This window comes from Monodelphis domestica, chromosome 5, assembly GCF_027887165.1.
Source record: "Monodelphis domestica isolate mMonDom1 chromosome 5, mMonDom1.pri, whole genome shotgun sequence".
NCBI lineage: Eukaryota > Metazoa > Chordata > Mammalia > Didelphimorphia > Didelphidae > Monodelphis > Monodelphis domestica.
The window spans coordinates 15,311,156-15,381,286 of NC_077231.1; the positions used below are offsets into that span (position 1 = coordinate 15,311,156).

General features: G+C 36.9%; 1 long non-coding RNA gene across 1 annotated transcript; it reads left to right on the forward strand.

Annotated features, from left to right (window-relative positions):
• Window positions 1–24,494: 24,494 nt before the first annotated feature.
• LOC103096770 (uncharacterized) lies at window positions 24,495–60,539 on the forward strand. Its single transcript, XR_472292.3, has 5 exons — window positions 24,495–26,467; window positions 28,072–28,263; window positions 43,925–44,051; window positions 52,287–52,382; window positions 59,616–60,539. It is a non-coding gene; the product is annotated as an uncharacterized LOC103096770 (long non-coding RNA).
• Window positions 60,540–70,131: the final 9,592 nt, after the last annotated feature.

The following is a 70,131-nucleotide window of genomic DNA, read 5'->3' on the forward strand; positions in this document are numbered from 1 at the left end:
CAAAACTATAAGAACTCTCACAGGCTAGTTGATGCTGTTGCAGAAGGAATAGGATAAGTAGTTACTCATTCAGTTACACTTATTTCCTATGAATAAATATGCTATTTGATATGTAACTTAAGTATTATAAATATTTCATTATTTTAGAAAACATTTTATTATTATTCCTGCTTTTATTGTGATTCTTATAATTAGTGGGTAGTCCAAGTCTCAAAACTCAAAACAACTCTCTAAGACTAAGATGCAAAGAAAATACTGATCTATATTGATGGAGAGGTTTTCCTTACTTGGGAGTTTCCTATAGCAAAGAAATCACAGATCCAGTTCTTGTCCCTATCCTTATTATCATTATTCTTTCTTTATTATTTTTTAACAAATTACATGTCAGAACAATTTTAAATATTTTTGACATTTTGCAATCCCTGTTCTCTTCCTCTCTCTCATTCCCTCCACCTCCCCAAGAAGGTAGGAAATATAAGTTGTACATATATTATTACAAAATACATATTTTTATTCTGTCACATTATAAATACAGACATTGCTTACACTAGGGAAAAATTCATAGAGGAAATAAAATGAGGAATGCTATGTTTCAATCTGCATTCAGACCCCATCTGTTTCATCTTTGGTGGTGAATACCCTTTTTTGTCATGGAATTAGAATTATCCTGGATCCTTGCTTTGTTGATTATAGTTAAGTTATTCACAGTTGATCATACATTATTGTTGTTACTGTGTACAATGGTTTCTTGGTTCTTCTTACTTCACTTTGCATCACTTCATATAAATCTTTTCAGGTTTGGTTTTTTGTGTGTGATCATCTTGTTTGTCATTTCTTATGGCTTAACAATATTCCATTACAAATATATATCACAGTTTGTTCAGCCATTCCCCAACTTGAGGATGGACATCCCACCACTTTCTAGTTCTTTGCCACCACAAAAAGAGCTGCTATAAATATTTTTTGAGTAAGTAGGTTCTTTTCCACTGCCTTTAATCTTTCAGGGATTCAGATCTCATAGAGGTATTGCTGGAAAAGGCTATGCACAATTTTATGGCCTATTGGGCATGGTTACAAATTGCTTTCCCCCCAGAATGGTCATTGTATCAGTTTACAGCTCCTCCCACAATGTGTTAGTATCCCAAAATTTCCATTTCCCCTCCAAAATTGATCATTTTCCTTTTTTTTTTGTCATGTTAGTCATTCTGGTGGATATAAGCTGGTACAAGACAATTATTTCAAACTGCATTAATTTCACCTTATGTGGCCATGCAAAAAAGTAAAATCATAGGAAATGCTTTACATATCTGAAGCCAATTACCATGATCCATTTAAGTCTTTCCTTTTGCAAGCTAACCTTTTCCAATTTTTCCAACTCATCCTTGAAATGGACTTCCAGATAAGATAGTGACATGATAGGTCATACTAGAGTCCAAGTCTTCTACATTTACTTCAGCAGTCGCCTAGGAAGAAATTGAACAATGACCAAGAAATCTAACCAGAAATATCAATAAACTTCTTCATCCAACCTAGGATTACACCAAAAAGACAGCCAGTAAATATGCTTAGTGGAAGAAGGACTCCTGCCAGAAAAGCTAGAATGAAACCAGAAACCCACAGTATTGCCCTTACTGTGGAATCCCCTGGTGGGACAGAAACTAACAAGCTCTTTAATTAAAAAAAAGTCTCATTGAGTACAAAATTACCACCAGGGCCCTCTTTGAGGAAACATTATAGAGGAAACAAAGATCACTCAAAGCTTTGATTGGGGTAATCCCAGAGGGGACAAATGAATAATCAGGACCAGAGAAGTCCTAGTGGAGATTTGAAAATTACTCAATACTCTGATCAGTGAAGTATCAGTGGGTTATAGATAGTAGAGGTCAGAGGAGAGAAGAAGACCACAAACCATATGCTGACAGTGGAAGTTCAGCCGGGTAAGGAACAGAAGAGTACACAACAAGAAAGCCTGTGGAGGAAGGCAAAAGATTAACCAGTACCTTAATCAATGAATACCCCAATGAGGCAAAAGTCCATTTGCCATCATGATCAAGGAAATTCTAAGAGGGTCAAAATATTATTCAATGCTGTGATTAGGGACAAAGAACTGTAGAACTCTGTCCAGAGATACTGATGCCTGCCAGTGCTCTCAGCAAGTGACCATGGATGTCAGGGGTAGGAACCCAGGAAAGTGATATTAGGACCAAATAAGGCTTGGCCACATCTTTTAATTGTTGGAAGACTAGAGTGTAGCCCTGATGCCAAGACTTAAATCAAGAACTAAGTCTAGAGATATGAGTAAGTAGAAGATATAAAACTCTATGCAAAAATATTACGTCAAGCATTGACAAGAAGAAAACCTTAGGGAAGGGAGGAAATCCACAACTACAAGCAGAATTTCAGAGGAAAAAAATGGCTTGGCCACAAGGACACAAGGGTTCTTGAAAGAAATGAAGTATTTTATAAAGATATAAATTAAAACAAAATCTAAAGAAAAAAGTCAAAAAGAAAATTATATTGTACATCTCCATTAAACAATGGGCCAGCCAAATATAGGCATAAGAAAAATATTTATCACTTAAAAGTGAAAGCTATTGTCTCCCAAGCCTGACCAGGATCCATACTTCAAGTGTATATATTTCTTTCTCCTGGCTAAAGCTTGGACAGATTCTAAAAAAAAACGATTCCCAGGATTAAAAAGGCCCACTTGGCAGTGGTACCTAACAAACCAATTCCCTGTAGCCATGAAAGTTCATCTCTAACTACTGGCTTCCCTGGCTTCCTTTAAGTTCCAACTAAAATCCCACCTTCCTAATCCCTCTTACTTCTTGTGGTTTCTCTCTCTTAATCATTTCCTACTTATCATATATCTATATCTATATCTATATCTATATCTATATCTATATCTATCTATCTATCTATCTATCTATCTATCTATCTATCTATCTATCTATCTATCTATCTCTTGTTTGTGCAAACAAAGATCTTTGCTTGTCTTTTCCATTATATGGTGAGCTCTCTGAGGACAGAGAAGATCTTTTTTGCCTTTCGTTCTATACCCAATATATAGCATAGTGCCTGGTACATGAAAGGCACTTAATAAATGCTTGTTGACTACCTAGTCAGACCTAATCTTAGGGAAAAGCACTTCAACAGCACAGTGGGGAATAGATTAGAGAAAATAAAGACTTAAGATAATTAAGTTCTGAATGAGAGTGGTCACTGCAAGAATTAAGATGGAGACATATGTAAAAGATATCATTACTACCACATTTGTCCTGCCTAATCTCCAGCTTCTGGGAGAAGAGAAGTGCCAACCCAATCTCCCACTGCCACGATTGGGGGGGAAGATGACATTCCATCCAGTTTTGTGCCTTGGCAAAAGGAGTCTATCACTATTCTTTCTGCTCCAAGTTCTCATTGTTTCACCTTAATTGCCCAAGATTTTTAAAGGAATTCCCCCAGAGACCATAATATTATTGAGTTTGAAAATCTCTCAAAGTTTTTTGCTTAATGATTCACAAATTCCCCTCTGTTCTTACTGTCTACATTTCAGTGATTCTGAAACACTAGAAGTCTTCATCTAAATTTCATTCCTATCCCAAATTAGGTTATTCTTTATTCCTATACCCTCTAATTCACTCACTCCTAAAGACCCAGCCAAATTTACCTAGCCCTTTCACTTTGTCTTCTGGAATGCCAGCTCCATAGTCAACAAACTTGCCTTCATCTTAAATCTTTTTCTCATCTACTCAATCCATCTTCTGTTTTTTACAGAGACCCTGATGATGAGTCTTTTCTAGCACTGACTACACTTTCACACATTTCCTCTTATTCAAAAATGGAGGTGGAATTGAAATAGTTTCCCATTATCACTTTAAGGTTCTCTCCCTATTACCATCATACAATAACTTCTATCCTTTGTGATTCATGCAAATCTACTTCCATTACTCATATAAATGCTCATAGCTGTCAACTACAGACTTCCAGAACACTGCCCTTCCTTCCTCAATAAATTTAGTAGCTGGTTCATAATCTTTCTCTCCTCTCTATTGCCCGCCCCCATCTTAGAGAGACATTTATCTTTAGGGGACTTCAATAAATACACAATATTTCACCAAACATCCCAACCTTCTAGTTAATTGATTTCCTCATTTCCCATGACTTATTCTCCCTTTCTATTATCACAATTTCCTGACAGGGCCCAATCTATACATAACCTCACCTGGGTCCTCACTGCTACTTCAACAATCATTCTATATCTCTGTAATTAACTCATTAGCTCATTAGTTAGGTTTTTATAGCTGATTGAATATGGATATTATTCCCAGTGTGAGCTAATTCTGATGAGAGTAAGGTTCAAGCATAGCCTGCTGTGTCCCCTATCTTCTCTTCCACTGTATTTGCCTCTTATGCACTTCTTACTGAAAGATAGTTTACCCCCTTCTAACTCCTTTTCTCTTCTCCCCATATGCTCCTCTTTCCCTTCTTTTTTTTTGGAGGGAGATGGTAGATATCAGCCTATCTTATTAAGCTTTCTTCTTTCTACATATACTCTTTTTCATTGTTCCAATAGTGCTAAAGTTCCTAAGCATCTTAAGTATTTAAGTATCTTTCATATTTTTAAGTACCTTCTGTATCTCAAGTATCATTGGTATTTTAATTATTTCAACTACCACCTTCTCAGGTATGAATGTACTTGGTTTAACCTTATCAAAACTCTTACATTTTCACTTTACTTTTTTATGCTTCTCTTGAGTGATAAATTTACTCATCAAATTTTCTTTTCATCTCTGTTTATTTTTGGTCAGGAAAGCCTGGAATGTCTCTATTTCATTAAACATCATGTTTTCCCCACTGGAGGATTATGCTTAGTTTTTCTGGGTATGTAATTTTTGGTTGTATTTCCAGATCCTTTGCTTTTTGGAATATCATATTCCATGCCTTCTAACCTTCTAATGTAGAAGGTGCTAGGTCCTGTGTAATCCTGACTGTGCCTCCATAATATTTGAATTGTTTCCTTTTGGATGCTTATAGAACTTTTTCCTTGACTTGGGAGTTCTGGAATTTGACTCCAATAGTCTTGAGTTATTTTATTTGGGAGTATCTTTCAGGAGGTGATTGATGGATTCACTCAATTTCCTCCCCCCCCTCTTGTTAAGGCCATAAAGGTAGTTTTCCTTTGATTAATTCTTGTTATATGGTGTCCAGACTCTCTTTTTAATCATGGCTTTTCAGGTATTCCAATGATTCTTAGATTATATTTACTGGATTAATTTTCCAGGTTGGTCATTTTTCCAGAAAAAATATTTTAGATTTTCTTCTATTTTTTTATTTTAAAAAATTATCTTATTTTTTCTAATATCTTATGGATTCATTAATTTCTATTTGTCTAATTCTCTTTTTTAAGTAGTTATAATTTTTTGAGCTTTTGTGATTCCTTTTCTATTTGATCAATACTATTCTCTAAAGAGTTGTTTACTTCAGTATTCCCCCACCCCCTTTCCATTTCAAATTTGTTGATTCTATTCTTTAGGGAGTTGTTTTCTTCAATGTACTTTTGTGTCACCACTTCTTTTGTTGTTTTCTAGTTTTTAGGGAGTTAATTTCTTTGGTGAATTCCCCTTCTTCCCCCAGATGTTGTTTTTTGTCAATTCTCCTCTTATTTGATTTTTTAAAATTCTTTCAAAGTTCTTCTGGGAGTTCTTTTGGGGCCTGATGCCTGACATCCTAACACACTTTCCTTTGAAGTATCACATATTTCCTTTTTTGCATTGTTGTCCTTTTCTGAGTTCATATTTTGGTCTTTCCTTTCACTAAAGTAACTTTATAAGAGCAAGATTTGTTTTTGTTTTTGTCTTTTGTTCATCTTCCTAGTTATTTTTCCCCATTACCTTATCAATCTGTTGAGGTTTTTCTTTGTTTCTGGGGTAGAGAGAGTACTGCTTCAAACTTGCAGGGTACTCGTCTCTGGTAATTGGAGCAGGCCTAGTTACCTTTGTTTCTTGTGGTATATTTGTCAAGAAGGTGGCCATGTTTGTGGTAAAGGGGTGGTTTGCTCTGGGGATGTTAGGAGCTGTTTTGACTAGCTATTTTTAGCACTTCATATTACCAATTCCCCTTGTTGTTTTGTGGCCTGGGATGGTCCTAAGGATAGCTTCTTTACCCCTGCCAAGTGGCTTGGGCTGGGCAAGTCCCTTGCTCTGTGCTTTGCTGTCTTAGATCTTCAGCTGCCATGAGGGAGGGAGTAGATTCCAACAGTTCATAGGTCCCCACTCTGTTCCCTTGCTGCCTCAGATGCTCAGCTGTCACTTGAGAGTTTGTAGGTTTCCTGTCCTCACTGCCTGTGTTGAGTGGCTTGGATTTGACTCATTCTTAATGTTGTTGCTCCTGGCAGAATTGCAATGTGTTGGGCTGGTCTGAGTTCTGTCAGTTCTCACAAATTCTGTACTGATTAGGTTTTCTCTTCTTATACCAGTGAGACATGCTCCTCTGTTTTCTTTTGTTTGGAGATGATTTCTTTTTTCTCTTTCTTTCTGTGTGTGTATGTGTGTGTGTGTGTGTGTGTGTGCATGTGTGTGTGAGAAAGCATTTTTTTACTCCCATGTTAATTCCCGCCATACAACACCCTATTACATTTTTCCTTCTATATTTTGTTTCTAAACTCCTTGAGAAGGTAATCTATAATGGCTGCCTCCACTTCCTCTTTTCTCTCTCTTTTTAACTCTATATAGTCTGGATTCCAACTTCATCATTCGACTGACATTGCTCTCTCTAATGCTAATGGTGATCTCCTTTTTTTCAATTCTCAACCCTCTTGACCTCTCTTTTGGCATATTTTTTGACACAATTGAGCACTCTCTCCTCTTTAGTACTCTCATCTCGGGTTTTGGGACACCACTCTCTCAGTGCTCCTCTGATCACACTTCAGTTTCCTTTGTTGGATATCTATCAAAGTTATGCACACTAACTATAGGTATCCCATAGGACTCTGTCATGGGCCTTCTCTTCTTTTTCTATACTATTTAACTTGCTAAACTAATCAGCTCCCATGGATTTATTAATGACCTCTATCCTGATGATTCTCAAATCTACTAAGCTAGTCCAATCTCTTTTGCTCACCTCTTGCATTTACAGCTGCATTTCAGACATCTCATAATATATAATCTTATATTGGATGTCCTTTAGACATCTTACATTCAGTGTTCCCAAAACTGAAGTATTTATCTTTCCCTTAAACTTCTCCCTTTTCAAATATTCCCTATTTTGGGGATACCATTCATATTATGGATACCATTATCCTTCCTAAGTGTTATTCTCTACCCTTCACTCTCTCTCATTCCCCCATATTTATTGCCAATGCCCATTGATTTTTACCTTTGCAACATCTCTTAAATATACTTCCTTCTCTCCTCTGATGATGAAATAGTCTGCTGATTGGTTAGTTTACCACAAGTCTCTCCCACTCCAGTCTTTCCTTTATTCATGCAGCAAAGTAATTTACCTAAGGCTGGGTCCAACCATGTCACATTTCTACTCAGTAAGCTGCAATGGCTCCCTATCACTTCTGGGGTCAAATTCTCCATTTGGTATAAAGAACTCTTTGTAATTAAATCCATTCCTCTTTGTAGTCTTGTTATACTTTATACCTCTCTGTGTCACATATTCTTTGATTCAGTGATAGTGGTTTCCTTTCTGTTCCTTGAGCAAGACATTCCTTCTCTGGACTCTGGACTTTTCTCTTGGCTGTTTCTCAAGCTTGGAATGCTCTCCTTTACTCTTATACATTACATATTCTTCCCTTTTTCACCTCCTCCTCCTGACTTTCCTGGCTCTCTTCAAGTCCCAGATTAATCCCTGTATTCTACAGGAAGTCTTTCCCTATCCCTAATAATTATATGGTCTTCACTCTGTTGATTATTTCCTATATATGCTGTATATACCCTCTTTGTGAAGAGTTGTTTGTATGTTGTCTCCTCACTAAACTGTGACTGTCTTTTACTTTCTTTGTATCCACAGCACTTAGCACACAATCTGGGCATATAGTAAGCCATTAATTCATATTTATTAACTGTCTGAATGTCAAAGGGAAAGAAATTACAAGACTATTTGCTATCCAGCAGTTGTAGAATAAAAAGAACATCGAATTTGTAGTAATAAAACCTTGGCTTTCAATCGCTTCACCACTTTAATAACTATATGAGTTGGACCAAGTTACTTAACATCTTCTGAAACTCATACCTTCATCTATGAAATTGAATTAATTATATTATACCCCTATTTGCCACACTGGGTTATTTTGAAGATGAACTGACAATATATATGAGACACTTTGTAAATCCTAAACATTATGCAAATGCAAACTATTGAAATGCACAGCCATTCAAGAAAAGGTGATTACTGAGATCTGATGAAAATGGTGTGGATCATAACTTGGGCCTATGTCTATTTAGAAAATGATTCTTCTAACCAGCTTCTCACACAGCTGACCATCAAGCAACAGAAGTGGAACAAGTAACCTGTTACTGACCTAGAATGAATTTGTGTTTAAAGGCTCTCTTAGACATAGGTTCTTAATTATTTTTGTATTATGGACCCCTTTGGGAATCTGATAATAATGTTTTTAAATACATCTTAAAAAATTACAAAGGAAATCAATAATACTGAAATATTGTCATTAAAGCATTCAAAACAAACAAAAACCCCCAGATAGTTCACTAATTCTAAAAGGATCCTCAACTTCTCTTTGCCCATCCCTGGTTTACTATGCCAGCCTTAATCATTCTCCTTTTCTTGAGGTTTTATCAAAATCGTAGGCTAGCTAATAATTTGAATCTATGGGAAGGAATTAAGTGATTTATGTAATACATTTGCAATAGTATATTTAAAAATGAAAGCTGACTGAAAATTTTTAGATTAATATAATGAAAACATCCTCCTTCATAAGTGAATATACTTTTCTCATTGGTAGATTCCTTCTTAAAGCTGAATAATGAGCCTGGGGATTTTTAATTTTAGGGTCTTCATTCATTAATTCACATATTTGTAAAAGAATGAACTGAACTATATTGTCCAGGCAACTTTCCTGCACTGAATTAGTCTCATTTCTTCTTTTGAACTCCCTTTGATCTAGGAATGTTAGGGCAGCCCTTGGGGTGTAAGCTGAGCAGCTGCATCTTATTAAATAACGCAAAATTTGATGATACCTGTTCCATGTGATTCTTGGTTCACTCCTGCAGAGTTGTCAGTATAGACTTGAGTTTAGGCCTCATACTATTCTGCACACTGTTAAAAAGAGACCCAGCCAAAACAGATCAGCACATTAGGTGGTTATGAGAAACATAGTAATTTGGCTTGTGTAGCTGCTGCATTTATGGCTAAATTTTCCCAGATGACATAAGAAAACTGAGTTATAATAAATAGCCTGGAGGCCAAGCATCCTCTCTGAGCATAATGGATTACATAAGTGGTAGAAGTTAAGGAATCTTGTGCTTTAATTTCAGTGGCCCTATTTTCCAAATGGTCTAATTCAAGATATGGTTCCCATTTGTTTTGTTACCAATTCATACTTCCTGAAATTCCTTGCAGAAAATATAGTAAGAGAAAAAAATCAGTTAGGAAGGATAATATTGCATTGTCATATCAGGAGTAGACAGAGGGATTAGCACATCTCTTTGGGGACTGAATGACTTGGTTGGAGAGAAAATAGACACCAAGTCTTTTATGAGTAAGTCATCAGTTTAAATTCAGCACAATCGGTGGTGGATAAATGTCACTGACCTACATGGATTTCTTTGGTGACCTTGTGAAATTATTGGATTATTTCTCAGCTCTAATCTCATAGGAGAAAACATTAACAATGCTATAACAATAATAATAGCTGGAATTTATATAGTGCTTTAAGATTTTCAGAGTGTTTACCTGATTTGAATTATACTAAGCTATCTCTGTTTTTTAAGGAGGAGTATTGAGGACTGGGAGTAGAAAGGAGAGAGAATTTGGCCCTGTTAGTTTTGCTTTTCTACTTTTATTTCTTTGATCTATTTTTTCTTTTTGTTTTCTTTGGTGTATTTTTTTAATGTTAGTTGATTCTTTCCCCATTTCTATTGTTATCCACTAACTTCATTTCCCTCCCACAGAACCTTGTAAGAAGTATAATAAATCAAGACAAATACATTGACCATATCTGAAAATATATCTGTCTTGCAGCTCCCATCCATTATATCTCTGCTGAGAGATGAGTGGCATGTTCCATCACTGATCTTCTGTAGAAATAATTGGGGACTGTACTGATTAGAATCTGAGAGTCATTCAAAATTATTTTCCCTTTTTTAAAACCACTACCTACTATCTTATAATCAATATTAAGTAGTAATTCCAAGCCATAAGAGTTGTAATTGGTATTAAGTGTGTAATTGGTATTAAGTGACTTACCCAGGGTTATATATAGCTAAGAAGTGTTTGAGGCCAAAATTGAATCCAAAATGTCCACTGATCCACCTAGCAGTCCCTCAAAATTATTTTCTTTTATGTTATGTGGTCTTCATTAACATTTATAAGGGTTAAAAATGGTTTGACTAAATTTATGAGTTAAAAAGAATTATTGTGGTTGCTATTGATAAAAATAAAAAATTAAACTATGGGTATGTTAGTAGCTTTAGTAGCTTTATTAGAGCAGGTTAGAGATAATAAAGAGAGAAATGTAGGAAGGAAATAGAAAATATTGCCTAGCTAAATACCTTATAATTGCCAAACCAAGAAATCTAGCTCAACTCTAACAAAGGCTCTCCCAGGTCCCAATCTCCAACTAGGAGTTACGGTAGTCTCTTCAGCAAGAGTCTTATCAGCACATAATTAATCTCCAACACAGAATTCCAACACAAAAGAATCCCTCCAATGCAGAAGACACCAGTGTAGAAGTTTTTCCTCAGCAAGAGCCACCAAGGCAGCAGAAGTGAATCAGATTGTCCTCAGATGACTGTTATAAGCAGTTTTCTCTGCATCCCTTCCTATCTCTCTGGTTTCTCCTTCCTTTCACTGTGGCTGATCTATCACATCTCAGGAACCAAACAAAGTTTCTCAATTTGCCTAGTACTTCTCAGGGGATGGGGCAGTACCTATGGTCTTTTAGGACCAACTAAGTGTTAAGGACTAAGTAAATATGAACTTTCTTCCTTAGTGACTTACTAAGTGTTAAGTAGGGGTACTTCAAGTTCCTATTAGATTAACTTAAAATAGACAAAGGGAATGACAAGTTCCCTTTCACTCATTTTCCTCCTGGTTCTAATCTGTTCATTTCATCTAATTTATACAAGTCTTCCCAAGTTTTTCTGAATCCATCATATTATTTCTTATGGTTCATTAACATTCCATTGCATTCATATATAAGTTTTTCAGCCATTATCCAAATGAATATTCACTTTGTATCCAGTTCTTTGATGTCATAAAAGCACTCTTATAAATACTATTTTCTGTATAGATCTTTTCTTTTTGTATTTGACCTTTTTAGGGATATATACCTATACACAGTATAGTGCAGTGATAGCAAACCTTTTAGAGACTGAGTGCCCAAACTGCAACCCTCATGCCACTTGTGAGTCTCCTACCTTACCCCAGAGAGGGCAGAGAGGAAGTGCTCCCATTGGGCTGCTGGGGAGAGGGGCAGGTGATGTGGGAAATGTCCTCAAGTGCACATGGAGAAGTGGGAATGGAGTGGCCCCCTCCATCATGCTCTGGCATGATAGGTTCACCAACAAGGGTATAGAGATTTTTGGAATATATTTCCAAATTGTTTTCTAGAATGGTTGAAGCAGTTCAAAGCTCCACCAGCAGGGCATTATCATGAGCCCTCCAAAGCCAGCTGTTTTCATCTTTCATCATCATTGCCAATGATGATCTATACATATGAGAATTGTTTTAATTTTCATGTCATTGATTACTAGTGATTTGGAACTTTTGTTTTTCATATGATTGTTGATTTCACTTCTTCATTTGAAAATTTCCAGGCCCTATTCTTTGGTTGTTTATCTTTTGGGGAATTGCTCTTTATTTTATATATTTGCTTTATTTCACTATATAACTTTGATATCAGACCCTTATCAGAAGAATTTCATATAAATATTCCACATTAACTTTTCATTCAGTTGAACAGAAGCTTTAAAATTTTATATAACCAAAAGTATTTCATCTCGTATGATTATATCTATCTCTTATTTGTTAGTTAGTTGACCTAACTTCATCTAATTTTCAGAACTGCCCTCTTAATTATCATCATACAGATTATACAGATGAGACAACTGTTAAGCAGTTGAGTTAGATGCAAGCCTTAGATGTTTTGGCTCCTGTCTCAGTGTTCTCACCAGAACAAGTCTTTTCTACCCCATAACAATAGACCCAAATTCCTTACTAAATTAGAAGCCCATGGTTTTTATTATTAACTGTCAAGAATGAACATGGAGAGTCAAAACTCTCCTTCTTCAAAAAGAATAAACTGAGCTAAGGTCAGGAGTGAAATTTGGAGGGAGTCACATCTTTTTGTCTCTTCACTGCTATAAAGAGATCATGATGATGTGTAGATTTGGAGTCAGATAACGTTGGTCCAAATCATCCACAACTATTTACTTGATGAATTCACTGAACTTTTCTTGGCCTCAGTTTTCCTCATCTGTAAAATGAAGTGGTTGCATGAGATGGCTTCTCTAATAGATTGCATTGTATCTGATTGCATTGTAGATTGGGGATAGGGAGGAGAGGATTTGGTGATAAATATATTGACACATTTCCTTTCTTTTCAAATATGTCTGCCTTAAAACAATAGTAGTCCTTAAAAGTCAGGGAAGTTGCTGGCAATGGCAATAAGGATAAGGAAGACTCTTATTGTCTCTTATCAACAGACAGTGACTGCTGCTGTTTCACAGGGACTTTCAAAATCTTAATCACCCGAGAACCTCAAAATCTGATGTCATCTGGGTTCCACCCATCAGAACCTGCCTACAGTAAAAAAATTGGAAAAGGGATTGAGTGAGTCATAAACAAACTCCATACAAACAAGAAAATATAAACACACTTGAACATGTTGCCATTGGACTCAGGGAGGTTTGTTTTCTTAAGCTTTTTTTTAAAGATGCCAAATGTTGTCAAAAGCAGAAAAGCTGCAATAACAAAAAACTCCTTAGTTTGGAAAGATAGTTTGAAAAGAGAAAGACAGAAATGTATCTGTTTTTCTGAAACCTGAAATCTTGTGTGGGCATTTGGGAGCATTGTGTCTGACAAAGACAGGAGAAACCTGCTAGGATAATCAGTTCGTAACATGCCCAGAAATACCCACACACTTTTGTAGAGTGCTAATGAATCAATATATGATCTGGGGGAAAGACACAGTGCCCTTTTCCCTATCTTCTCATCACACATCCACTGTGCTAGGTATAGGGGGAATGAAATAAAAAATGAACCAGTCTCTGCCCTCAAGGAGATTACATTCAATGGAAGTAACATGTACACCTAAAAGTATAGACAAAATTTATACAAAGTTAATTTCTAGGGTATGTTTTCAGAAAGCTAGGAGAGTAAGGAAAGGCTTTGTGTAGGATGTGATACTTGAGCTGAGCTTGGAAAGAAACTAGGATCTCTGAAAGCTACAGGTGAGAAGGGATTGCAAAGACATAAAGACAAGAGAGAGGTCATTGTAAGGAGCATCAAGAAGACCAGTTTGGCTGGTACATGGTACAGTGGAGTGTATAAAGGAGAGTAATGTCTAACAAGCCTAGAAATAGTAGGTTGGAGCAAAGATTTTTAATGCCAAACAGAGAACTTTAAATTTGATCCCAGAAACAATAGGAAAACACTGGAGTCTATTGAGGGGGGAAATGATATAGTTAGAACTTATCCTTTAGGAATACCATTTTAACAGCTATGTGGATTAAAAAGGGGAGAGATTAGAGTGAAAGATCAATTAGATGGCTACATAGTCCACTAGGCTGACAAGGGCTTAAACTTGAGTGCTGGTCAAATATCCCCTTAAGTCCTTTGCACTCAAAATCTTGACCTTGATTAGAATGAATCCTAGAAGAGAGTCACATACTAAGAAATACTTTAGCTATACGGCACAAGGATTCATTGCTGGTCATAAAAGGTGAGGTTCCTTTGGTCCCTTGCCAGAAAAAAGAAGGCTCCAAATGTCTGCTGCTGCCAACATTCCGCAGGTAAACAGCTCAGGTCAGTAGGACTTTCCTTTGAACACACTAAGCACAGATATCTCACTTCTTGTTACATCAGCTGCTATTTAAAAAAAAAAAAGTAAAAACCTATTTCACATCAGAGAGTGAAGTAGACAGAGACAGAGAAAGTAAGTGAGTGAGTGTGTATGTGTGTGTTTGTGTGTGAGAGACAGACAAATAGAGACAGTAAGAGAGAGACAGAATATTCTGGAAGACCCAGGTTCAAAACTTATCTCAAATACTTACCAACTACTTAACCCTGAGCAAGCCATTTTTAAATAGCCACTATGGGTCTCAGTTCCTTCATTTGTAAAAACATGCTGTTGAACTCAGTGGCATCTAAGGACCTTTCTAGCCCCAAAACTATGTTCATATGATATATAAAGTGAGTTATCATAATTTTTCTAAGTCAAAGGTAAAGGAAGGTGACACAATCTTCCCACTGTTTTATCTGAGACTGTTACCTCATATTTTGCTGAAAAAAATGGAGGCTATTCTCCAAAAGCTCCCTCTTCTCCCTTCCTCCTTACCTCACATAACCAAAATGTCTTCAATGGCTCTCTCTTCCTTCAACCCTGTCTCATATGATGATTGACCCTTCTCATTGTCAAGGTCAATTCTATATGCACAAATGATCTTGTTATAGTCTTTCTCTTCTAGAAGATTGTTCCCATCTCGTTATCACCACTCATTTATCTTCACTCACTCTCTACTACATGATTCTTTACTGCCTACACCCAATCCTTAAAAAAACTTCATTTCATCTATCCAGTTTCACCAAGGTCCTGCCCATTAACTGTGAGTACCTCATAAGAGGGGTTCTATCCTGGGCCCTCTTCTCTTCCCTCAATACTATTTCACTTATTGACTTCATCAGGGTCAGAAGAATTGTATAGGTTCAAGTGACAAGTGGGATGTTGTTCTTGACTACCTATGAGCTCTGAGCCATTGCTATGTTTTTATTGGGTAAAAAAACCCTTCTCTATACCTTTTGATTTGCTACCCTTAGTTCCTTTTTTGCCTTAGTTTTTGTCAGATATCTGAGAACTCTTTTAGATCATTGTACTCCTACACTGCCCCTAGAGAGCACGAGCCAGAGAGATTTGGGCAGACAGTCTCCAAAGTGTACCTGAGTGTGTTACAAGAGACCCTTTCACAGCAGGGTTATATCTACACATATGAAATGTACTTTTTTTTTGTTGTTGTTGTTGGACTCTGGATATTTATTTATTTTTTTTTAAATATTATTTTATTTGGTCGTTTTCATACATTATTCACTGGAAACAAAGATTGTTTTCTTTTCCTCCCCTCCCCTCCCCTCCCCCCCCCCCCCCCCCCGCCTTTCCCTCTCCCATAGCCGACGCATGATTCCACTGGTTGTCACATGTGTTCTTGACTCGAACCCATTTCCCTGTTGTTGGAGTTTGCATTATAGTGTTCATTTAGAGTCTCTCCTCAGTCTTATCTCCTCCAACCCTGTAGTCAAGCAGTTGCTTTTCAGCGATGTTTTTATTCCCACAGTTTATCCTCTGCTTGTGGGTAGTATTTTTTTTTAGATCCCTGCAGATTGTTCAGGGATTGCATTGATACTAATGGAGAAGTCCATCACCTTCGATTGTACCACAATGTATCAGTCTCTGTGTACAGTGTTTTCCTGGTTCTGCTCCTCTTGCTCTGCATTACTTCCTGGAGGTTGTTCCAGTCTCCATGGAACTTCTCCACTTTATTATTCCTTTTAGCACAATAGTATTCCATCACCAACATATACCACAGTTTGTTCAGCCATTCCCCAATTGAAGGGCATCCCCTCATTTTCCAATTTTTGGCCACCACAAAGAGCGCAGCTATGAATATTTTTGTACAAGTCTTTTTGTCCATTATCTCTTTGGGGTACAAGCCCAGCAGTGCTATGGCTGGATCAAAGGGCAGACAGTCTTTTATCGCCCTTTGGACATAGTTCCAAATTGCCCTCCAGAATGGTTGGATCAATTCACAACTCCACCAGCAATGAATCAATGTCCCCACTTTGCCACATCCCCTCCAGCATTCATTACTTTGCATAGCTGTCATGTTAGCCAATCTGCTAGGTGTGAGATGATACCTCAGAGTTGTTTTGATTTGCATGAAATGTACTTTTTAAGATGAAAATAAATTTTTAAAAAGATTTACCCCCTTTCATTTTCCTCATTCTTGTCTCATTTATCCTCAACCTTTCCCAAATGCTACTTTTGAATTCTTTGAAATTGTACAATATTATTAGCAACTCTTCAATCTAACCCATTCTCTCCATTCATGCCTTTCTTACTTCTTAGTTAGAACATTGTAACAACCTATTTCTTTTCCCTTCCTCAAGTCTCTCACCTTTCCAGTCTACCTTACTGCAGCCAAAATAATGTTGAAGTGCATATTTGACCATATGACTTGCTTTGGCTTATGGTATAAAATATAAGCTTCTCTTTTTAACTATTAATATACTATACAAACCTGGCCCCAGATTAATTTTTCAACTCCTTGAACATGACTTTATTCCACACACTGCAATTCAAACAAATTGATCTCTATTTCTTATATATCACTCCCATCTCTCTGTGCCTTTGCACCGGTCCTCTGACATACCTGGAAAGCATTTCTTTGAATACATTTCCATGGATTAACTTTATATTTATGCAGTATAGCTATGGACATAAATTGTATGTCTGTCTCATCTATTACAATGTAAGCAAATAGAGACTGATTCTTTGTGCTTGTGTTCCTAGTGCCCACTACATCATCTGACATAGAAGGTACTTCATAAATACTTATTTGTTGATTGAATGATTAACAGAAGCTTGGTTTGGGGTGGAAGAAGCATATCTCCCTTTTTCCTTCTCTATGGTTTGAATGCAATTCTGTCAGCTCCCCCAGTGTCTCTCAAATCCTATGGGGAAAACAATGGGCAACTTGAATAATAGAAGCTGCTTGGTCCTTTTCCTATAATTAAAGCATCACAAATGTCAAAGCCAAAGTCTTAAAATGGAAAGAAAATCTCAAAGTTCAGCAATATCTTTCTCCCCAAATTCATCATTTATTTTTTGTAACAATCTTTTCTAATTTGAGTTCCAAATTCTCTCCCTCCCTCACATTTTCCCCCCGTCCACTGAGAAGGCAAGCAAAATGATATCAATGGGGGGCAGCTCAGTAGCTCAGTAGCTCAGTGGCTTGAGAGCTAGGCCTAGAGGTAGGAGGTCCTAGGTTCAAATCTGGCCTCAGACACTTCCCAGCTGTGTGACCCTGGGCAAGTCACTTAACCCCCATTGCCTAGCCCTTACCACTCTTCTGCCTTGGAGTCAATATTGCTTCTAAGATGGAAGGTAAGGGCTTAAAAAAAAGTTATATCAATGATACTTGATAAATGGAAAACAAACTTCCATATTTAGCCATATCACAAAAAAGCAAAAAAAAATGTGAGAAAAGTGTACTTAAATTTGCACTCACAATTCATCAGTTCTCTGTCTTTTGAATCACTTAATTTAAGTGTGCTATTTTTTTTCTGAAACCACTCCCTCATCATTTCTTATAGCACCATAGTTTTCTGTCACAACCATATATCACAACTTGGTCAGTCATTCTCCAAATAATGAGCATGACCTCAATTTTCATTTTTTTCCATAACAAAAAGAACTGCTATAAATATTTTTGTCATATAGGTCCTTTTCCTTTTTTCTCTTATCTTCAGGATACAGACCTAGTAGGGGTATTATTGGGTTAAAGGGTCAGATTTATAGCCCATTAGGCATAGTTCTAAATTGTTCTCTAGAATAATTTGTTCAATTCACAATTCTAGTAAGTCATCTATACCAACTGCACCTATTTTCCCTTATCCCCTTCAGGATTTGTCATTTCTGGTAGATGTAAGGTGGTTCCTACGAGTTCTTTTAATTCACCTTTCTCTAATCAATAGTAATTTAGAACATTTTAAAATGTCACTACAAATAGCTTTGATTTCTTTTTTTTGAAAACTGCCCATTCATATTCTTTGTCAGTTGAGGAATGGTTCTTATTTTTAGAAATTTGACTCAATTCTCTATATATTTGAGACCTTTATCAGAGAAACTTGTTATAATTATTTTATATTACTTCACTATCTATGATACTTTTAGCAATATGTAGCTTCCATGAAAATTTCTTTTCTTTTAATTGGGTCTGTTTTTGTTTTTGCTTTGTCTGAGGTCAAGATTGCTACCCCTACCTTTTTTACTTCAGCTGAAGCATAAGATTCTGTTCCAGCCCTTTATTTTAACTTTGTGTGTGTCTTTCCATTTCTAGTATGACTCTGTAAGAGATTGTTGGATTCTGGTTTCTATTTCATTCTGCTAAATGCTTCTGTTTTATGGGCGAGCTCATCTGATTCACATTATGATTAATAACTGTGTATTTTCCTCCATCTTATTTTCTTCTGTTTGTCCTTTTCTCTCTCTTTATCCTTTTTCTCCTCAAAAGTTTATTTTGCTTCTGATCACTCCCTCCATAAATCTGCCTTCTCTTTTATCACCACCCCTCATGTCGCTTATTCTCTCCTCTCTATTGGGTAAAATAGATTTCTATATCTAACAGAGTATGCATATATAGTCTTCCATCACAGAATCAATTCCAAAAAGAGTGAGGCTCAAGCATTGCCATTTGTCATTTCCCCCTCTAGTATAAAAATTCTTTCTTGGGAGCCTCTTTTATGTGAGAAAAAAATTTGCATTCTGTATTATTCTTTCCTCTTCTTTCTCCCTCCTTTTTTTTTTGTGGGGGAGTGGTGATCATCTCAATTTAATTGACTCACACCTGTGCACTCTATGAAGACTCCTTCTAAATGCCCCAATAATATGTGTCCTTGACCTGAGAGTTCTGGAATTTGGCTATTCTGGAATTCAGGGAGTTTTCATTTTGAGTTCTCTTTTAGAAGATGATTGATAGATTCTTTTCAATTCTATTTATCCTCCAGATCTAAGATAACCAAACAAGTTTCCTTGATAATTTTTTAAATTATGATGTCAAGGCTCTTTTTTTAGACTATGGCTTCTTCAAGTAGTTTAATAATTCTTAAGTGTTCTGTTCTTTATCTATTTTCTAGGTCAGCTGATTTTCTGGTGAGATATTTCACATGTTCTTCTATTTTTTCAATCTTTTTACTTTGTTTCACTTTTTCTTTCTTTTTTTAAACACATACTTTCTATCTTGGAATCAGTACTGTGTATTAATTCCAAGGCAGAAGAGCTATAAAGGCTAGGAAATAGGGGTTAAGTGACTTGCCCAGAGTCACACAGTTAGGAAGTTTCTGAGACCAGATTCGAACCCAGGACTTCACAGTGCTAGTCCTAGCACTCAATTCAATGAAATACCTATATGTGCCCTGTTTCATTGTTTCTTGATGTTGGACAGAGACAAGAACCAGAGCTCTAGAAGTCTGCCTCCTTCCTGCCCCTGCCAAAAAACTCTGACCAGAAGCCCCACTCCTAAGACACAGAGTTAATCAGAAATCCACATCCTGCCTACATTATCAGGAGAGTGGGGTTCTTGGAAATGTAGTCCTGGGACACAAAATTCCACTTACAGAGTTCCCCTGTGACCCTTTGGGAGAATAGTTGTCCCAGTGTATCATTTAAACATAACAAACTTAAATTCCAAATATTTTCAACTAAAGGTACAGACAGCATTGCAGTCTCTAAGGGGAAATTACAACAATTTGGGACAAGAAAAAAATAACAAAACCAATTGGGGGCAGTCCCCTTGGTACAAAAGTGTACATTTGGCACTCTGCAGGCTAAGTCTGTGCTCCTTTGTGATCCCTTCTCCTTGAATCAGACACATTCAGCAAACAAGGTCCCATAAATGGTAGGTTTCCACAGTCTAAAACTTTTGCATATACATTTACATTTAGGGCTAATGGACATTTTAAATTATGCTAGTACAAAATAAAAAAAAATCTCTTTAGTACTACTGACATGGTCATTAAGGTACAAAAAAATGGGAGAAAGAAAAAAGGAAAACTTAAAACCCAAAGTGAGGAATAATTTCTTTTAAAAGCACTTTGGCAACAAAAGCTGCTGTGGCTCAAGTAGTAGAAAATGCTTCAGTCCATCTGGTTAGCTGATCTACTATGACCAGACAAAATGTATACTGTTCAGCTTTTGGCATAGTAATAAAGTCAATTCATGGGTGTTCAAAAGGTGTGTAAGTCAGAGGATGCCTACCAAAAGCTTTGCCACCAAAGGTGTGCTAATTAAATGCTTGACAGGCAGGGCAGGCTGTATATACTTTAGAGGCTATGGTAGAACCCCCTATGCCAGGGACCATCCATACTCTTTTAACAGAGTTCACAATTCCCTGGGTACCAAAATGAACATTTTTGTGAATAGATTGGCAAATTTGATGATAAAAACTCCTAGGGAGCAAGAGTTTTCTGTTTGGCCTTACATTTTTGCTTCCTTTTTTCCACTTCCTTTTCATTATAAGAAAGGGATAGATTTAAGTCATCAGTAGTTGTCAATGTTAAAATTAACTCAGGCCCTTCCAAAGCCTCTAGCTTTCCAGTGGTATCTGCCTGGTTATTTTCCCTAGACACAGTGTCAGTGCCACATGTATAGGCAGAGCAATGAACTACAGCTAGGGCTTCAGGGAGCCAGAGGGTAGAAAGAACTTCATTTTCTCTCTTGAGCAGAGACAAGAGCCTGAGCTCTAGCAGCCTGCCTGGCTCCCACCCCTGCCAAAAACCCTGACTAGAAGCCCCATCCCAAGAGGTGGAACTATACAGAAATCCACATCCTGCCTATATCATCAGGAGAGTGGGGTGCTGGGAAATGTAGTCCTGGGACACAAAATTCCACTTACACATTGTCTCATGATGTCCATTAGCTTCCACTTTCCCAATTCTAATTTTTAATAAATAATTTTCTTCAGTGAGTTTTTATTCCTCTTTTCCATTTGATCAATTCTGCTTTTTAAGGATACTTTTCATTAATGGATTTTTGTGTCAAATTTGTGTCAAATGTGTCCATTTGACCTTTTCAAAGAATTCTTTTCTTCAGTGAATTTTGTGCTTTTCTTTAACCATTAAGTTAATTCTGTTTTTTAAGAAGTTATTTTCTTAAGCATTTTTATGCCTCTACTACTAAACCATTAATTTTCTTTTCATAATTTTCTTGCATGATCATGTCTTTTCCCCAAATTTTCCTCTATACTCATCTCATTCTTCAACTCTTCCAAAAACTGTTGTTGGGCTTGAGTCTAATTAGCATTTTTCTTTGAGGATGATTATAACTGTTTTTACATTTTTGTCTTCTGGATTTGTCTTGTTCTTCCCTGTAACCACAGTAGCTTTTAATGGTCAATTTCATTTTTTTGTTGTTTGCTTATTTTTTACAGCCGATTTCTTGATTCTGAACTTTGCACTGAAGTTGGGCTCTGCTCACTTAGGGGTGGGGAGGCACTGTCCCAAGCCTTAGGCTTTTTTGTCATCCTGTTTTTAGAGCTGGTTCTGGGAGTCTACAATTTTTCAGTGCTTCCAAGATGGTGTCATCTGGAGAGGTATGGTCATTCATCTCATAGTTCGGGCTCTTTTCTTTAGAGGAGAGCCTGTACCTTCTTCAGCTGTATGTGGTAGTACTATTCTTTGCTTTAGGACTGTGACCAATGCCCCAGTTCCCTTGTTACCAATCACAAGAGCTCCTCTCCACTCTGGAACTGTGACCCAGTATTATTTAGGGCAATAGAGTTGGCAATAAGTACCAGCTGCACCTAGTGCCAGTAAAGGGTCCCCTGTAATATCTTTCTGAGTAGTTGTCCAATCCCCTTACTGTCTCTGGGCTGAGAGCTGTCAAAGCTGCTGCTAGAGCTACTGTTGCTATGCTGTGGACTGTCCTCTACCCTGGTGTCATAGAGCTCTCCTGCTGACCTTCTAAGTTGTATTAGTTTGGAGAAAAATCTCACTTTGGCTCTGACAGTTCAATATTCAGTTTGAGTTCTTTTAGACTTATTTGGAGGAAAATATTCTGCCATCTTTCAATGTCATCTTTTAATTATTTGAAAATAATTTTTGCTTACTTTTTTCTACTTCCTTTTCATTATAAGAAAGGGATAGATTTAATATAATTAATTATGATTATATATATAATATAATTAATACAAATAATTTTTCTCTCAGAAGAAAAAATTTTACCTCAATACTTCACTCAGCAGAATTTTTCAAGAGCACAAGAAATTACAGAAGGGAGAAATTTGGGGAAATGTAAATGCAAATAAACTTTGTTGCAAATTAGATTGAACACTGTTATTTAGCAAATGGGGAGGGGTAAGAAGATTATTAAAGAGTTGTGAGGGGTATGGTGAAGTAGGACCTACAGGCTGTAAAATTGAGATTTGAACTCTGGACTTCAATCCCCACAAGTCCTTGCTCCACTTCCCCAAAATGCTTTGTAATCCCACGGAATTCTGAGGTGGGCAAGATCGAGAAGGTATTTAAGCTGATTACAAAGGCTTTTGAGGGTCTTTTGGATTTCCGTTTTGGAGCAGATATGTCTCTTCCATGATGTGAGATGATTTTGTCTAGGCTACTCTGGTCTAGGCACGTTTTTCTTATTCTGTATTTTCTTTAATCTTTAACCTTTAATAAACCTCTAAAAAATATAATACTCCTTGCAGAGAGAAACTAATTTCTACCTGCCTCAGTCTCCCTAAATTTTAACTGTTACAAGGCTTAATCAATTTGCCTTCCCTTATTCTAGATTATTTCAAGGAGTTGATAAGGAAGAGAAAGGTAACTATAATCATTTTATGTGAAATTTTTAATTTAATACATCAGAGACTAAAAATTGATTTTTTCAAAAGATTTTTAATTTTATGAAAGAATTATTTAGGACTATTCTTCTACACTTAAAATATGACAATATATAAACCTTTTTGCACATTATCTTTCAGGAACACATAATCGTATCAAAACCAAGATGTAATATTTTGAATGAGTATTGTCATTAAGGGACCATCAGAGAAAAGATGAATTTTGAGTTACACTTTGAAAGGGAAGTAGATGAAAGAAAGTTCAAGGGAGACAGGTGTGGCACAAAATATCAATAATGTCCAGATACATTTTGACTTTTCATTACTACATCTTGAATCTTCCTTTAAAAAAGATAGTGAATGCATCTTTACCATATTGTGGGCTGCCAAATCCCCAAAAAGAAAGACCTCCAGTCTGACTGGTTGGACTTCTTTTCCAAACTACCTCTCCATGCCAGGAACCTCACCAATTACCACCCAATTTCAAACCTCCCTTCCCTGGGAAACACAATTAAGAAGAAGGAAGTTGGCCAATTCAAGCAAACACCTGGAGACCAACAACATCTTTTTTCAATTATGCTTTTGAATTGGGCTGGGAATGGAAATTCCACCAAGGGTCCTTATAGGTAATATGCGAGTTATGGAGAAAAGTTGTACTTGACTGCAACCCTACTAAATGGAAGACATTACAACTCATTTAAATCGATATAACTCATTTTTTTCTTTTTCTTTTCCAATCCGTTCATGAATCACTAAGAACCAAGATTTCCTTTGTGAAAAGGAAATAACATGTGACACTCTTTACAGCTAATTTTCATCCTCAGAAATGGCTGAGAAAAATTCCTGAACCATAAATACTGATGACTGATTTAGAACTGGCAGAGTCTTGGCCTCTTAAATGACCTTCCTGATTAAGACAGGGACTGACTGTCTTTAGTTTAGTTGACCTTCCAAATCTGCCTATTACAAGTGTTCAGTTAAGAAAGACCAGGAGCAAAAGATTTTTGTTTGATTCTTAAAATGCATAGTTTCCACAGACAATAATAGTAAATGACACTAGCATTCATTGGAAAGTTTTTAGAACTGTCAAGAAAGTGATTTGTTTATCTTACTGAATAACACATATGTTTTGGAGTCTACACTAAACAGGATTGCTTCTTCAAATGTACTATGAATTTATTCCAGTTCTCTTCGTTACTTGTGTATTAGATATGAAGACTTGGTGAATTATAGAGGGGGGAATTTTAGAGAAGTTGCACTAGGAAGTAATTAAAGAAATAAACTGAATCTTGAGCCCCTCCCCTACACTACTTCCTCTTTCTTTCTTCCCAACTGTCTGGATGAAGATCTTCTCACAGATGGTAAGTTGAAAAATTTTCCACTAATAACCAAATCCCACAACTATTACTTTAACTAAAGGATCTTTTATTCTTTGGGGAGAGGGGGTAAGAAGAGGTTGGGGGAAAGAGGGAAATTAGGGTCTCCCTAATTCCAAGTTATCTTGTTGATTGAAGGCTTTGAAATAAAGTCAATTCAGAAAACAAAATTATCTTCTAAGGGTAGATATTAACAGTACTGCTGATAAGTCTTTTCTGGGCAAAACCAAATATCTCTTCAGCTCATAGTATAGGTGAAAGGCAATGGCCAGACAGGCGATGAAGCCACCTTAAGGCAGAAAGAGTCAAGAATGAAGTCCCAGGCAGCTGGAGCCTCCTAACTGCTTCCTTCAAGATTCCATTGGAACAGTCTCCCCTCCCCCAATGATTTGTGTTCCAAAAGTTCTGAGCTCCTTTGCTTTGTAGATTCATTTTTTTCTTTGCCTAAATATCTTCATTCACATTTGGTTCAAATTGGTAAACATTAATACTATACAATAAAGAGGGAAAGAAAGAAGCATTTATTGTCTATCATGTATCAGACACTGTGTTGAGTTATATTTTACAAATATTATCTTTTGAGAACTGTCCAGTGGTCTCTCTGAGGGTCCATGGTCTACTCTGTCCAGGTGTGATGATTTTGGTCAAATAATGAAGTGAGAAGCTCTGCGTGCTCAATCCCACATGTTAAGTATCACATAGTGTTCTGCTATGGCACAGAGGTTCATTTATTTTATAGGTTCAGTGAGTACATGCTTTTCTGGTACACAATCAATTTTCTACATACATGTTTTCATAGAACTTAACAACAGACGCATAACTTAAGGAGATAGTCAAAGAAACATTGTTGCTATAGATGAATGACATAAACAGGGTGATCTGGAGGTTGGTTCTCCCCGACCAAAGAAGAATCATTGTTACTATTGGTCAACTTTCATAGTCAATCATAATTACTTAGGAGATGGATAACAAAACATTCCATAGCTACGTACAGGGTTAGAAGGCAATTTTAGACAGACCAGATTTGCAGTTTTCCTCAATTTACAAGTTCCATTTTTCTTGTGTTGCTTTAAAGCACCTGCCAACGTTGCCTGGTTTCTGTCTGCAGTGGAGTGTGTCTTGAAGGCAATTGATGTTCTTGGCTTGCCTGGCTTATAATGGGAGTGAATGTAACTCTGTGGAGAGGGAAAGGAGGGGGGGTAACGGGTAATGAACTTTAGGTTTTAATTCTGTAAATATAATCTTTTAGGATAATAATGTGGGAGGATTAAGGTGGGATATATGTTTATTCTACAAGTCTTTGCTCTTGTATCATTTCTTTTGTATTAGAGAACAATAATCATCCATTAGTGAGGGAAGTTAAAGAGAGATAAGTCACAGAGGGGGATCAGTAGGGGTATCATTTTCTGGGGGCTGTCTTACAGCCCCCATTTCCCAAACTGTGACTTGGTCAGCCAGTGGGGGTTTGATGGCTCCCAACAATTATCTCATTTTTATAAAACATAATGGAAGAGATACAGAGTTCAAATAAGATATCATTTTTGTCCTCGTATAATTTGCAATCTAGTAGGGGGCATGGAAGACACAAAATTACTATATTACAGAATAGATCAAATGTACTAGAAGTTTGATCAAAATGACAACTATAATTTTCCTAAGATCCCAGGGAAAAGATTATTATCAATAGGGAAGACAAGGCTTATGAATAAGTAGGAATTCAACAGTCAAAAAAAGGAAGAATGTTCCAAGAATACTATGTCTGATGATTTGATAGTCTGAGTGCTTGCAAGAGATCTGAGACATCGCTATAAAAAAAGAGCTCACTTTCTTCATCAACTCCAACCTCCAATATAGTTGGCATCAACTACCACCCATCAACAGCTAAGTCCAAGAACCCAAGCATGGCAAAATATCCCAAAATGCTGCTCTTATTTCTAGCACAGGTGCAATATTGAGTCATCATGTGAGGAACAACTCCTGTGAAGAAAGTGATGGGCTCATCCTCATTAAAGCCTAGCCAACTGCTTTGTATGGGAAAGGAAAGGCAACATCCTAGGAGAGAGTCAGAATAAGGTACATACCAGGCAAGTCACCACCATAAACTCTAGCTTTGTAGTTAACAATTTTGTGAGATAGGTACTATTATTACTCCCATTTTACAGATTAGGTAACTGGCTGATCAACTTTACATTGTCTAACTGCCATGATGTAGCAATGCATCATGGTATGCAATGGTGTAATTTACATCTTTATGTATGCTTCTAGTCTTTGATATCACTGGAATCCCAAGGGACCATCTTCCTAGCTACCACTAACACAATTCCAACTTCTGACCTACTCCTATCAAAAAGTAACTAAGTTCAAGAGTCTGGGGAAATGGTGGCACTCCCTAGACCACCAGTTTTTCTTTTTCAATCCTTACCTTCTATCTTGGAGTCAATGACTCCAAGGCAGAAGAATGGTAAGGGCTAGGCAATGGGGGTCAATTGACTTGCCTAGGGTCACATAGCTGGGAAGTGTCTGAGGCCAGATGTGAACCTGGAACCTCCTGTCTCTAGGCCTAGCTCTCAATCCACTGAGCTATCCAGCTGTTCCCTAGACCACTAGTTTTAATTATAGTCCAAACCTCATAGCCATCTCCCGGGTAGTTCTACAGCTAGTAGTGCTGTAGCTACAGCTATTGAAGACTCATAAAAAGAAATTCTCACTACCAAATCCAATCACTCTCAAATGGTTTAGCAGTAGAAACTGAGATGACTTTATCAATTAAAATTAAAGTAAAGAATATTCATTACCATCTGTTTTGCTACTACACCCTAAGGACAATAGAAGTTTTCCATCTGACTTGCAGCTGAGAACTTCTCTATGTAGTGTCCCCAACACCAGTCCTACCCTACCACCACCCTGCCACTACTCCATGAGAATGAGCTTTTTAAAAGCAGGTACTATCTCCATTTTTCTATTTTTATCTCTAACAGTACATTACTTTGCACACAGTAAGTACTTAATAAATGCCTTTTTGTTCATTTGCTCATATGATCAAAAGCAAAGGAGGGAAAGTTTAGAGTATATTCAAGGACAGACTTTGGCTAGAATATAATAGGAGGTATGGATGACAATAATATGAGACAGATATAGAAAGATAAGGTAGCACCATATAGAGGAGAGTCATGAATGCCAGGCAGAAAAATCGGAACTTTATTGAGTTCACTTTGTAAGTATCTTAACACTTTGACATTTTGGGACATTTGCACATTGCTCAATACTAGCACTTATTTGCTTTATTTTCTCAATTTTAGGAAAGTATTTGAATAGGACAGTGCCTTATGGATTTGGAATGAATAAATATATTATGGAGAGGATTTCTGAAAATGTTTACTGGAAAAATATGTAGAAAGACATAGAGAGGCAATGATTATCTAGATAAAGTGCTCTAAAAATGATTCCATGTTTTGCTTGCTGGTAAGGAGAGTTATATCTTTTGTGTCTATGAGGTCCTGGAGCAGTTGGATGGAGTGTTGTTTCCATCCTACAAAATCAGCATAAGCATCCCAATGTGAAGCAAAAGCTGTAAAAAATCAAGAAATTGTAAAAAAATCAAGAAATTCTATTATTGCCCTAGGAAGGCAATGACCATCATGCCCCCAAACTTTTTGCCAACTTCTTCAATCTTTTAGGTTCCCTTCCTGTGGCTCAGATACAATACGGGAAATAAGAAGAGATCAACCTAGGAAAGCAGGAAGAATCACCAATCTCCAACCTAGGAATTAAAGAGCAAAGAATGAAGAGGGAAACAAGGCTCTAGCCTGAACAGATGATGGGAGCAGGAGGACATGTATGAAACAGATGACTTTGAGACTACAATGAAAGTAATATCTATGTTTTATGTTGTCCATTACTTGATGTTTCTTGATATCATGCTTTTCACAATTTAGTTGCTTTTGATTACAAAATGAGTTCTAAGTTGTGGTTAAGTTAAGTTAACCATCCTCAGACACTTCCCAGCTGTGTGACCCTGGGCAAGTCACTTGACCCCCATTGCCTAGCCCTTACCACTCTTCTGCCTCAGAGCCACACACAATACACAGTATTGACTCCAAGATGGAAGGTAAGGGTTTAAAAAAAAATTTAAGTTAACCATGAGTGTTTCAAAGAGAAGATGGATGGACATTGAAACAATAAACATATATATATATATATACATATATACATATGTGTGTGTGTGTGTGTGTGTGTGTGTGTGTGTATAAAATTTGGTCCTGAATAGACTTGGAAGCAACATGATATGGTAGGTTGCCCATTAATCTCTAAAAAAACCTGTTGAACTTTGTAGGCAATTGGAACTGTGTATATTATATGGAAGATTACTTTATCAGAGGTAAGGAATATAGACTGTATAGAGTGAAGAAAGACCCTGCTAGGGGACCAGTAGAGTAATTTAGTATGGTGGTAATATGAACTTATACTTCTGGGAGGTGTTAGGAAGAGGGAGAAAATGATCAACAGGAATGAACAGAGAGAGTCAACAATATTTAGCTACTGTTGAATATAAAATGTGAAGGCAAAGGAAAAGAAAAAAATTCCAGATTTCAAACATGGAAGACAATGAAAATAACTAATGAGAATAATGAAGATAAAATAAAAAAAGAAGCTCCTGAAATAATCTCTGCCTTTTTCCTATTTACTTACCTCTTTCTTCTCTTTAGTTGTAGTATCATTTGTGAGCATTAGAAATTAAATGGTAATGACTAGGAATCAGTATAGTTCTCACTAAAAATAAGTCACAGCAAAGTAATCCCATTTCCTTTTTAATAGAGTTCCTTGACTAATACTTTATAATACGGACAGACCATATCTTGAATTTTAGCAGTTTTGTGGCTTTTTAAAAGAGTTTCTCATGATGTTACTGTGGACAAGATAGAGAAATGTGGGCTGATTACTGTATAGCTAAATTTGTAGATACTATATATAAAAATGCCAAACATGAGGGGAGCTATCTAGTGACTGCTACAGAACTTTATTCAAAATTTGTTTTTAAAGACTTGACTGAAGATATGGAAGGCATAAGATTAAGTAAATGATGTATCCAGAATACAATTTAAATCAGGTATGGAACAGGTAGCTTTGTTTCACACAGAAAAGGGAATGTTAAAGAATAATTAAAGCAATATCCAGTAACGTATTCCCACCAATTTAATTGGTTGAAAGGCTAATATTCAAGATTCATTGGTGCATTTGCAAAGTTTCTTATTAGGGTTGCTAATTAGCCATTTTGTCCTTTATCTCTATTGAGTATAGTTAGAAAAGTACCTAGAGTTCTGTATTCCCAGTGGTCTAAAACTCAATTAAAAAGAGTCAGGATCCCTGCTACTGCATTTTAACTTAGAAAACCACATATTGACATTATCTTTGTTCTAATGTATTTTATATTAAGTATTTCCCAATTACATTTTAATTTAGTTTATCATCTCCAGGCTACACCTAGGAGGCTGCTGCCCTTGTATTGTAAAAAATAGACTCGAATACAGGACTACAATTCCCATGAGCCTTTGCTCCACTTCCCCAGAATGCCTTGTAATTTCACCTGGGCCAAGATCGAGAAGGTATTTAAGCTGATTCAATGGCTTTTGAGGGTCTCTCTTGACTCTTGGACTTCCGTTTTGGGGCAGGCCTGGCTTTTTTCATAATGTAGGTGAGGTTGTGTCTAGGCCACTCAATGGCCTGGACATGTGTCTCTTATCCTGTATTTTCTTTAATCCTTAATCTTCAATAAACCTCAAAAAAAATATAATACTCCTTGCAGAGAGAAACTATTTTCTACCTGCCTCAGTCTCCCCATCTACCCTAAATTTTAATCTTTACAGTATCACATGTTTCAAACCTGTGTTCTAGAATGCTCTCCAGTTCATTTTAACTTTCTAGCTTCCCTGGATTCCTTCAAATCCCAGGGAAAATCTGACCTTCTACAGGAAGCCTTTCTCAATCTCTCTTAATACTAGCCTCTGTTGACTATTTCTAATTTATTCTCTTATAAAGAACTTGTTCGTGCACATATTGTATTCCCAATGGCCTGTGAATTCCTTGAGAGCAGTGACTGACTGTCCTTTACCATTTTCACATTCCCCTCTTAGCACAATGCTTGACATACATTTGGCATTTAATAAATGCATTTTAACTGACTAGTCTTTCAGTGGACCTCTTTCCCTTTTCATACTGTCTGCTTCTACAATGCTGTTTAGCTATTACAACTGTTTCAGTAATTGTAAGACTGCTCTTTGGGTGCCTAGCAAGGGGAAGACATCAATTACCTTTGGAGATCTCATAAGGCCTTGTACAAAGGAAAAGAAGAAATAAATGGGAGGCAGCCCAAATCCCAGGCACAGGCTTGCCTAAGAGGCCATTAGTTCGTGGCTTGCAGCCAGGTGAAAGGCAGTACACCACCCACCTGCCCCTCCAGACAGCTGAGACAGTCATCTTTACATTTTGAAACTAACAGAAAGAGGAAACTTGGGGACCTGGAGTCATCATGGCTAACAGAAAGCAATCAGAAGATTCCTATTTGTGCCTGAAATAGGGGCGAAGGAAAGAAGAAGTCACTCATAATAATAAGAAGAAATAGGTCTACCCTCCATTTTATTTTCACTGTCTTTCTTTCACCATCCCTCATTCTTTCCTTTTTAAAAAAGTTTATGTAGTTTAGTTTTTCCTTTTGTTTGTATACTCAGACTTTCCAAGCATAAATATCACAACCCATCCATACCCTATACAACTTGTTCAAGACTTATCTTAATTGCCTCTTTGGGTCAATTATTAGAAGTCAATGTCCTTGCATTCTCCTGATATCTTAAGGATACCATTGAAATGGGGTATAGGGTGTCTTCAGGGAGGGGCTTGTGTGAGGGCTTGCTGAGCCTTTTTCAGGGTTGTTGTCCTTTTTTGGTGTCCATCTGCCTCTTGGTTCCCACCTGTGGCTCCAAGAAGCTGTAATATGTACAGCAGCCACACTTCAGTAAACCATCTTGGCAGATGGGCCAAGGTAGGCAGAGGATAACTGACAGGTCTCAAACCCATCAATGATTTGGGGGGTGTCTACCTAGGCATGTGAAAACTTTCCCACTTGGAATGGGCAGATGAGAAAATTTGTTCCAATGACCATGCAGGTGGCTTAAAACAGGTGCGGTGGAGCACTGGTGAGCTTGGTTTAACAGTGAAGAAGGCAAGGTTATCCACTACATCCTGAGCCATCACTAATCATCTTAACTTTTGTCTTGCCATTGGACTTCTATGACTCAGAAAGAAAGAGTGAGGCTAATGACTTTGTACAACTCTGTCTCACTTAAATGCAATTTATTCTCAAGTCAGACGTCACCAGTGATGTTATTTTGATTCTCTTTGAGTAGCAAAGGACAAGAATCAACCAATCCATTTCTGAAGTCCTGAGGTTGTTTCATATGCCATCTCTCTTTCTTATCATATGAAGAAGCCCACTTTTTTTCCCTTACATTTTCCTGATGACATCCTTTACTCTTTTTCTTCAAAGTTCCTCATTTACTATGTGTTATAGCCTGATCATACCCACCATGTTTTCAATTGTCCATCCTAAAACATGTCATAATCCTAGCAATAGGCATTCTACATCTACTTGAATTTCCCTATATGGTTAGGATAATTTATTCTAATTTGAATCTAGATGTCTTCCAGATGGATTTATAGTATTTCAGGACTTGCTGAAACCAGCACAATGTCATCTTCAAACAGTAATATCTTGATGATTTAACTATCCCCAGGAATTGCCTTTTTAACTTGTATTCATCTTTCTCAATCTCTGGGCAGCACGGATAATCTCTCTCCTCCAAATTTTCATGACACTGCTCCTTTTCAGTTCTCTTCTTAACTGTCTGGCCATTCCTTCTATATCTTTTGGTCAATTATCATCCATAACCTACTCTCTAACTATGGGTTCTGACCTAACCTTCTTCTCTTGGTACCTTTGCTCATTTGATGATGATGATATCAGCCTCCACGGTCTCACTTTCCCCTATACAGATGACTCCCAGATGTTTATATTCATCTCCTATTTACATCCATCCAGGTCAGATTTCAAACTGAATTTTCTTTATGGATATGAAACCCAAAATAAAGAACAAAATTGGCATTTTACCATCTGGTTCCTATGTACCTTTCCATATCTATATCTACAATCCTTGCTATTTTTCACACACATCCTTCATCTTCCATCTCCATGTCTGTCTTCAATGCATGGAATGAATTCCTTCCTCACCTTCACCTCTTAGAATCTCTAGCTTTTTTTTCAAAACTCAACTTAAATATTACCTGATTCTTACCCTGCCTCCCTTCAAAATGCTAATTCTTTCCTTTTCCCCATTACTTGGTACTGATTTTGCATATCTTTGCATATTTTTTTCCTTTTATGTTATCTCTTTAAGTGTAGCTGCTATTTTTGTAGGAAGCTTGAATGAAAGGAGAATAAAGAGCTGAATATGACTTAAATGACTGAACAACAACAAAAATATCAGAAAAGGGAAACTCTACAACTTTCCTTCAGTCTCCCCATTTCTGCTTTTCTGAAGGAATTTCTTCTCTTATTAGGTTCCATGAATTCCCCCCCCACACACACACTTGAATCTCTTCCTGGGAAAATAGGAAGAATGAAACTAATGGACCTAACTGATTCATCAGTGGGGAAGTGCTTTCTACCTTATGATGTTTTCACTATAAGGAATTTAGTGGTAAAGCTGATGGTCTCATGACAGCCTTTTCAACAAGCCAATAAATTGAGAATCTCACCACTCTGTGGTCAGAGAGGAACCAAGAATTATAGTTTAGGATGGAAGTAAATCTTTATAAGTGGTATTCATGTGAGTGCACACATACACACTGATGTGCTATGATTTGAGCAGAATCAAAATATACTCATTCAAATGAAAAATCCTTAACCAGTGCTTGTGACAAAGTGACTCCATGATCTGAGTAGTAAAGTGGAAACCATAATTCTAATCATGATCTTGACTTCTTGGGTTATCTCTTCAAGTCCCTTGACCTTCCCGGGCCCTAATTTCCTCCTCTGGGAAATAATAATAATTCTTTTTCAGGTTTCTTGTATGAAATTGCTAATAAAACTGTTGCTGAGATGTAAGTGTAATGTTTCACAAACATTTAATCAAGGCAGAAATCAGTTCTGGGGCTAATTACAACAGGTTGACTCTCTTCACAGTTAGATTGCTAACACAAAAGAGGGATTTGCCATTAGTAAAGAATTCATCTCAGTTTTTCAAGCTGCCACTGAAGAGATTATAATGGACAATATTTTTGGATTGTCACTGTCAAACAACCTGGATTAAGAAGGATTATCCAGAACACAGGCTGCCATTGAGATCAGGCTGGCATTTGCAATAGCTATTAAAATGAAGAGGCTGATTTTGGATCTTAAAAGTAATACTTTAGATTAAAATCAGGTGAAATCTTGTTCTTGCAACACGTGACCCTCTTTCCCTGGTCCCTTTTCCCAAAGTCTTCTCTCATCCCAATATATCTACCCACATAGATTTTTTTTTTTTGCACCTAAACTGATATACTAGTGAAATGGCAGGTTAGAGGAGATAAAGTGCTGAGTTGGGTACAGAGTGGGCCCAAGCTTAAATTAAGAAATTAGCAAATACATTTGGCTTTAGTGCGTTTAGGCTTCTATTCCAAAGTCCTCATGCTTTGCTCTGGATTCTCACCATCTTCCAATTTTGCCTTTATCTGGCATTGCCCTCTTTAGCTCTTCTCTAGGACAGTCCTCATCCCTCCTCTACCCAATAACAGTTATGATTCTTATTCCCTCAGCACTTTGCTCTAACTGAGTCTAGCTGGTAGTCATTTTAGGCAGGAAAGACATTCTTGGAGTAAGGAGGGATCCTATCTTTGGCAGAATGTCTTTCCCAGGTAGGATGAGATCAAATTGAATTGGAGTCTATTACAACTACCACCAAAGAACTAGGCTTGCGTTTGAGAAACCTAGTCATTGAGGTGTGTGTTCCTACAGAGGGATTTTCCGACATACAATTAAGTTTGAGGCCATGACTAGTAAAAGATTTACTGTGTTCAAGAATGAGTGTTGAAGGAACAACACCTGTTATATGTAGACTGGGCTGGTTTTCCTTTTGGAGATTATCATTGGTTTGGCTTCCTCACTGCCTAAGGCATCAAAGGCTCAGTCTAGGAGAATTTTGTTTCAGAGGTTTTATCTGAGCTTTTACTGCTTGTGGAATGTTTCTGACCATAGCTATGCTGGTTGCTGTGGTGAATGCAGAGGTGGAGGGGAGTAGCCCTGTATAAAAATCTAAGTAAATGTCTTTTTAAACGGAGGAATTGAATCCTTTTTATCCTTTGTCATTAGTGAAGTTATTTTTATAGCATTTTAGATCTATAAATGCCTTTTCCCTGAATCCTCTCTCCCTTCACCTCCCCCAACCCTGTACTACCCACCTTCTCCAGAGCCATACTTCTTTCTGGGTGCTCACTGGCCTCTTATTTAACCCTTTCTAGATGATGATCTAGGTAGTCCATCTCATTCTTCTGCTCAGTAATATTTATGAGTCTCATTTCCTCAGAGCCTTGCCCTAGATGAGTCTGGCCTTGTTTCTCAGACTAAGGAGGGATCTAGCTCTGGCACAATCTTATTCCTGGTTGATTTGAGAACCAAACTGAGTAAATTACCACTATCCATATATGAGGACATAGACCTATCCTAGGGGAAACTTACTCCTACTACTACAAATCCCTTCCCTGAGAGTTTATAGGAGTTCCTCTTAGGTAACACCTTGCTTTTGAAGTCAGAAAACCAGGGTCCAAATCCTGACTTTGAGCAAGTCACTTACTTCATTCACAGAGCCTCAGTTTTCTTATCTGTATAATAGAGACAATAATACTCACACTATCTGCCACGTGAGATTTCCAAAAGGAAAGGAACAACAGAAATGTGAGCTATGGCATTATTTCCAGTGCATCATTCCCTACTTCCCAATCCAATGTTCTTTCCACTACTCATTTAAATCTCTTTGGACGTCAGTTTCTTTATCTATAAAGTGAAGATCTAAATGATCTAAATTTTTTTTCCAGTTCTAAAACTGTGATCCTAACATCCTGTTGTTATGTTACTGTGAAAAATGTTCATTTGAACCTACAAATATGAAGCATTTGAATTTTTTTAAATTCCCTTCCAAAGTGACCTTGACTAACACCAGTGATCTTTTCTGGCCTAGAAGGTATAATATTTTTCTTGTTTCTTCAGCCTTTTCCTGAACTCCCCACCCTGTTTTCCTTCAGTGTTCATCTTCTCCCTCTTCCCAAATTTTCTTCCCCACATTTTCCTATTATACCTCCCTTTCCTCAGATTATTTATGCTTCACAAATCCTTTCCCTCTCTTTCCTAATTCATTTTTTTCTCCCTTTCCACCACTTTCGCCCCACCCTCTGTGAAGGAAATAAGATTTCCATGCTCTTTTATCTTGCTGGCTGGCTCACTTGCCTCTTCCTATGACATGAGATTCTAGAGACAGACAGTGGGTGAGGCATAATTTTCCCTGCCTCATTTTCACCATATAGTCACTGAGACAGAAACGGAACAACAAATCCAAATGTTAGTGTGAGCTTTAGGCATCCATCAGTAAGTCTTGGCCTGTCATTAGGCACACCTTTCTGTGGAATGAAGTTGGCCAGATCAAATGCATGGCTTTAGAGGGCATCCTCTATTCACATTGCAGTTACCAGCTGTTACCATCTTCCTTTTCTTTTTGTCCATGCCCACACATGGGCAGGTAAACACATGCACACATTTGAGCAGATATGTATGGGCTCATTCTCACTTGCAAGCCATATTTGACACAGCTTTTATGTGTGAGGACTGCCAGTGAAATTCAGTGTTCCTGGTTACACTTTACCCAATGGAATCAAGATAGGGAACATTACTAAATAAATTAATAAATAATCATTTCTGATCCAAGTGAGTATCTTTACAAATCCAATTTACAATCCAAGCAGAGAATCTTTACAAAATGAACTTGCTAAGTAAGAATTTGTTGGGATGGATGGAATGCCCTGAGGAAAATGCTAGCAGGATCATCAACTAATTAAGGTAGAAGAAACACTTGACCCCACCTTTGGAAGGAATCTAAGGTACACAGATCCCTTGCTCCACCTTGTCCTTGGGAAACCATGGTTTCAGTCATTCCGTTGATGTACATCAAATAATGATTTCAAAGGGTTGTGAGACTGATAAAACAAGTGTCTTCTCAGTCCTCAGAAAATATCAGCTAGGGCAACACTTGAGACTTCATTCATATTTGCTTCTTCAGAATGTGCTTTCTGCAATGTGGCAGTCCAATCCTGGTCATAAATTGTCCTAATTGGCCTCATATCACCAACTCATTCCTTTTTTTTTTAATCCCATACTTAGTATTAGAATCGATACTAAGCATTGATTCTAAAACAGAAGAGCAGTAAAAGCTAGATAATTGGGATTAAGTGACTTGCCTAGGGTCATACCAACTACCCCAACTGATTACTGCTTAAAGAAAGTCTACTATGGAGACTTAATATAGGAGTATAATCCTATTTGCTTTTTGGCTATTGGAAAAGAGAAGGTTTTGGGGGGGGTCATAAATGTTCTTCTTTCATATGTCTGAAATGTCATTCTATGGATTACAGATTAAATTAACTTGGCATAAATCTAGATGGCAGTACTAGAATCAAAGGATAAAAGTTACAGAAAATGTAATTTTATCTCAACGTAAAACTCCAAACATTTTTATAGGTAGTAAGTTTGCTATTATTAGAGAAAATATAGAAATAATTGTATTGAGTAAGAAGTTGCACTAGTTTCTAAAGTCTCTTTATCCTAGAAATTCGATAAACTAGTTTTTTCATTGAGAATGGCTCATATTAGCACATATTATAGACCCCCCCCCAAAAAAAAAGTGGCACTCTATAACGTACCATTGTGTTAACATTGGCATTGATTACACATACTTCTTCTTGTCCCAAGTTCTTTTTAAACTTAGTATAGTCTGACTGCTTCTTGGAGGAAAATTAATGACTTTATCCTGAAGTTGGACTGAAATCTCTGACCTAGAAATCATGAAGTGGTTTGATTCTTGGTTATATGGTGAGCAATCACTTATACGAATCTGGTAGTGGTAAAGGATTTCCCACAGAAAATATACAGTATACTGTAATTTAGGTTCCTTGGTTCATTTTTGAGTGCTTTTAAAGGTTTGGGGCAAATTCAGGCAGATTAGAGCAATTCTTCCTCTGATTCATTAAGTCTATACTAAAATTTCCTAAAATATAAGCATTAACATAAAAGTAGGAATTGTGGTAAGATGCCCTTACCAAAAGAGGTTAAAAGAAATATGTCTATTGTATACAAAAATGAATCTACTGTAACAAAGACTTACATATTTAGTCCTTTTTTTAAGGAACTGAATTATGCATGTCTGAAAGCCATACTCTACTCAAAACCCCAAACTTCCCCAAGTTTGTCTAGAACCAAGAATGGAAAGTAACCCTCATCTATAGGTGGGCAAGGAAGAAAGGCCCTCGGGGGGGGGGGAAGGGTATACATTTTTGAAACAAGTGGCTATACAACAGAATTTTCCTCTGTATAAGGATAATTAGTTAATTGGCTCATATAAAAATTGTCTCCTGACCTTGAATGATCTGTCTTTCCATTATTTGCCATATATATTCATTGACAACTTTTATTATTCTTGGTAATGAAGTGGAAAGGTCATGCAGAAAGTAACACAAAAGAAACAAAAGGCTAATCTCCAGTACTTTCACTTGACTTTGAAAATGAAGTCCGTATAGTCAGATATAGCATCATGTCTAAAGAAAAGATTTGGAAAATTCTATTTGAAATTAATCAACTTATAGTTCAAATCTATAAGTTGCATGTTTATATAATGGGTTTGTGGATACATATAGAATGATTGGGATATAGCTTTCTTTACATATTCATTCAATTCATCTTGATAAGAATGCTATATACCAATGGGACTATAGTAATTAGCATAATGATTTGGATATGATGATGAAAACTATCAAAAAGTGAAATATGTTACCTTGGAAGATAATTAGTTCCTGCCACTGGAGATGATGAAGTATAGACTCTGAATATAATAGAGGGTTTCATGGACCATGTAAGGGTTTAAACTAGCTAACCTATGAGAGGCCCTTTCAGTTTTGTGATATTACTTTTCTAATATCACTTGTAAAGATAGCCTAAATTATTAACCAGATTAAATTATTAAATTAAATGGTTTAATTAAACTAGACCCCATTGCATATGGTGTTTGTTGTTTAGTCCTTGGCAAGGAGACAAAAGTGGTTTGCCATTTCCTTCTCTAGCTCATCTTATAATTAAGGAAATTGAGGCAAACAGGGTTAAGTGCCTTGCCCAGGAGCACATTGCTCGGAAGTATCTGAGCCTGAATTTGAACTCAGGTCTTCCTGATTCCGAATGCCATGCTCTATTCACTGGTCTACCAGCTCTTTTATTCACTTCACCAAACATTTAATTTCTTTCAGCATCATCAGATATTGTAGCTAGAAAGACCCTTTCAAATGATTTACTAATCAATTTAATAATATTATAAGGAGGTTCTTTGAAGTCAACTAAGATAGATCCTCTTCCCTCTAGAGTGTGAGCAAGTTCACCAGCTACTTACTGAGAAGTTAATCATATTGAGTTTCCTATGGTTTTGTGTGTGTGTGTGTGTGTGTGTGTGTGTGTGTGTGTGTGTGTGTATTTAACCCAGTACTAAGTATTAGTTCCAAGACAGAAGAAAGGTAACGCAATTAGAGTTCAGTGACTTGCCCAGGGTCACCCAGCTAGGAAGCATCTGAGGCCAGATTTGAACCCAGGACCTCTTGTCTCCAGGCCTGGCTCTCTATCCACTGTGCCACCCAGCTCACCCTTCCTCCCTATGTTTTAAATGAAACTAAAATGGAGAAAAAGAGCTAACAGTTTGTGAGGGGAACCTTTTTGTATGGTTTATCTGTCTCTGTGAAAACCTTTTCCCTTGTGACTGTTCAGGGTAAATTTTAGGATTATTGCTGAATATTTTATTTAGTGGTCACCAGGGATTTAAAGTCAAAATCCCAATGAAATACTCAAGTCAGAATAGGATTTTATGGTGGCTTATTTACAATAGAAGGAAGAAATTAAGAATGAAGGAGAAAGAGGGAAAAGGGTTGAAGATCAGCTCCGGCCTGGCCTGAGCCAGGGGGAGTTCAGAGGCCTCAGCCAAGGGGCCTCCCCAGAAGATTAAATCTAGCTCGGTTTCCAGCTAGGAGGCCTCCTCCAAGATGAGGGGCCTCCTTGGAGGCTGGAACCTTCAGAAGGGTCAAGGGAATGGGGAGTCAGCCTTGTCACTTACCATGTGGCCATTCAGGGAAGCAGTCTCACCTAGACCCATGCTTCATAGCTCCTCCCAGTCAACTCCATTGTCAAAGTCCACCAAAGCCACAAAAGATGCCAAAAGCTCCTCTCACAGGAAGTGATGCAAAATATAAAGGCAGTTCTTTACATCACTTCCTGTGTCTCACATGTACAAATGGTGGCTTAAACTTGGCTTATGACAGCCCAGGGGGTCAATCAGTTGTTTATTATTGGTCACTTGCTATCACATGCAGGTCACAGACCATCCTCCCCTATAGTTAATCCTTAAGTGGGGGTGTATACATTCCTGGTTGCTAGAATTCTAAAGACTAAGCAGGGTGGAGTAAACCTAAAATTCACATGCCTTCTTCTGGAGAACTGCGAGGAAGTACTTAAAAGTAATTTGCAGAAAAAACTCATTGCCAGTTGTGAGCTCCTTGAGGGCTGGGACTGTCTTTTGCCTTTTTTGTTTCTCTAGTGCTCAGCACAGTACCTAGTGCATAGCAGGTACTTAATAAATGTTTAAGGACTAACTGCATTGTACTCCAAATGTATTATGTACCTTAAGTGCTTGTATGAGAGCTGGGATTCCCTTCATTACTTTACAAAAAACCAATACAGGAGGTGAGCTGTGAATATTCTAGAAGATTTTCCTAAAGACCCTGCAGGTGGGAGTAATGAGTCAAACAGAATAATTTTCTCTTACTAGCCAATCCCCCGGATCAGACCTAGGCCACATAAACTATTGACTACACCAGTGGATACTACTGAAAATCCAGCTTGGACAGTCTCAAATTCTACATTTCTATTTATGAGAGCAGAGGGTGGAAGTTTCAAAGAGAAATATTTAGGCTTAATGTAATGGGGGAAAATCTTAAAAGTTAAGAGTTACCCACATGTGGAACAGACTGTCTTGAGAAATAATGGGCTTCCCCTTCACCAGAAGTCTTCACACAAAACCTGGATAATACCATATCAGATGTATTATCCTGCGGATTTTCTTCAGGTAGGGACTAGGTGCTTACTGCAGTCCCTTCCAACTCTGAAATTCTATCATTCTGGGCTCTGCTTTGCCTTGCAATCCTGTTCTTTTGTCTTTCTTCCATTTGGATGATGCACTCCAAAATACTGTATTGTTTCATTGTTCCTACATGCTCTGACTGCTTAGCTAAATTATTGCTAATAGCAGAGTGATAGGCTGCCAGGTATTTGGGGTGCTTTACAAGGAGCCTTTCTGACCTTTTTATTGTATAAAGGTGCTAAGCCACAGTCATTAAGGTAAGAGCAAGAATGAAAGGAAAGCAGATGAAGGATAAAATAGCAACGCAAACATGTTTAATAAACCCGCCGACCTTTAATTATCTAGGAAGCAAGAACTTCCTCGTTATGAATGATGGAGAAAAGAATGTCTTAGGCTTATCACCTAATGATAACCCTGTCTTGGCAGCAGCTGCTTCAGGGTAGGTTTTCTGATAGTGTCTTGGGATACTTCTTTCTGAGTTCAGCCTTAGACACAGGCAAGTGAAATGGAATTAGTTACTCCTAGCAAGAGGCACAAAAGGTAATTCGAAGGACATTAGCAGATGTGGACTTTGCCTGAAAAGGGCAATACTTGGTCTCCATTCAAACAGGTGATGTAACCTCAGACAGTACAAGATCTGACGTGTAGCTAAAAATGTATGCACTAAGGATTAGCGTTTATTCTCTCTCTTAAGTGTTTCCCATAAAAAGTTAAATTCTAAAAATTATCCTCCCTTTTGCTCTTCTCCTTCTCCTTGACTTACTTAACATAGAGTAAATATTTTATTTGAAAAGTATCAAACTAATTTCTACAAGGAATGGGAAAGCTTGCTTTGAATTTTGTAAATGAAACTCACCCCCACTTTTTGAGCTTTCACCCAAAACACTCACCAAGCCAAACACTTGAGGTTTGAAAATGTCTGGTTCCCTTTTTTCTCATTATTTTTCCTTTGGGCACACCTCTGCATTTCAGGATATATTATTATAAATATTATTATTTCCAGGCAAAAACACAAGCAAGAAGTCTTGGATGAATACAATTTTGTAGACTTAAGGCTTTCAGAAACTCTGGATAAGCTATGTCCTAGCATTGAAACACAGGGGTGCTTAAAATAGAAAGTATCAAACTGAATCAAGAATTAGCAGCACAGTGCACATTCTCATTTGACCCAGATGTAAAATGGTGACAGACATCTAAGATTACCCCCTCACTAGACTGTCAGAGTCCCCCCCCCCCACCTCATTTCCTCTTCAGGGATAAATAGTTTATAATACATAGGTAAGGACCACTACGGAAACCAGTGTTTTGTTCATTGTATGCCACTAGCAAAAGGACAAAGCTGTGTATCAAAGCAGGAAAAAGAGAGTGTTGCCAGATATTTTCACATGCTAACTGGCACTAGCCTCTTGTACATTTTGTTTTCATGTGATATCTAGGTTACGTGAATAAAACACTGGGTGGTTTTGGTAATTTCTCAAGCAATATTTTCAGTCACAGCAACTAAACCCACCAGGAATGTATGTTTGTGAGCATTTTATGGCTTTTGCTATGGACATAGTAAAAGAAAGCATCCTTTAATTAACCACTTTGTTTGAAAGCACTTGTTAGAGGAAAGCTGTCCTGCGGGCTGACCTTTTGGAATCTATTTTTTTGTCGTTGTTGTTGTTTGTCAAGCTTTTTAACCTTTGTGATACTGTGTCATTCAAAAATATTTTGTATTCCCTTCTTTCTCTATTTATCTGATTTGTTTCCAACCCATTTTGTGGTGTTGGCTGAGTTTAGGGGATTGAGTCAAATTTTCCATACAATCCAAAACTTATTTGCTCTTTCTTTTCCTAGTGGTCTTTGAGACAAGAATAGAAGGATGAGGAAGAGCTTGTAATAACCTGTCTATGGAGCACATTTGAGTCTCTAGAAAAAAAGGAAAAGTAATAACTGTAGTTCTTAGTTAAAATAATAAAGATGTTAAAAGTAGAACTGAGAAAACACATGATTGCCACTACATGTACAGTGAACTTTCTAATGTTACACTAGATAAATACCTTTTTAATGGATGGAGCAAACCAGACAGAGATTTCAAGAATGGGTATATAGCTAGATCTACATGACCCGGAGGTTAGAGTTTGTATTGGATGGCTAAGATTTGACCAAGTCTGCCTTTGAGAAGTTTCCTTAAGCTATAAATGCACTTTAGCTGTTTGCTAGAAAGTTGAGGGCGAGGGCCTGACTATGGCTCTCAGAAAACTCCAGTAGTTTCTTATTGTTTCTGGAATTGGATACCAAGTCCTGTTTGACATTTAAGTCCAGTCCCAACCTGGACCCAGCCTATCTTTCCAGCTTTATTACACATTCATTGCCTTCACACTATGGTACAGAAGAGCTGATTATTTTGTTTTTCCTCATATGTAATATACCATATTCCACTTCTATGCCTATTGTGTTCACTCCTTGGAAGACACTCCCCTTTTACTCGTACTTCTTAGAATCCCTAAGCTTCTTTCAAAGCTTAACTCGCGTGCCATATCCTATATATGTGGTCTTTCCTGATCATCTCCTCAGATTTAGCATCTGACCACAAAAAATTACCTTTTCTTTTCTTTGGATACATTTGTAGCATTATGAGCTGGGTACACCTCACTGACATGGAGGAATGCACCTCTGTAGGCTAGAAGTAAATTTGTTGGCTTGTCAAGATCCTAAAACCAAAGAGAAGCTGAGTGAATTTTAAAGGGACATCTCTCCCTCGAAAAGAAGCACTGGAAAAGAAAAGGTGTTGGATGTGGGATTAGCACTGGAATTAGAGCAAACCATTGGGATGGGCTCACTTAGCTGATCTTTGAACTTTAGGCAGGGTTCTATTGCTGTAGTTCTTTTCACTAGAGAGAACTATGGAAAAGTTTGAGGATATTTTTGGAATAGAATTGGTGGAGAACTTTTCCCTCTGAGAGATCTGATAAAAGAAGAAAAAATACCTATTTCTCCTTCCCTTCCACCATCCATGGGGGTGTGTTGGGGAGAAGGGGCATATGTTAAATCAAGGTGTTCTTATTTTTTAATGTTTCAGGGAAACCAGCCAGTGAGAACCCAGACCTAGATAGCTTGTATATCATGCAATACCCCAGTTTGGAGTTTGGTGAATCTACTTCTGGACATTCATAAAAAAGGACCCTGCTCTCCATTTTGAAACTTGTGTAAGTGTTCTTTGACTGTTCTCTGACCCCTTTTGCATGTCTGGTCAATGTCTTTTGAATATATGATTAGCTAAAGTTGAGTGTGAATATACTCAACCCCTTGATCTTTTCCTTCTTGAAATGAGGATGAATTATTGTGGTTCTTTGGGTGAGGGAGAGCCCTCTTTCACCAGGAACCACCACAGAACCCATGAACACAGAGCCTTCTAAGTAAGTTGGTGTCTGGGATCCATTCAGTTCTACTTTATGTCTTTTTTCCCTTGGCACAAGGTCTTATTTGAAAAGACCAAAAGTCTATCAGAGTTTGCCAGCAATCAAGTCAGGTAAGTTGCCAGTATAGCCCTTAAAAGGACCTCTGGCGTCCAGTCCAGCAATAACTCAACTTTCTAACTGAGATATTGTGTCCCGCAAACAAGATTGCAACTTGCCTAGTGGTTACATTCAGAAGTAAACTTGCTGGGATGATTTTCACAGTGGTTTTCAGTTTGAGCCTACTCTCCTCAGAGACAAAGGTGAGTAGGGGAGAAAACATAGATTGATTTGTGGGATGTGTTTGTACTTTACATATTCTCAATAAATATCCCTTTGGAAAAGTCAATCAGGCTTATGAGAAAGAATGCTATCCCTATCCAAAGAAAGAACTGTGGGAGTAGAAACACAGAAGAAAAACAACTGCTTGATCACATGGGTCGATGGGGATATGATTGGGGCTGTAGACTCTAAATGATCACCCTAGTGCAAATACTAATAATATGGAAATAGGTCTTGATTAATGACACATGTAAAACCCAGTGGAATTGTGCATCTGCTACAGGAAGGGTGGTGGGAGGGGAGGGAAAGAACATGAATCATGTAACCATGGAAAACTATTCTAAATTAATTAATTAAATAATGTTTTTCAAATTGAAAAAAAGTCAATCAGTATTAGTTGACCAAATTTATAATGGGGCACCAAACTCCGGGTCATTCAGTGATAATGGGGTGATTATAGAGATTATAGAGAACATACTGGAATGAGAGCTTGAGTCCATAGCTTTAGAAGAAAACCCATTTTGTCTAAGGGATTCTCCTAGAACTCTGTGGGGAGATATAGGTCTAGCCAGTCCCCTAGCGATCTGTCTGTGCATATGTATATGTGTATATAAAGGATTTGAGATGGTGAGTTCAGAATTTTGCTACATTAAAGCACCTTTACATGTTTTGTTTAATTAGTTTCACCATCAGCTTAAATACAGATTTGATTGATCAAAACTGCTTCTGGTTTGTATGTTTCATTATTTGTGAATAGAACACTACAAAAATAAATGGTGGGGTATATTAAGGAGAAAGAGAGAGTGATGGAGGCAGAGACAGAGAGAGGCAAAGGGAAAAACAGAGACAGAGAAAGGTAGAGACACAGAGAACTGGAGAAAGAGAGAAAGAGAAAGGCACAGATAGGAGTTGTTATGGGGAGAGTTCTCTCTGACTTCTGACCAAATGAAAGAGAATCTGACTTTTATTTTATAAACTTTTCAAAGCTGAATAACAAATGACATGAATCCAGACCATTGACCTTAGATAATGTCTGAGCCATGAGTAAACAGTGACACTAGGGCAAAAGGGGCATGGTAAGAGCAGGATGCTTCCTTTGCAGACAGTTAGCCTTGGGCAGTTTTTCTTGTATTTTTCTCTCCTGGAAGGGTTACAAAAAACTGTGTGAGGAACCTAACAGGGTAATGATTAAGGGTACTTGGTGTATGTGGACTTCTCTTATGCCTTTCCTGTTTCAAAGACAGACCGGTCCTCATATAGGTTGATCAAAAAGAACCCTATTCATATGCATAGTCTCCTTTTCACCATGGACCAGCAATAGCTGTCTTGAAGAAGAAGCATATGGACACTACAAGTGTGCCAACAATCCTTAGAGCATCAAGATGCATCAAACATTTCCCCCCTCGAGGAAAAAAAAAAGCCCTGAGTCATGGTCATTTAGACCTGGAGGTTAAGATCACTATGGAAACTGGAGTAGTAAATGGGAGCGGCCCTAAGCTGTAGGCCCCAAATCCTTTAGGAATCAGCTCATAAGTCAGAGAACCAGAATTAAAAAGAAAAAACAGATCCTCTAATTCCAAATCCAGCATTCTTTCCACTGTAGCATGCTGTCTTGGACACCAGCCTTCTCCATAGAGGAGGGGCAGCATGGTACCAAAATCCAGGCTTTGGGAGAGATAAGGGGAAAAACATAACAAAATGTGTTCCTAGAAACTACATTTTAAGAAGTCATAGAATCATATAATTTTGGTTCTAGAAGGAAGTTAGTATAAGCCCATCACTTCATAGATGACAAAACTGAGTCCTACAGAGATCATATGATTCATCTACTGTTATCTCACTAACTAATGGAAGAGTTAAGACTAGAAACCAGTTTTGGCAACTTCCAGTTCCATGCTATCTTCATCATGGGACATTCTGATTATAAAGCAGATTGAACATGCACTCCTACATGTGTCTGATCACACATATTCAACAATATGGAAAGACATCAAGGAACTGATCACAGTAAGAAATAAAATCTAATATAGTAATCCAAGTAGTGAATTTTTTTATGTTTTAAATTATTTTTTATTTTTTAAATTATGGTCATGTGATGGTATGCAACAAAGGAAATATAGCTCTCAATAGGTGTGCATCAAGTTAAAAAGAAATGGGGAAGGAAGAGGGGAGGGAGACAACAAGAATCATGTAACCATGGAAAAATTTTTTTAAATGAACTAAAAAAATAAAAGTAAGCTCTGGATTAAAAAAAAGGAAATAGGGATTTTATTACAGTGTAAGTTTCAGGATTATGTCACTAGCAACCTCTAATTCAAGTGTTCTAGAACCCAGATGTACAGTAAAAGAAATGGAAAATTTAGCCAGCTCCAGCATGAAGGAAAAAAGAGCAGAAGAGAGGAGAGGAAGAGAGAAAAGAGAAGAAGAGAAAAGGATGAGGGGAGGTAAAAGGGGGGAAGGGAAGGAAAGAGAAAGGGCAAGGATGGGCAGAGGAAGGGGACAACAGAGAAGATGTGAAGAAATAGGAAAAGAGAGGGAGAGAAAGAAGAGGAAGGAGAGGAAAATGCATGTGGTGCAAAAGTAAAGGAGCAGCAAAGGTTTCTAAGCCACCATGAGATGGGAAGCAAAAGACTTGGAATATGCCCTCCACTATTACTGTGAGTTATTAAATAGTGTAGGTCCAATGGGAAGGATAATGAGTAGCCTATCTAGCAGCTCATTTCCTCTTGAGGGTAGTTCATAGCACAGGGTAATAGTATAGTATACTATATACTATATATTACTATAGTGGACAACAGAGGCTCTAAGCAGGGAAAGATATGGCACACTGCAGAGGGAGGAGAATTGGTTTGATAGTTTATGGTTTATGTTTTTTGCATTTTCTATGTGACAGAATCCTGTGCCAAGCCTATAGAAGAATTTTTCTTGCATGGGTACTGGGAACCTTTTAGCAGTGTCAGAAGAAAGATTGTCACAAAGCACACTTGTACAGTGGGGGAAAATGTTGAACTTGGTGTCAAAGGCCTGGGTTCTAAGTCTGTTCCTCTCTTATCACTTACTACCTTTTGACTTTGGATGCTATTTTAATTTATATGGGCCTCAGGTTTTTCATTTGCAAAATGAGAACATTAGATTAGCTGATCTCTAAAGTCCCTTTCAATTCTTTATCTACCAGTTAATGATCCTATATTTGAACTATATTGGAAAACTTTCCATAATAAATTTTGAATGAGATCAATATGAGCCAAAATGATTTAGGAGACTTTGCCCCAGAATAACCAAAGTCTATATAAGTTCAGACCTCTAGGACATAGGCTACACCTGCACATGGGAGTGCACATGCAATATAACTTGAAATGGGAAAATATTTTAATCATGTCTATTTGAGGAAAACTCTTTGGAAATGGTAAGGCAGGAGAGCTGGCACCAGACAAATGTAAAACGAAGACCTTGCTTAATGTCTTTAGTGAAAGTGAATATTTTTGTTAAAAAATCTTGAGTAAAATATGCACAACACGCATGTGATGAGCTATCTGTCTGAGTTTTGTAAGAGATTAGAATACTTGGTGTATCTAGAAAAGGAGGTTGTATCTCTATGGTCTTGGGCAACTTAAGCACTTCAACTTTGCATTGCTCTCTATCCTTGAGTATTGCTTTCCTTTTATCATTGATTGGTCTTTTCCAAAACCCAACCCTTACTATCACCGTTTTCCATTTCTGCTCCTATTTTAACTGTGCATTGAATATTGATTGATAAAAGAAGCCTTGAAACTTGGATGACTGGATACACAATTGATTTATGTTATGAAATCCTAATTAAGTTCTCATGACTGTCCTCCAGTCTTTCCATGACTGATACTTCATTTCAGTATGTCTCTTTTCCCTCTTGCATCCACCTAAACACCTCTCCAACTCCTGCCCAGCAAAAACATCATTCCAAATATTGGTTGTCCTTCATCACAGGTAATGTTTTGACTTGCATGTAAATTGGATTTAAGCAAGGCAGAGTTGCACAAAATCATCTGCTTCACTCTTTTTTGGAGTCATCAAAGTCCAGTGGCAAGACCAAAGTCAAGATAGGACATGGCCTCTGATGCACCCCCAGACCCTCCCCACCTCCACTTTTCCCCAGACCCTTACTTTGGACAGGGGAGGGAGAACGTTGGGCTGCTGGGCAAAGGGACGGATGATGTAAAAAAATGTTATCTGACATGGTGGAAAGGGGGAAGGGAGCAACTCCACTCCAGTCCCTCTGCCTTTCTAGTAAAGAACTCTAGGGGGTTGGGAGGGATGAGGGGGAAGAATCTTTGGCACACATGCCATAGGTTCACCCTATATACATTTTCAAATATTTCCTTGGAAAAAGCAATATCATTCACTGTAAGTTCCCTCTTCTTTTCAAATCACCTCAACATCATCTTCTACTTTCTCATTATTGTCTGTCATTATATTTCCTTTTATTGGATGTATTCATCCATTCAAAGTTAAAATTTTCAAAGTAAGGTTTATATTCTTGTCTGTTTATGTCTCGCCAATTTATGATTTCTTTGTTCCCTTTCTTCTTTTAGGATAGTACTTTGCCCCTATCATTATCCTTACTTCCATTTTTTCCCCCAAGCAATCCTATTCTCACAGCTCTCTTTCCCTCAAATCCTCCTCCTCTCATTTTTCCACCTTTTCTTTAGCTTTGGAGTTTTACATAAACTATTGCTTTCCTTTCCTTCTTTTATTTAGTTTTCTAATTGTTCGCCTCTTTCCCACCTTCCTTTTTCCCCTCTCAGTTGTGTTGAATTACCCCCCCCCTTCTCATTTAACTTATTTTGTATGTTGATTGGCCTATTGATTCTTTAAAACTATTTTTTCCAAGGGCTTCTTATCTTCTTCAATAATTATTTTCTTTTTCGATCTGTCCTAAATTGAATTCTTTGATTGTGATTGATATATATGCATATATGTATATATACATATGTGTACATTTTCCTTTTATAGCCAATTTCTTTACTTCATCTAAAGCATACTGCAGCTCCTTAACTTTTTTCTCTGTTTCTCTCTGCTTTAGGTGTATTTCTTATAAACAATATATTATAAGATTCTGGTTTTTAATCCATTTCTATTTTATGAATACGTTTATCCCATTTACATTCACAGTTATAATAATTGTGTATTTTCCTTCATCCTGCTTTCTCCCTCTGTTTATCCTTCTCTCTCTCTCCTTTCACAGGTTCCACCCCACTTCCTATTTTCATAAAGGATAGGATAGATTTATGCACCCAACTGAATGTTTATATTATTCCCTCTTTGAGTCAATTCTGATGAGAGTAAGGTTCAAGAAGTGCCCACCCTCCATCTTCCTCTCCCCTTTTTTTTTTCTTTTGAAACTCTCTTATGTAAGATAATTTGCCCATTGTATTTTCCATTCTCCCTTTCCCCAATGCAGGCCTATTTTTTATATATTAATTTGATTAGTTTCTTGGATATCATCTTATCATGGTCAACTTACACTCATTCCCACTGCTATGTATACTCTTTCTTACTGCCCTGATAATGATAACATGCTTAGGAATTTTAAATATTATCTTCCCATGTAGGAATATATGTAGTTCAACCTTATTAAATCCTTAATGATTTGTTTCATGTTTACCTTTTTTATTCTTCTTTTAAGTTTTGAATTTAAAATTTTCTATTGATCTCTGATCTTTTTTTTTATCAGAATTGCTTGAAAGTCCTCAATTTCATTAAATATCCATTTTTTCCCACTGAAGAATATAATCAGTTTTGCTGGAAAGTTGGTTGTAATCCTAGCTCCTTTACCCTCTGGAATATCATATTTAAAGTCTTCCAGTTCCTTAATGTATGTAATGTAAATGTAATGTAATGTAAAGCTGCTAAATCTTATGTTATCCTGATTATAGTTCCATGATATTTACTTATTTATTTTGGTTCCATAATATTTTAATTGTTCCTTTCTGGTTGCTTACAATATTTTATCTTTGGCCTGGGCATTCTGGGATTTGGCTATAATTTTCATGGAAGTTTTTGTTTTGGGGTTATCTTTCAGGACATGATTGATGGATTCATTCAATTTCTATTTTACCCTCTTGTTCTAGGATATAAGAGCAGTTTTCCTTGGAAAGTTCTTGAAAGAAATGATCTAGCCTTCTTTTTTTTTTTCTCATGGCTTTCAGTAGTCTGGTAATTCTTAAATTATTTCTTCTTGATCTACTCTGCAGGTCAGTTGCTTTTTCAATAAGATATTTTATTATTTTTTAATTGTTTAGATTTCATTTTACCATGTCTTGGTGTCTCATGGAGGCATCAGCTTCCACTTGTCCAATTCTAGTTTTTGAGAAATTATTTTCTTTAGCAAGTTTTTATATTTCCTTTTCCATTTGCCCAATGCTATTTTTTAAAGAGTTCTTTGCTTCAGTGTTCTTTTCCCACTTGTATAATTCTGTTTTATAAAGAGTTCTTTTTAGCGGATTTGTCCTGTTTTTTTGTCATTTGGTCTATTCTGTTTTGTAAGATGTAATTTTCATCAGTATTTTTTGTGCCTACTTTAACCACAGTGTTGACCAATTTTTTTTATGTTTTTCTTGCATCATTCTTATTTTTCCCAATTTTTTCTCTATCTCTTATTTGATTTTTTAAATTCATTTTGAGCTTTTCCAAGTTCTTAGACCAATTCACATATATCCTTGAAGTTTTGCATGTAGCTATTTTGACAATATTATCTTCGTTTGATTTTGTGTTTTTATCTTCCTTGTCATCATAGTAACTTTGTATGGGTATGTTCTGTTTGGTTGTTTGTTTATTTTCTCAGCATTTTTATTGTCTTTTAACATGCTGTTGAAGCCTCTCACTCTCATGGTGGAGGAGCCACTACCTCAAGCTTCAGAATTGTCCTTCTACTGTTGTCAGTAGTCAGATCTAGGAGAAGTATAGTCACTGCTCTCCTATCCTATGTCTGTGAGTGACCACAAACAGTCTTTTCCATCCTGAAAATGTGACCCAAGGTCCCTGCTATTGCTATTGCTACTCCTTATTCTGGAACTGTTATTTGGAACCATGGCATATGGGCAATGCAATAGAGTCCTGCTTCCAGTGCAAGCAATATCCCAAAGACAAGTTGTTCAACCCCCTTACTACCTTGTATGCTAAGAACTCTGGAAGCCACTGATTCAATTATCCCTAAGACCTGATGCTGGCTTTCTGGGCATGGTGTGCCGTAGTCTATGCTCTGCTCTCAATCCAGTGAGACAGACGTTTTCTGCTGACCTTCTAAATTGTCTTTGAATGGACTTTTTTTGATTGTGCCACACAATAATTATTTTGAGTTTTTTTGAAAGTTGTTTAGAGAGGTGTTTGGGACAGCTCAGTTGAGTCCCTATCTTTATTCCACCATCTTGGCTCTACTCTGTCTCTTTAGTTTCTTTATGATCTTCATCCAACTGAATCTTCTAAAGTACAAAGTTTGAATTTGCTCTACTAACCTTTATCTATGTTATTGCCCCTTCATTCCTTTTTTCTGCTATGTCTCTCTCTTTAGAAGGAACAATTCACGAGAGAAGCAATGAAGATAGAAGCATTGCTGCATGGTAGAAATTTTCTTGTGTTCTCAAATCATTTATGTTCCTCATTATTCTCATTTGTCCTTCAATGTCTTTTCTAAGTCCATATTCTCCCACTTTTCTGGTTGTCATTTAGGCCCAATAACTACAACTTTCCAACTCATGGAAGCATCACACTTTCTCAGAAGAAGCAGTTTCCCTGTGTATCAGTTTCCTGAAGATTAGATCCAAGGTAAGGTTTTCATTTTCCATTAAAGATTTTATATCCCTCACCATGGGAGTATTTTTAAGTGGGACTTCTTGCCTCTATTGAATCAAGATCTCCCCTTTCTGTTTCAATGCTTCCTTAGGCTACCTTGTCCATTCTCCTATAACTCTTCTTCTTGATGAAACATGACAGGAGTTATTTTCTCTTCATTTTGTTGAGTTGTTTAATCCATTTTCCTTTAGAGCTAAAATTGCTTAGCTACTGTTTTCTTTCATTTGTTTCTTTTAGCATTTCTTTAAAAAAAACTTACTTTCTCTCTTATAACTGATATTAAATATTGGTGCTGAGGGAGAAGAGTAGTAAGGGCTAGGCAGTTGGAGTTAAATGACTCACCCAGGGTCACATAGACAGAAGAAGTATCTAGGGAAACATTTGAACTCAGAGTCTCTGGTCTCCAGACCTAGCTCTCTGTCTACCGAGCCACCCAGATGTTCCATTAACATTGCTTTTTAAATAAATCTTCTTTCTCTTTTCAGTAAATATTTTGTTCCTAGTATTAGTTTTGCATGACTAAACTATTATGACTGTATTTAACTACTCTATTTGGCTGACTGTAGAAGTCAGGCAACTTCTGAAGATATGACCTTGTGGCTAGAATTATACACCAAAAACTAATTAACTTAATGAACTGAGACTTGATCATTTCTTCTGGGCAAATATTAACCTCCAACTATTTTGTAGAAATTAATCAATAAACTCTACTCAAATCAGACCATCATAAAAGACAGAAGTATTGCTCATAATTTTATAGATATAACAATATTCCAGAACATTTTGAGACCAATGCTTTTAATAGATTTCACTACTCCAAATGCGATCTCTAAGTCATGTGGAATTTAAAAGTTAAAATGTATAGAGAGACAAGTCAAATAATCAAAAGAGTAATCTCAGATACATAATATCTATCAGTCTATTTGATGCTGGTGTTATACTCAATAAGCCTACAGATGAGGAATATACATCCTATCACTTTTATTTTAGTATAGAAGAATTTTATCTAGATATACAACAGTTCATAGAACATTAAATATAAAAGAATAATAGCAAGATTGTACCAATGGAGTCTTTGAGCCCCATTGAAAAAGGTGTAAAGAAGATGATATTATTATGTAATAATAACAATATCCTTCAATGTAAAATGGTGGTAATCATAGCTCCTCAAAGGTTATAACTGACAGAGAACAAACTCCAACCATTTTCAAAGATATAAAGACTTCTAGCCACATCCTGAATTTGTAATAATCAGTAAGATGACTCTTAAGTAATGAAATTTTTTGGTCATGGCATAAATTCAAAGATCTGATTTTCAAAAGAAAATCAAGAGATAAGGGTAGAGAGAAGAGTATTAGATTCAAGAAAAAACTTTTTCTTCTTTAGTGAGAAAAAAATCTAAGTAAATTTAAAGAATAAAAAGAAGAAATCTATGGAAAGAGGAGAAATAGAACATGCTAAAGTTATATGATCAAGGTTATAGAATAGAGAGGCTAGGAATAGATTCCAGAAAAATCTTGGGGGTAAACTTTGGAGAAAATTTCGATAAACTCTTCCTCTGAGACTAGATGGAATTGTTGAGATTATTATGAATTATGAGATTATAGAATCATTTTCATAAAATGGATGGTGAGGGAGACTGCTGAGAGGAAAATTGGGGATAGGAAAAAAAGAAGAATCAATGGCATAAGTAAAAAGGACAGGGGCTCCTTTGGAAGCAGAATGTAAAAACCTTGAAAGCAGGGACTATTTCACTTATTTTGGACCTTATATTCAAAGATCCTAGCACAACATTTATATATCAGGTACTTCATATATTTTCAGCAAATTGAACTGGAGCCTCATTGTGGGCAATTCAAAGGGTGAATAAAAATGGATTGGCAAGGAGATTCAAAGGTCAGATTGAAGTGAAAGAGTGTACATCTGTGATGGATCATGATTATTCAGTTTCTTCCTCTGTTGTCCTGGTGTAGGGGTGGAGAATGCAGGTGTTGGGATGATTCAGTATTGGGACTTGGCAGGAGGTTGAATCAAAGGTCTTGGTGACATGTAGGAAGTAAGGCTTTATAAACAATTTGTAGGAAACACAGAATTAATTCCCCCTGGAGAAAAATGAAAAATAAATCAAATCAAAACGTTTTAGAGTAGATATAATTATATATTATAAATTCACAATATAGTCCTAAGGAAAATAAATTCCTAATATTGAAGATAGTTACCAAACTCACCCACAAACCAACCTCATCATTTTAGATTGATTGGACTGGGTGGACCATTTGCTGGACTTGGGATGGTATTTTTTATGTTCCGGTGATTTTTTTTCCTAACATCACTTTTCTTCAAAAAGTCTTTGGATTCAAATCAAGTCTCAGACACCTACTAACTATTTGACTTTGAATAAGTCACTTAACCTCTATCTTCCTCAGTTTCCGCAAGTATAAAATGTGAATAACACTAGCATCTATCTCACATGATTATTGTGAGGGTCAAATGAGATAATATTTCTAAAGCACTTTGCATATGTACTAACATATAATAGGTGCCTAATAAATGCTTATTCTCTTCCCTCCACTACCACCGCTCTAACCCTCACTTTAAAATAGAAGAAAAGATTTTTAAGCATCCAGACAAGAAAAGTTTAGGACCATTTAAATCATCTAGTCCCATGAAATCACTGCTAGTGCAATGATTTTCAAAGGGTGTGCTGCAAGTGTCTCTAGATGGCTTCCTAAATTACTTGACCATACCCCAAGATATCCATAGTCCTCAGCTCTTGCTACCTGGCTTGGCAATACGATGATCACAAAAGAAGCTCTAGAAAAAAAACAAAAAAACTAGTTTCTCTCTCCTTCAGTTTCTGGGAAAGTAAAATTAGGGTAGGGGAGAACAGAGTGAGGTAAGGAGAGAAATTCCAAGGCCCAAATAATGGATCTGTAGGACCTATTGCTTGGAAACCTGTCTTTATTGCCAACTTCAACATTTAGTGTGTCTTGATTTTTCATAGCAAAGAATCCTGTACAATGAACAAATAATAATAATATTGATGATAATAATTATGAACCACTATCCTAGTCATTATTTGTTCTGACTGGGAGACATTACCAGAGTTTGAATATTACTCTTACAAAAGTAGCCAAAGTGGGAAGCAGCCTTAGAAGATAGAGTTCTATAAAACAATGGGATTGAAGTAGATTTAGCTCTAAGCTCTCTTCCAGCTCTAAAGCTGTGACCTTTTTTCTACAGCCTAGCTATGCTGTTGATTTGGATTGAGAAAGACAAAGAAAGGAGAACTAGGCTAGTGTTTGTGGACCATAAAGTGTTTTTATTTTGTCTGTATTTTGAGGCTCTTTGGCTGTTGTTGAATATATCAAAATGAAACATCTCCAGGAAAAAAATCAAAGAATAAAAAATTTAATGTGTTATTTCAGTTTTCTTCTAAGCCAACAAAAGAAAAGTCAACCTCCCTGACTAATGTCTGATAATATAAACCTCCAAGCCCCCTTTAAAGTGCTATTTTAGGGTTCTTGCCCATTTTCCCTCTTCCCTTTTCATCTCAGACTCTCTGATGCAATCAGTATGCTGACCTCAAACTCACCTTGCGTTATTGTTCTTTTGATTATGTTGTTGTTGTGTGTCAGGTTTTCCAGTGAAGTAAAAATCAAGTTACTTTCTCATAGTTCCCTCAATTTTAGATTTGGAGAGATTTGTTTGAAATTTTGTGTCAGAGTGGTCCTGGGTGTGGATAAATCCTCTTCTACAACTTTTGGAGGGTAATAAATCTAATTTGTAGGACTATAGAATTTAGAGGGAAGAAGGGACCCCAGAGATTAGACTCTCCCTATCTCATTTTACGTATAAGGAAGCTGAGAAAATAAGTGGCTTGGTCAAAGTAACATTGGGTTTTGACACTAGTTCTGATTCCAGAGGTTTTTCCACTACAAACATGGTTATGTTCAAAAAGAAGTTCAAAGACAGGGGAAATACAGGAAGGAAAAAGTAGCTCTTCTGTTTTCATCTCTTAGTAAAACTGAATTCATTAAAACTATTTATTACATAGCAGTGTCTATTTCAAGACTTGAGAATTTAACCTTATAACAATTTTTGGAGAGGCAAAGTTTTATTTATATTTATTATTATTATTTTTATTTATATTTTTTATTCAAAGGTAGGGGAGGTCACAAGAAGGTTCTGAGAGGCTTGGAAAAGATCTGGGTCTTAAATAAGACATTTCATATAATTATAAAGTTCTTGTCTTGATGGCCATAGAAATGATTGATTTTACCTTTTCATTTTATAGTTGAGAAAATGGTGAAGCAGAGGATTTTAAGTCCCAGAGCTAGAAAGATTCAGAGCTGGTATTTGAACCAAGAACTTCTGGTTCTTACTCCATCATTCCTTCCGTGGTATCATGATGTCTTCCATCTTGAGTCATCATCCAGAAATCTGTTCATTAAATCATCTTCCACAGATATTTCTAAAAGAAAAAAATTGATTGGGTAGTCTTAGAATCAGGAAGATCAGGGTTAAACAGAGATTTTTATTCTCTGAGTGACCTAGAATAAGTTATTTAACACAGTTTCATCTTGTGTAAAATGGAGATAATAATACATACCTTAAAAGATTATTGTAAGGATTAAGGGAGATAACACAAAAAAAGTATTTTGCAAACCTTTAGGGACTATATAAATGCTAGGTATTATAGGTGGTATTAGTTCTAGACTACTGGCCTTTGTCCTGATGTTTGACAGGTCATGCATCACTGGACTTTTTGTTATTTCTTGCACAAAATGCTCCGACTCTCTAATCCATGCCTGATATGCTCTTCCTCTGAGCCTCTGTCTTCCGTTTCCCTTGCTTCTCTAAGACTATATTCAAATCTCATTTTCTACTGTAATCCTTTCCTGACTCTATCCCCAGCCTAATCTATCCCCCTTGTTAGTGTCTTCCCTCTGAGATTACTAACCACTTTATAAAATATATAATAGATATTTAATTTATTTTTTCTTACATTTATTATTATTTTCTCACATGTGTTTATTTTATTATTATATCATATTATTTATTACAATATAACAAATCATATAGTCTTATATTATTTATTGTATTATAATATTATATTTACTAATTTTTAAAATTAATTTAATTTTTTGCCACATGTCTCCTCCATTAGAATGTGAGCTCCTTGAAGGCAAGGGCTTTCTTTTGGACTTTCTTTGTATCCCTGGTGCTTAACTGTGTCTGGCACACAGTAAGTCTTTAAAAAATGTTTGTTTATTGACTGTGAAGAAACCTTGATCCCCTTCAGAAAACTTTGCACCCTCTAGTCTACTGGTTATCTAGTTGGGAACAGTTTGAAGAGACAGGGTTTTTTTTTTAATTCTCTATAAAAGTAGGCTTAAGGTTCTTTCTAGAGCTAGAAAAAGTAATCTTTATAACATTACAATGTTTCCTTACCTTCTGGGTTTTACTGAACCCCTTTGGCCAGAGGATTTTGACATTTGTTCTTGGCCATTTCCTGTGAATGTGATGAAATGATATGCACTAATAGATCAAAAGGAGAATCCCCCATTTTTCAGTATTTGCTTAGCTATTAGACCACCCGACTTCTATCCATGTCAGCATGTTTAAAATGTTTACCATTTGTCAAAAAAGATGCAAATGTTTGAAGCTGCAGATAGACATCTCTAAGTCTGCACAATGAGATATGGTTTTAGGTTAGTGGGAAATAGTTTTGGAAAGCATGACTTAGTTTCCATGTCATAAAAAATATTTCTCTCCAATATTTTGACCTGACAGCTCAAACAAATATAATATGAGACTACTACCTGTGGCTTTTGGGGGGAGGGGAGGTCCTTGATGCTAAATTTATAATCTTCTTTAATGGTATGTGACCACACATATTTTAGATTCCTCTATTAATTTGACTAGCTGACATACTTCCCTCGCTATTGAAAAGAAAGTTAAGGTCCTCAAGTAGCACTTACACTCTTTTGTTGATAATTGTTCTCAGTATATGGAATATCAGATGACTCATTTCAAGGTCTCTCATGCCTTCTCTGTTGTTAATGTTTCTTCCATTTGGGAATCTTTTCATTATATACCAAAAACACTTTAAGGAGAAAAGGTTTGACGTGAAAGCAGGCACCGCTAAGATGCCAGCAATGCTCCTACTTGGTTACAATTCACATCATTCCAAAAGGGGGGAACCAAGAGCAAGGTAGGGGGCAGAGGGATAAAAACAAATTTTGGCAAAACTAGGCTGAGAAGAAATACAATACTTTCACCAAAGTCAGCCCTGCTCTCTGTCATAAAAAATTATAATAAGTACAAGAGAATTGCATTCAATTTTGGTCAAGTATTATTCTTGGAATACGTCTTAGTCAAAATTGGCTTCATTAGGAGGGCCCTTTCTGAACAGGGCTGTTACTTTTCACAAAGCACGCAGACTCCCGAGAATGGGGCGAGGTCGAGTTAAGTGAGTTCACTTTGCTTCTGATCTCATCTAAATTTCAACGTACCTCTCTAGTCTCATATTTATTCTTCTTTGAGATAGAATAAGTCATATTATAGGACACTCTCAGGTTTTTGAGGTATCTTTAACTCCGAGAGTGAAAACATCCTTATCTCTATGTTACAGATGGAGAAAATGGAATTTGAGAAGGGAAGTGATTATTCACAGTCACACATAGGAAACCTTTGAGGCAGGATTCAAACACAGGTTCACGGACTTTGAGTCTGGTATCTTTCTATTCTGCTCCACTTCCTCTCTCTTTTGATGAACAGTGGCAAAGGGAAATAAATTTAAATATGTAAAATGCCAACTGATTTACAAAGCATTTGGAATCTCAGAATGGATCCTCCAGTGTCCACCATAGGCAAGGATTTGGGGTTTTTTTTTGGTTTGTTATTCTCCTCCAATTAGTCAACATTTTCTATTGTATCTATAAATGTATCGAAATTCACTTGCCAGGCCACACTCAAGTAAATGCTTGTTTTCTTTCTTTTTCTAAAATAAAAAACAAACAAAACCCAAATAGCTGGTGCTTATTTTAGATTGATTTTGTGTAGTCAGATAACAAATTTTTCTCTTTGTGTACCTTCCTAGCACTTCTTATTTTTACGTTTTTATTATTGACTCCTGTTTGATTTAAGCATCCAAAGGCCAAGGATTCTGTCTTATTCATTTTTCCATCTTCCCTATTGTAGTCTCTCGGTAACCGAGGATGACGATTGTCTTTGTGCATTTTTGTGCACAAAGACACCTGTGCACGAAGATGTAAGTGGAAAAGTCGATGCACAGAGACAGTCCCACTCTCTCGGCGTTGGAAGCCTGGGTCCATTGGCACGAAAAATCGTTACACCTGGAGACTTCCTCAGCTGCATTGGATGGCCGTGTTGTCTTTTGTGCTCCAACACACCCTAAGCACTCCACAGTGCTTTGCTGCATCGCCATCTCAGCCGTTGAACCTTCTTGCTGGTTTCTTCCGCCTGTTCTGCCGAAACAGTCTTCACATGCTGGGTGAGCAAAGCCCTGGTTCACCAGGGGTCGACGTTGACCAGATGGCTACCCTCACAAGGTTTAGCTGGCCTGTCGAAGCTGTTGCCCAGGGTGTGGCCGCTGCAGCATGCTAGCAGCTACTAGGAGCCACAAGTGAGAGCTGGATGTCAGGTGAGGGTCAGAGGCTGGAGAGCTGCCCCAGGAGGGCACGACAAGCCCTCCATACCAAAGATATTACTCCTCCCAGACCACCCCATACACCCCCCATCTTCCCTAGCACCAAACATAGCACACAAGTACATTGTCCAAATCAAATGTAATGGACTTCTCTGCTAGCAGCAATGCAATGATCCAGGACACTTCTGAGGGACTTATGAGAAAGAATGCTATCCACATCAAAAAGAACTGTGGGAGTAGAAACACAGAAGAAAAACAACTGCTTGATCACATGGGTTGATGGGGATATGACTGGAGATGTCAACTCTAAGCGATCACCCTAGTGTAAATATCAATAATATGGAAATAGGTCTTGATCAATGACACATGTAAAACCCAGTGGAACTACTTGTTGGCTATGAGAGGGGGGAAGAAGGGAGGGAAAGAACATGAATCATGTAACCATGGAAAATATTCTAAATTAATTAATTAAATAAAATTTTCCAAATAAAAAAAAACTATATTGTACATAAGGAATGGACCTGAGCTTTCCTTTATACAAGCAATTTCCCCATCAGGAAATGGGCACTTTTTCAGCAGTTTAAAGTTTTAGAGAGTTGCATATTTTTGCCTGAGTGACAAATAATTTACCCAGTCACCTAGCAGTTTGTGTCACATCCACTAGGTTATAGCCTCTCTCACTTGGCACATAGTTGGTGCTTCATGTTTGTTGAACTGAGTTCAGATGAAATAAAAATATGTCTGTCTTAACAAAGATCTTGGAATATTTCCATAGGCAATATCTCACTTTCCCTCCCACCATCGGGAGAGACGTTATTATAACTATTCCATAGGAAGCGCCACATAGAAGTGACCTACTATTCATATAACACCTGGGCCCTCCTATACAAGTCATAAAAGCTTGAAATACTCTTTGAGTCTGAATCCTCTCAAAACTTTTAGATTGAGGCTAATATCTTTAGTTTTGCTAGTCAGAGGACACAATTCAAAGCAAAGTCCTCTAATAAAATTGCAGGGTAAAAAAAGTAGCTATAGAATATTTTCTTTATAAACCTAAAAAAAAAAAGCTTTCCCAAATATCCAAATCCAAATCATCATGGAGGAGAATAGGTATAACTAGGGAAGATGTGTGAAGAAGTGGGAACTCATATGGCCTTTGGTACATGTGTGAAGAGGTGACTCCCGCCTCTGAGAAGTTTGGCATTCAAAGCCTAGTTTCATCTTGGTCTAAACCTACATTTCTAGATGTGTGTGTGTGTTATTCTCCTTCACACAAACTAAAGTCTAGCTAATACAACTCTTTTGCCACTTCTGTTCCACAGTGCTCCACCTCATTGCCTTCATCTTTGCTGTGGAGAGGAATTCACTCCTTCCTCATCTCTACCTCTTCAAGGTTTGCCTCAAGTGTCACATTCTAGAAGAAGCCTTTCCTGATCCCTCACCTATTAGTCTGTCAACAAGCATTTTTTATTAAGTGCTTACAATGTACTAGTTTCTGTATTTAGGTAAAATTGCTATTCCTTTTTTCAAAGAACTCACATTCTGAGGAGAGAGCATGTTAAAAAATAAAGTACATACATAAAAAAGATGAAAAGTTATCCCTTCCTCCAAATGATCATATACATGTACATATACATGCAGGTCTTATATATGTAAATATATGTATATACACATGTATGATATATATGTATGTCTTGCATATGCCTATTTTTTTACTACTACCTACCATAATAAATAGTAAGATTCTTGATGTTGTTGTTGAGTCATTTCAGTCATGTCTGATTCTTCATGACTTCATTTGGGGTTTCCTTGGCAAAAATACTGTAGTGGTTTCCCATTTCTTTTTCCAGCTCATTATATAGACGAGGAAACAAAGGCAAATGGGGTGAAATGACTTGCCCAGCTAGTGTCTAAGGCCAGATTTTATTTCATGAAGGTGAATTTTCCTGTGCTTTACCCATTCTGCCACTTAGCTGCCTAAGATCCTTGAAGGCAGGACACTTTTGTCTTTCTGTTCTCTAAATCTAGAAAAAGGTCTGGTACCACAGAGCCAATTAAATACTTAATTTATTTGTAAAAATACAAATTAAAAACTAAATTGTTGACCAATTGAAGGGAAGCCTATGGATTTTAGTGATTTCGTTTCTTTGATCCTATTGATCTCTAATCCTTTATAGGATTTTGTAAGTTTTTTAACATGTACAATGAATTGGTGTTGCAGGAAAAATAGGTCTTTTAGGAGGAAGAGGAAGTGGTTGTGACTGTTCAGTTTGAAATGTTTCCAAGGCCCAAACTTCATAATATTACCTATGTTTTAAGAAGATCTGATAACCAGAATTGACAAATATGTATGAGGTTCAAAGTCATTTCCTGATATATATTTTCAAAGGATAAAAAGTTTCCCAAATGAGAAATGGAAATAACCAATGACTGCCTGATAATGACTCAAAATCACTAATAAAGAGAGAAATGTATAGTAGGTTTAGCTTTATATTCATTAAATAGACAAATATGAAAAATACAGGAAAAATCAATGATTAGGCATATTACTTCATTCCTGGTGAATCTGTCCAACAATTCTAGGAAACAGTTTAGCTTTATGAGCAAAAAATCACTAATCTGTTTATTCCCTTTGGACTAGAGGTGCTATTCTTGGGTTTGTGCCACCAAGGAAGATAAAAGCAGCAAGAAAGGGCCTCTATGTACAAAAATATTCATAGTATCATTATTTGTAATAATAAAAAGCTAGAATGCTGTCTCTCATGATTGAGGAAAAGCTAAATAAACTATATGACTATCTGAAGATTTCAGAGAAATATGAGATTTGTATGAGTTAATGCAGAATGAAATGATCAGAACCAAAATAATGTATGTAGTGACTACAAGAATAATGAACTTTGAAAGACTCCAGAACTCCGATCAAAGCAAAAACCAATCATATCTTCAAATGACTGTGGCTTAATCAGATAGTACAAATTCAAGGTGAAAGTCAAATAAATGATCAGTAGTCCCACAAAATTATCTTTAATTCCTTAGAAAATATAATAGGTGTGGTGGGTCATTTTTTACATTTTAAATATTGATTGATGTGTGATTGTGGGACTTTTATGCTTTAAGCACTCCTCATGTACTAGAGGAAATAAATCCCCATATCTATCTACTTTGAACATTTAATATCATTCCTTGAAGGGACTTGTTCTCCTTTAAGTAGATTCTAGACAGCAATATACTTTATTTAAAGATTTTCTTCAAAGCTGTACTCTCGGGTGAGGTTATAACAAACTCAGGAATTTCAAGAAAAACTTGATTTTTTTTTGACTCACCTTTTCCTAAAAATGAGCTGGGTTCATGTGAATCCAGAGCAAAAGCCTTTGTGGGCATTTCTGTATTAAGTAATAGAAGTATAGCCAGCAAAGAAAGCATAGAAGAGGGAATAGGGACTCAGATTATACTTTATAGGCAAACTCTCCAGTTATTTTTAACTCACAAAAAATTTGAAATTATTTGCTGGCTATTATCATATAGCCTTCAACATTTTTTTTATCATATAGTCATCAAATTTGCCTGTCCCCAATTTTATTAATTTCTAATCAACGAACATTTATTAAGTGCCTATAGTATGAAAGAAAGATACTGGGTATACAATGAAGAAAATAAAATTTGCTCTCAAGGTGCTTACAAAGTTTAAAACTGGGCAAAGGATAAACCCTAAGTAAAAGGGGAATTCACAGGGAAAATCTCCTTTCAGGCATGAAGGGGGCATAAAACACATTAAATATTTTATGTAGTTTGGGACTCATCTGTTTGATCTTATCCTAACAATGGAACTAATATGCCTGGTTCAAGTGGGTCCTATGAAAAGGAGGTATGCCCTACAGAGTATTGTGAAGTCTCTTATGAGAATGAATTTCTTCTCAGCTGGTCTTGGGTCCTCTTTTGGTGTTCTCCATACCAGTTCCAGAAAGGGGACAGCGCTTAAAGCCAATATTTTCTGCCAGAACCACCTTTCCAACCTCCAAGTCATAGATTTCCTTACATATAGTCAGTTAGTCAATTTGTATTTCTTAAGTTCTTGTTAGGCATTATGGGACTAGGGATACAAAGAGAGACAAAAATCAACCCCTGCTCTCAAGGAGCTCAGTCTAATTGGAGAGACATCATGCAAATAATTAGGTAGAAAGTTCATTGATATGGGACTCTCTCTTCCCTGGTGAAGAGCAATGCTGCAGGCCGGCATGACTAATGGGGCTAAATGTTTAGGTTCTTCTGACCTCCAACATTGAGAAAGGAGTCTCTGAGAATTCTAAATTGTCTTCAGGGTCATGAAGACTTTTGGGAATTTTCCTTTTTAGGTAAGGTCTCTTAGTTGAACTTAGTAATCCTGCTTCCAGTAGGGGAGTTCCTTTGCTCTATATTGTCACCAGAAATCTTGACTTTGGTCTTACCATTGGACTTTGATGACTCTGGACCAGGGTGAGGCTAATGCTTTCATGAAACTCTGCCTCACTTAAATCTAATTTATTTACTGTCAAAAGACATCACCTCTAATGTCATTTTGGTCTTCTTTGAGTTTAAAGGACAACAACTAACCATTGCCAAGTATGTATTCTAATGTGTATACTTTCTCTGGTTTCTATTTTTCTATTGATTTGGACAAATGAGTTTTCTATTTTCTATGTGGAAGTGAAGAGTCAAGCACTGGATATCAAATTCAGAACTCACTTATCTCTCATTAAGAAATAGCAATGAGGAGTTTAGCTTGAACCTTAAAATCACATCCCCACAACTAATAATATTTAGGGGAGCAAATAGGTATAGGAAAGTAGAATGGTGGTGTTTGGCCCAAAACTTTTCTTTCTTTTCCTAGCAGGAACTAAAACCTTCCCATTGCAGAAGAATAGGAGAAAGAGTTAGATATTCTAGATAGAATTAGATATTTTAGCTTCTATGTGAACCCCCCCCCACACACACACAATATCTCATGTTACATGTGGGGGGGCTGCCAAATTCCATACAAACAAGATATAACCAGATAAATTAGAGATAATCAACAAAGGAAAAGTACTAGCATTAAGGGGGATCAAGAATTGCTAAAAATATCGATTGAGTCATCTCCATGCTAATTCACAGGAAAGAGAATGGCCTACTTGACCTCATAGGTGCTTATTAAATGTTTGCTGAACTAAATTGAACCACAAAACCATTTGAAGTTTGAAATAAAGTGTTCAGGTACCTGTGTAAACATCTAACCTTTCTGGGGTTGGAGAGAGCAATAGAATGAAATGCAGCTTGGGGGAGAGATTTCAAGGGCTTTCTTCCAGATCAGACTTTCTCACAAGGTTTTGGCATGGATACTTCTTCCTTAAGCCAGGAAGTGCCCAGGTGTATGTAACATTGGACAAAACCCCACATGAAAATAAATTGAACTTTTAAAGACCTCAAATAGTAAGGTTAGGTTTTAATTGGGGACCGAGTTTCAGTCAGATTCTTGTTTCTTTTGATCAAGTTTACCCACTCCTACTTCTCAGCAAGGAATGCCACTGAAGTCTGATTTTTTAATTCTCTGACACCCTGCTTATTGAACTACCCACCCTGTCTTAATGCCCTGCTGTTTTGTTCCACGTAAAGACTTGAAATACACCTGAGAACATCCAGTGGAGGTGGTGAGTTGCCAAGTCATTCAGAAATATGATCTCTGGTAGTTAGAGTAGAAGGTCAGTCACACCCAGGTTGGGAGCTATCAGGTGTAAAGCAAGAAAAATATTGTCATACAGCTCTTATCAGGTCATCTTTTTATAAGGCTTTTTCTTGTTTAGTTTTTATTTTATTTCTTGGTTTTTCTGGAAAAAATGCTGCTGCTATGTTGCTCCTACAGCCAAAAATCTGCACTCAATTGGGCACATAAAAAAATAGCAGACAGGAAGTCTATTTCCTCACAGAGAGATATTGTGGTTTATGGATTCAGCTTGAGTACTGCAAAGTCAGTGCATTAATTTTTTTCCCCTGCTGTCCTGTTTGAGATGTGCTTGGCAAAATAAAACTGATGGTAGGTGCTATTCCAGAACATGTACCAACCCAGGTATAGGAAACTACTTTCAAACTGAGCTAAATCTAGATTTTCACTTTGGACCCAGTCTTCAATTTTTGTCTTATTGTAATAGGGTATTTAGCATATTATGAACATATTTTAAAATACATGTATATTTATAAGAAAGAAAGACTTGTGACCACCAACAAATAAGGGTATGTATGAATACCACTAATTCTGGGAAAATGTTTAAGTTAAATCTATAACCAGACCACCCTTGATCTCCCAACCTACTACCAGTAGGAGCCAGTTTCTAATAGCTAAAAAATTAGAAATATATCTTTCAGTAATTCTACTGTCCTTTTCACTCTGTCCCCTTAGGTTTATTCTCCCTTAATAACATTAGAATCTGAATATAATAACCATAAAGCATAGCACTGATAGCAATTTGATTAGTTTGATTTTGCTTCATACCTGAGTATAAGAACCCTTTTTTAACAATAAAAAGAAAGAAATCACAGATGCCTAAATAGAAATGTGTCATACTGTAAATATCCATTAAGTGTGAAAATACAAATTCAACAAAGCTTTCAAATGAAAACACATAGATGTACATAAATATAAAAATATATGTAAATATATGAATATTTTAAGACCAAAATAAATGGTCTTAAGAATCAAGAAGACTTAGGTTCAAATCCAATTTTGACAATTATTATATTTGTGATTCTGCAATGGCCACTTTGATCATGTATATACTTCAGGAAACTCTGTAGGATTAAAATCATAAATGGGTAGCAACCTCAACTGGTAGAAGAAGCTCCCACTCTGGGATTTCCCTAGAATGATAAAATCACCACCCTTTTGTTATATTTATGTATATTTTTATCCATAACAATAGCATCTACATACATTAGAAAAATCTGAAAAATCCCACTTTCTCTGGCTGAGTCTTCAAAGTGTACACCTAATGAGAAACTAATTAATATCATTGTGGCTAGCATCTTAATTTGAGAACTAATTCTCATTCTTTTTTAGGTCTATAGAGTATAGGGAAATAAGATATAGTACTTAAAAATTTGGTCAACGATGTTTTGTCTGGGGGAATAGAAACTCAATTGTTATGGGGTACCATATCCACAATTGGACCACATAAACTGAAGTAAACCAGTTTATGACTATAAATTTCTGACCAGATTTTAACTGTATTTACCTGAAACCCAGGAGGGTGTGTGGTGGAGGTATTGTTTATTCATTTGTCTAATTTACATAATGTATTTGGGTTTTTTATGGGAGCAAGCTGAAGAAAAATTAGATGATGTTTTGGCAGCCCCAGGACACCTGGGGTGGGGTTCTTAGGTTAAGAAATTAGTCCAATCCTGCCTTGAGGACCATTTGGAGGCTAAGAAGTCTGGGGTTAGTAATGATCCATCTGCATCTCTACCTCCAGAATCCTCTAAATTCCCAAAGCAAAGGCCATTTGATCCCTCTCAGCCTTACCTACGCTCCCCGCTCCACTCCCAACACATATACTTTCAGTCTTATCCTGGGATTCAGGTTCTGGGATTTTTTCTGGTCCTAGATGGAGGAAATAGAAGGACTAGGGATCCTTAGATTCAACGATTATTCTCAGCTCTTCTGTTTCTTCTAATCCTACCCTGACATTGTACTCTTATACCTATGCCCAGGTACAGATCGGCAGAGATTTTCCTGACTATGGGCTCAATTGTCATGACCTGGAGTTGAGTGACTGAATGAAAGGGGGTTATTCATGAATTTCTACAATTTTGCAACTGGGAGGCACATTAGAAATCATTTATTCAAATCCCTTCCTTTTAAAGATGAAGAAACAGAAGCCTATTAGAGAAATTAAGTGATTCGTCTAATCCCATACCCATAGTTTGTGGCTGAAGTTTTCCCATCTGAGAAATGAAAAGTGTGTACTGACTCAATTCTAGGAGTACCAGTTGTGATAAGATTTTCCAACTCACTAGCTGGCCCAGATAGCTAAGTACTACAAGAAGTCTTTGGCACCAGCTTCCGACCACATCTTTCCATAGGAAAGGTAAAAGCAGCCTACAACCTACCTGGTGGTGCGAACCATCCTCTTTCAGATGTGTAATTAGAATCTATTACCCTAAAAACTATGATCCCCAGCAAAACTACAATTCCAAGAACCCCACTTCCTGTCATTATGTGCTGAGGTAGACAGGATATAAATTGGGTGGAGGTCCATCTCTCTGTCTCTTTTTTCCTGCCTGTCACAGCTTTGATGGAGTGGGGAAATATGAGCAGGTAGAAAAAAACTTAGTCATGCGATTCTGTTTTGTCAGATAATAAACTTTATAAAAATAATACTTGAAGTATTGGACATTAATTTAAATCCTACACAGACCACCTACAATCTAGTCTTGAACCCTTTGCCTTCCTCATGCCACACCCACGTATGGTAGCGAATATTCATCCAATTCTTTATTTCCTCAGTTAGGACCCCTATACTATTTATATAGAACTAAAATTCTGGAGACATGTGCAACACAGGAAAGATTAACTTTAACCCTGAAAGGTAGATGGAAAGTTCATGGCCAAGCACTACCACAGATTATTATTATTTATTTATTTGTTTGTTTGTTTGTTTGTTATTATCTATTATATAGAATTCTCTTCTTTCTCATCTACATAGAGTTTCTAGTGATCACTAAGGACAGAGGAACTATACCAGGAGGCTGAGGTACCTTAACCCTCCCGGTCTTCCTGGACCTATTCCAGGTCCTTTTGAAGTAGATGAAGTAGTGGTTGGAAGTATCCTCTCCCAGATGAACCCATAGTTCAGGCTTGACCCCTATGCCTAATGAAAAATGATATTAGAAGGTAGTATGGCTGGTAAAGGCAGCTTTAAAAAGGCTCATGTAGAGGGAACAAGTCATTGTTGTGATGTTCCATCATGTAGTTTGATAGCCTAGGGCATTAGTTTCCACACAGACTATGTACCTCAGGGAGCAGTGAAGAACATAAAATTACTGCAAGAATACATGGGCCTTAATGCACACTAAACAATCATTTTCAATTCAGTCAATTACAATTGGTAAATTTGAGTAACATGAGTAAATTTGTACCTCATTCATATATAATATTATTTTGCAAATATATGTACATATATTTGCTATTATGATTAATAGAATAGAGTTCAATGGCCATCTTGAACAAGTAGATATTACAAGTAAAACAGTTATCATATGGGACAGTCTTTGGAATTGTTTTATATTCAAAATGAGCCTTTATACGTAAAAAAGTTGGGAACCACTAACCTAGAATACCTTCCATAAGTCTTCAAATGGAAGTTAGCCCAGAACTGATAGAGAGGATTCTATTCTTTATTTGGTTTGGCCCTGATATCTGTGCTTTTACAGAATCCCAAGTGGGAACATTTTGCAGAAAGGCTGCAGAGGGGCCATAGAACTCCATGGCCATCATGTAACTTCACTGATCATAATGAATATCAATTGGTAGCAGCTTATTGACTCATTTTCGCAGCAATATTTGGTTGCCTAATTAAGAACCCTTTCTCTCCTGATGATGATTTCATCATGGATGTGGCACTAAACTCCTTTTTCAACCTATGCAAATCTCTCATAGTTACATAAATAGAAGCACTGTCATTCTTTTATGACTATCCAGTGGTAGGATATCAGGGAATATGGAAGTGTAATAAATAAGCAAGTTAGAAAGTGAGGATTTCTAGTGGCTTCAAATCAAGCAACTAATGTATCTCATCAAATGAGGTGCCAGGTGAAGACACAGTTGGAAATCTGCCATGACTCCTCTCACCATTTACTCATCCAACACCCTGGATAGAAATCTTTGAATTTAAGCATCAATTTGCCCAGGGCCAGGATTCTATAATGATGGTAGTAGATGCCATCACACACACAAAAAAATGGTCCACTTCCAGAGCAAGGCAAGTCCTATTCCCCATCCTTCCACCCCACAGTGAAATCCACTCACTTTGAATATCTTTT